Raw genomic sequence first — 71,442 nt, 5'->3', positions numbered from 1 at the left:
ACTGAGAGAATAGTTGTTCGATACAACATTATAAGATCTTCGGGATGGGCTCCCCACCAGGTGCCGGTAATTGTACGGAGAAAGTTTATTCTTTGTTGACATTTTTTACTCAGATACCTAATATGGGCCCCCAAGTACATTTGGAGTCGAACCAGACCCCAAGATACTTGAATGACATAGCATTAGTGATCGGTTTACCCAAAAGTTGAAGCTTTGGTTTTGCTGGTCTATGCTTCCTAGAAAAAACCACCATCTCTGTTTTCTCCGTGGAGAATTCGATCCCTAGCCCAATGGCCCAGGTTGAAAAATTGTTCAAAGTATCTTGTAAGGGTCCTTGCAGGTCGGATTCGTTTGATCCTACGACAGACACCACTCCGTCATCTGCAAGTTGTCTTAAGCTGCAATTTTGTGTAAGACAATTGTCGATGTCGCTTACATAGAAGTTGTACAAAAGGGGGCTTAAACATGAGCCCTGGGGGAGGCCCATGTAGGAGACCCGATTTACTGTCGAATCCCCGTGAGAAAAATTCAACTGTTTCTCACAAAGCAAGTTATATAACATATTATTCAATAGAGGCGGCAGACCCCGAGAGTGTAATTTGTCTGACAAAACCTCTATTGAAACAGAATCAAAGGCCCCCTTTATGTCCAAGAATACTGAAGCCATTTGTTTTTTTTCGGCGTAAGCCATTTGAATTTCTGAAGAAAGCAACGCAAGACAATCATTCGTCCCCTTGCCCCTGCGGAACCCATATTGTGTATCTGAGAGTAGGCCATTCGTTTCAACCCATCGATCAAGGCGAAACAAGATCATTTTCTCCAACAATTTCCGTATACAAGACAGCATTGCTATTGGGCGGTACGAATTGAAGTCGGACGCGGGTTTTCCGGGTTTTTGAATAGCTATAACTCGTGCTTGTCTCCAATCATCCGGAACAACATTATGCTCCAGAAACTTATTGAATAAATTCAACAAGCGATGTTTGGCCACATCGGGGAGGTTTTTCAACAAGTTGAACTTAATTCTATCCGATCCTGGAGCCGAATTGTTACTTGAAAGGAGAGCAAGAGAGAATTCTACCATCGAAAACTCGGAATCAAGATCGCACCTATCTTGTGGTATATCTCGAACAATTCTTTGCACGGGAGCGAAATCGGGACAAACCTTTCGCGCAAAATTAAAAATCCATCGATGTGAATGTTCATCGCTTTCATTCGATGAAGAGCGATTTCTCATGTTTCGAGCCACTTTCCATAATTTTTTCATTGACGTTTCTCGTGATAAACCTCCCACGAAATTTCGCCAATAAGCACGTTTTTTACCTTTGATCAAGTTTTTAAATTGATTTTCAAGGTCCAAATACGTTTGAAAATTCTCAATGGTTCCTCGTTTCCGAAAAGCTTTGAATGCATTCGATTTTTCTACATAAAGCTTTGAACATTGGCTATCCCACCATGGATTGGGAGGCCTTCGGTAAATGGTGGAACCTGGGATGGGTTTCGTTTGAGCGCGAACCGCGCTGTCATAGATCAAACGAGAAAGGAAGTTATACTCCTCCAATGGAGGTAAACCATCTCTGGAATTGATGGCTAGAGTAATCGCGTCCGCATATTTTTTCCAGTCAATGTGTCTTGTGAGGTCATATGCCATGTTTATAGATTCAGAAGAATTCGACCCAATGGTGATGGAAATTTTGATTGGCAAGTGATCACAACCGTTGGGGTCCTGGATTACATTCCACTTGCAATCTAACGATAGTGAATTCGAGCAAAGCGAGAGGTCAAGAGCACTTGGGTTAGCAGGAGGTTTAGGCACACGTGTTGTTTCCCCAGTGTTCAAAACGGTCATATTGAAGCTGTTACAAAGGTCATATATCAACAATGAACGATTGTCATCGTACGGTTCCCCCCAGGCAGTTCCATGAGAGTTGAAGTTTCCCAAGATCAATCGTGGCTCAGGAAGGAGTGAGCACATGTCAATAAGTTGCTTGCGGCTAACTGTAGCTCTCGGAGGCCAATACAAGCTGACAATACAGAGGTCTTTGCCTCTGATGTTTGCATGACAAGCAACAGCTTCGATCCCTCCAATAGGTGGAAGGTCAATTCTAAAAAATGAGTGGCACTTATTGATCCCCAATAGCACCCCTCCGTATCTATCATCACGGTCCAAGCGTATAATATTAAAATCGTGGAAAGAGATATCATCTCGCGAAGAAAGCCAAGTTTCGAACAGAGCAAAAACATCACAATTGAAGTTATGAATTAAAAATTTGAATGTATCCAATTTAGGGATAAGACTACGACAATTCCACTGTAAAACAGTGATATCTCCGACCTCTCTATTTGAATTAGACATCAAGAGAGATAATCATTGCAAGGAGGGGCCATGTTTGCATCAATTGTTGCAAAATTGTCTTTAATACTGGAAGCATTGAGATGACAATGGTTCTGATGGAATCGGAAACATTAAAACACTTGAAGATTTGATCCAAAAGGTCAGCCAGGAAGCCAGGAGGAACCTGATTTTGCTTGTCCGCTGCACTCGATATTTTAGGCAAACTAACATGGGGTACCACCGATGGGACTTGTCGTTGAACTTTGGGAGTGGACATATTTTTACGCCGGGAATTCCCTTTGAAAATAAACGGTGTGCCCTCGTTAGCTTCATCCGCTTCCAATTCGTCAACTGGCAGTGAAGCAAAGACATTGTTTGTTGGTAATGGTTGTTGTTGAGCCAGTGGGGGAGCGCCCTTTAAAATATCCGCGAAAGTGCGTTTCGAGCGTTCCTTCAAAGAGCGCTTTTGTTTATCCCAGCGACTCTTGTAAGCTTCACAAGCTGAGAGCACGTGTGGGGATCCCCCGCAATATGGACACTTATGCTCAGTCGCACTGCAGGATTAACCCTCATGTTGCTCTCCGCAAGTGGCACAGCGCTCCTTGTTGGCGCAATAAGCTGCTGTATGACCAACTGACTTGCATTTGTTGCAAGTCATGGGCTTTGGCACGAAGAGTCGCACCGGCAGCCTCAATTTGTCCACCATAACGTAGTCAGGGAGGGCGGCGCCAGCAAAAGTGACTCGAAACGAGTCGTACGGCGTAAATTTCTTTTCTACTCCTTCCTGGGTAACTTTTCCAAGTTGGCGACATTCCAAGATTTTGACTTCCATCGAAGGAACCCTCTTGAACCTGCCAACTCCCATACTTTCTATAGTTTTGCACGTCAGACCCGTTTCAGATATAACGCCCCCAATTTCTACGTTATGGGAGGGAATAAAAACTCGATATTCGAGGATGAAATGCTTATCAGCAACAATATCGTTCCCGTCCTTTCGGTTAGTCACGACAACTCGCAATTTGTTCGGTCTTACTTTGCAAATTTCGGAAACAGAGGTGTATCTTTTCAGATCTGTCATAATCTGTACGACCCTCAAGGCTTTACCATTAGGTTTGGGCCGGAAGAAAACAACCCAAGGACCAGCGCCAGGCGCATCGTCCGGATAAACCCTGACACGGGGAGCGGATACAATAGGAGAGGAATTCGAGGACAAGGTTTGAGTGGGGACAGTAACATCAGAGGGGGGAAGGGATGTCGATGATTGGGTGGAAGTATTGGAGGAATCAGGGGAAAGGTTTGCAATCTTTTTTTTTGGAGGGGCGCTTGGTAGTGTGAGTTGACTCGTCCCCAGAAGAAGAATCTTCGGGCATAGGAGTCCGTTTAAGGGACTTACTACACCCTGCTTGAGCAAGCGAGGGGAAGTCTGAAATGTCCATGTCTAGACCCCCACCCTCCTCCATTCATAGAACGAACGATTATTACAATTTTTTTATTTCACTTGTAAAAAAAAATAAAAAAAAAACTTAAATAAAATAAAAATAATCACATAAATTTGTTGTTCCGATATGCGCTCTGTTACCCTATTAAGGGAGACACAAAAGTCACGCGCTACGGAGACAACACAATAGCAGAAGTTATTGTTGTACTCAACTGAGCGTCAACCACGTGTTGACGATGCCGTTATGGTTATTGATCCACTACAGACGCCGATCCAGACCACTGCAGAGGCGCTGCTTCCTCGGTTCTGGCTGCTTTGGGCACTTTGGGCACTAATTCACCACAGAACACACGATAAAAAAACCAACTTGTTGGGGAGAAGAGAAAAAAAAACTTCGAGAACAAAGCTTGAAGAGTAATGAATAGCACATCCAGCTCCATCAAGTTGTTAGCGAGGAATGGAGGTGGGATATTGAAGTTGCCTTCTAAATGGCAACAAGTTTGCGAACAAAACGGCGCATATTTGACTTAAATTGGATAATTTTAAGTATGTTAAATAGAGCGTCAAATTTCGATCAGAAATACGACATTTCTTTTTCCCTAACCTATATACTGTTATGAAGATAGATAATTTATTCTTCTTCTACAAAAAGGGCTTTTTTTCTCGATTTTTGTATTCATTTTATACTTAAAGGTTTCTATAATATTGTCTTGTTATTGCTTAACTGGTTTGAAGGTAATTAATTACCAGGCTCCATAACCTGATGCCATAACCATATTGTATTTCGAATTTCAACCCGTTTGCTTGCTCCGGATTCAGTTCACTCTGCAGTTCGTGGTCACAGTTCAGAATCGCCCGAGTCTCATGCATAATTACTAGTCGGTGTACAAAATTTCGTACAGTTTTATTCATTCGAAAACGAGCCGACTTTTGTTAAGAAAGTTGGACCCGAATGCGTTTTTGAGTCAAAATTAACAAATGTGGCACTCGTCTTGTCGAGAGCTTCCTAACACCTGATTCATTAGTCAAAACATGAATCATATATTATTTTGCCAAACATATTTTTTCCTTAATCATACCATGTTCAGAAGAAACGCGTTATCAACCATGGACAAACTAAGCTTCAACCTCAAAAGGCAACAAAGGAATCTTTCTCGAAATTTATTCATGCCAGCATAAGGCACCCATTTTCGATGATGAGTTCTATGGTGACTACGAATGTGAATTTGAAGGATAACATTACTCGAATCATTGGCCAAATAATGAATTGAGACACTTTCAGTCCTATTCTGTATTCCGACGGATTTTCATTTCGTTCGAAACCGTTATTTCGTTCGAGCTATAATTTCTCATTCCCTATTTCGAACGTTTTGCCCATTTAATAATTAATTAAGAGAAACAGATCGAACGAAATGAAAACAACTCGAACGAAACACAAGATGTTGTTTCACTGAAGTTGAACGTACTGTTCACCAAATTGTTCTGACAGAGCAGGGTTTAATAAATTTGTAGATACTATACCGTGATAAATGTTCTCATGATACAATATTGAACAGATTAGCCACGTCATTGTGACCCACGCATCGGTGATCTGAACTGGAAAGGACCTATAAAAAACACACACTTCATTTTACTTTCCAGGAAACCCTTCGCGATTCCACCCGCCCAGAAGCACTACAAGATCGTATTCATCAAAGCTCCGTCGCCTCCGGCGCAAGCGCCACCCATCATCCCACCCCTGCCGCAGAACGAAGAAAAGACCCTGGTGTACGTGTTGGTGAAGAAACAAGACGAACCCGACGACATCATCATTCCAACGCCTGCTGCGACCCCACCGTCGAAACCGGAGGTCTATTTCATTCGCTACAAAACGCAGGTGGCATTGCATACCCTTCCCAATTGCACTGTTCTGAAGTGTTGTCTAATCGTTGTACCTATTGATCTTCATCAACAGAAGCAGGAAGGCAGTCCCGGTGGGCCTTATCCTGCCAGCGGTTCGCCCCCAGGTCCAGAGTATGGAGCCCCGCCGAGTAAACCACCCAGCAACAGCTACGGTGTACCACTATAGATCCATCCTGTCCGAGTACATCTTCCATAAGTTCTTGAAACTGTTCAGTGGTCTTCCACCAGTCTGAGATTGGCGTTTAGAGGCGTTTGAAAGGAACAACATCATTTTTTACATTGTAAAATCGCTTGTATATATTTAGCATTACGCATGACACTAAAAACTATAAACAACAATATGATTTTCTCTCATTAATCTAGCTTCCAAGTTCTGGAAATGTTCTAACCCAAGAGCACATCCATTTCACCTTCTGTCTTCAATCTCACTTTCTAGGATCAATAATTTAACAGCGAAAACATTGTCAGTTGTGGAGTCGCGGGGTTCATTAAATTGGTTCTAAATTAAACTAGTTTCACACACATGTTTTTATCGTAGCAGAAAAACGTGAGCACAGTTCGGCAGTTTGACACATCTCGAGAGCCATCTTTCTTCATTTGTCACCGTTAAAAAAAAAGATGGCCACCCGGCGCGAGCATTTTCAATTGTCACAGCGTTGGGTCCGGTTTCCTGAAGTGGGGGAAGGGTCACTTGCTTCTAGGAAAAACCCCCGCCACTGCACATATTTCATTTAGACTAGTTTTAAAGCATTTTTATGCGGGCGTTGCGTCGGTCGCGTCGGTATCTATCGACGCCCGAAGTGCTCGGAGGGGAATTTCCTTTCTGCTTGGGGGAGGCTGGTGGATGGGTTTATGGATAGCCCTGCTGCTGTTCACTTGGGAGACCATATTGGCCATTGGGACCGGCTGTTGGAGAAAAACATGGAAAAAAAACAAACAATGGCGGTTAGCGTGTCAGTTTTGCATGCAATGGTTACGAAAATAATGACACTTCCTCGTGGAGGAAGTGGGCTCGTGTTTAATTGTTCGCTCGTCCAATGGAAGAAAGCGAAGTCGTCTCAGCAAATATTTAGCTTGTGTTTAGATGGCATTCGCTCGTGGCGATATTAGTCTCGTGCGGTTTCTCAACCGTGAGCTGTGAAGGTGCCTGATTTGCATCGGTCTTCTGCGGTGAACATGTGTTTTGCTGTTCTCAGGCCCGAATGCGGATGTTAATCGCAATTTTATTGATATTTTTATTTTTTGTTCAGATCAAACTATCTGGACCAGATTTTTTCCGATCTCTGAAGATTATATCCTTGTCAAGCGTATATTGTTGAATGGCGGATGTAGATTTTATTCTAATCAGCACCATTCTCAATTTCAAGGTATTGTTGACATCATTCGTGAAAAATGACATTTAAAAATGATATCAAATTCCCACGCATCATTCATCTGTGAAATTTGATCCTCAAAAATTTTCGACTTTCTCCGCGCGAAGCACAGCAATCGATCGATCATCTGTCAAAGTTATTGTTTGCATATTTTGTTGTCACCTCTAGCCGCAGCCACAACAACAATATGTCACTTTCGCTTTCGTGCTGCTGCGATGCGATGAGCGCCGATCTTTATGCATACTCAGGTGACCCAGGCCGGCTCGGTTCGTAAACATAAGCGCACACGGAAAATGTCAAGGCTCCGAGGAGTGACAGACGCACTCCAGCACCCACAGTAGGCGTAATGTGTTCAAACAAAAATACGCACGGAGAAAGTTTCTAACCTCAAACAAAGCCGCATCCCAATTTATTGATGCCTGGCTGGCTGGGATTCGAACAAAAACTGGTTCGTTACGTTTGTCATTTGCGTATGTGTCATCATCGGCATCGGAATATTATGTGAACACGTTCGCATAATAGCATCCCTCTCGATTGTCATGCATATTCATGGGTGTTGTCGAAGTTTTTTTTTTTTTGGAGCTAAACCAGTCTTGTCGCTCCAGAAGGTTCCGAAATGTCACGCGGAAGCAGCGATCAGCGATCGGATGATTTATCGACGCGCCTGCGCGTGGTATACCTCTGGGAATGGAAAGTTGTCCTTCCCGAATTGCACCGGTCAAAAGGGGCTCGGTTTAACCATAAGCACACTCATTGTAGGCATATAAAAGGAGTATAATGAGTGCTCTGTGAAGGGCTCGATCATGTAAGGTTATGTAACAGCAACGAGGATCGTTAATTTGCGGTTTGGGTGCGTTGCAGTACACCCGAAGCGACCTAATTACGAGGGTCAGTTATATCTTACGACGTTGATTGATTTTAACGAAGCTTTAATAATCAAATTCCATCATAATTAGAATGTAAAGAATTAAACCAAAACTATTTCGATTTAAAACATTGTTTCAGAGATCGAAATAGTCGCCTACTTCAGAGGAAACACATCCGTTTTCACCCACAGAGAAAAATACTTGAGAATATGGAAGGTAAAGAGGAGTAATTTTCGCGCGAAACGCAATGCCGATTTTTATTTTTCGATGGATTATGATCAGCCGAAAAATGGTTTTGCTTTCAGAAGCTTTTTTCTTGCACGAAATGCCTTGACAGATTAGGCTAAACAGACCAACGTTGGTCAAGTTAGCTTTGATTTTTCGCTCTTTGTTTCATTTTCCATATTTTCAGCACTATATGAGAAACGAGAAAGCGTTTTCGTTAGACTTCAGAGATACAGAGAGAGATTTTGCCACTTTCCTCTCTCTCTCAAAAAGAATTTTCGGTGAAAAGAGAGGAGACGGAAATTTGAACATTGCACAGCTCATCGAGAACTAGATTGTTTATAAACATTTCAATGTTCTTGCTGAAATCGGCCAGACATCGGGTGAAGTGAAGAGGAAAATCGTAACGACATATTTCATTCAATCTTCAAAAATCAGCTTTCTTCCCGAAAATAAACCAGTTCTCTAGCCCGCTAATCGCCGGAAGGAATCCAGTTAGAACAGACACGCACACGCATTCGAAGTATGGCGAGACGAGCGACGGCACGCGTCTAACGGTACCGGGCGCGTTCTATTCTCCCTTTTTTGTTTGTCTTCTCACTGGTCCCGGAGGTCTCCGAGGTCTTAACATTCTTTTTTCCCATTCGCTTTCTTTCTTAAAAAGCGAAAACCGGTCTCTGACCGGTCGGGTGAAATAAAAAGTGATGCAAACGTCTGGACCACTTGTCGTAAACGAGTGGAATCGAAGAATGAAAACGGGACCGGGAGGCAAGTTCATTGACTTTCTTCCTTCCGCGATCGGTTTCTGCTTCTGCAGTGCAAGGTTACCTTTGGAAAATTAATTATACTCACTTCCACCGCTACTCGACGACGAAGATGATCCCCCGCCAATGGATAGTGTGAGGCCACCGCCAGAAGATGATCCCAGCGAGCTGCCGGACTCGTACCCGATGCTGGAACCCGACGAACTAGACGCTCCACCGAATGAAATTCCTCCGAGTGAAGCTCCTCCACCGAGCGAGCCACCTCCAATGGATCCTCCGCCAAGAGATCCACCACCCAGGGAACCACCTCCCAGTGTAGCACCGCTCAAGAATTGTCCAGAAAGATCGCCACCTCCAAGAGCACCACCGCCAAGAGAACCACCGCCGAGAGAACCTCCACCGAGGGCATCACCACCTCCGATCGAACCTCCGATGACACCACCGGCTCCAGCGCCTCCCGCACGGTTGGTCTTGTACTTGATGAAGTAAACCTCTGGTTTGCTTGGTGCCAGGGCAGGCAGCGACGGGATGTTGATATCACCCTGATCGTCAGGTTTCTTCACCAGGACGTACACGATGGTCTTCTCCTGTTGCTGTGCCTGCTGGACGGCGATTTGGGCGGCCGAAGGCTGCACGCTTGGTGCCTTGATGAAGATGATTTTGTAGTGCTTTCTTGGGGCTCCAGTTGCAAGGATCTGCTGGGCGTGAGCTTCCTCTGGCTCCTGTGGTGGGACGTGAACGTAGATGTGCTTCTGGATAACAGCTTGACCTGGTAAAAATTTGTAGTTGCGTGATTATAGCGTCATTCTTTTCGCACTTTGAAACACTTACCGGCTGCTGCATGACCTCCGGCACCTCCCAATCCTCCATGGCCTCCGGCACTTGCTAATCCACCACCAAGTCCACCTCCGAAACCACCGGCACCTCCTCCAAGTCCAACTCCTCCGAATCCGGCACCTCCCAACTCAGATCCACCTCCTAGTCCTACCACTCCCAATCCAGCTCCATCAAATCCTCCCGAAAAACCGCTGAATCCACCAAATCCTCCGAATCCAGAGCCACCGCCAAAGTTGGAGCTTCCACCAAAACCGGAGCTACCACCGAAGCCCGAGCTTCCACCGAATCCTCCGAATCCGGCGCTTCCTCCCGATGAATGGCCAGTGCTTACGAACTGCACAGCAGGGACGGCCTGCAGCACAGTAGCACCACCTCCGAAACCGGCACCAATTCCACTGGAGCCACCGGAGCTATAGGAAGCACCACCTCCGAAGCTACCTCCGCTAGAACCGGAGCTGTAGGAGGCAGCACCACCACCACCACCAATATGACCACCGAGACCTGAGTTACCTCCAGCAGAAATCGTAGCCAGCTGGATTGATGGGGTAATTTGAACGGATGATCCACCACCAGAATGTCCGCCGCCACCTCCCGAGCCTCCATTAACCACACGTGGCGAATAGTTGTATCCCTGAACCGGAGGTTCCGGACGACCCGATGCGACGGCTATGCAAGCCAAAACCTTGATAGAAGAATGACATTGCCTTGGTTTAATTTCACTTCACCATACTTCACAAAAACGTTCATTTTCATTCTCGAATAATCGGTCCTTTTCGCATCAGTCTCATGATCATTCATCGCACTTACCACGAAAATCTTCATTTTCAAACTCACAAATTGTCACACTTTCAGAACTGAAACACCAAAATCCAAATCCGAACAAAAATCAGGCCCCGATATTCACCGGAGGAAGCTAGATCTCGCACTGCATGCTGATAGCATTGTTTGTATCGATAAATATAGGCAGATCCCCACCACCATGTCGCAGCGCTGTGCCGCGCACTCACTCATCTCTGTCTCTGGCCGGGGTGGTAAGATACGACAAAACAGAGATGAGTCCCCCCAATTTCCGATGATGGACCGGGGCAGTACGGCCGAAAAACCAGTCCTCCCGGAGGAGGTGTACGAACGGGGCCTAAGACGAAAGAGGAAAAAACGCATGTTTTAGACCTATCTCAGTCAGAGCATCGAGAGCATCGCAACGGCTCACGCATCGCTGCTGGGATGACGGGGCGATCCTGGCGGCAAAACATAAACCGAAAACATACCCAATGACGTGAGCATAGTTCCAGTTTGTTTCGATATGCTTCATAAATGATGCTGTGCGAGAAGCGAGTAACAGATGATAGAACTCTTGATCAGACAAACTAATTCAATGCTTGAATGAAGAAGACCTTTAATTGTAATGATAGCATTTATTACAATCAATTGCAATAAATTAAATTGAGAATCCTAATGAACATCAGTAAGTGAGCAAATGTGAGAAATTAGCTAAAAACATAATTTCTGTTTCGTATACGTTTAGTTTTACAAATCACAACTGTCATAATTTAACAATTGAAGCAAAAACATAAATTGTGGATCCAATCATTCAAATGAACAACATATAATTTAGTGTAGTAACTCCATCTTTAAAATAACCATAATTATCTGGTAACAACTGTTGACATTTATTCTGCTTCAGAGCTAAGCCAACGAGCGCTTTACATGATCAATTAGATCATTGATCATGCGGAGCCCAATTTGCGGATAAATTATTAAATGAAGATCAAACTTAGTTTGTAAACTACTTTTACATGATCTAGCAATATTTTATTCAATTTGAAGATGAATTGACACCAATAACACATGCCAAAGTCATATAATAAGTCGCACTATAAATTAATCAAAAGTATAGTATAAACATTATATTAATATGGTTATAATTTTATCATTTTTCTACATATCCTATAGTTACACTTAGGTGCTTATACTGTCGAATACCTTTTAAAAATCCTATTCAATTTGAACGATGAAAATGTCACCCATATCTGGGTGACGGGGCGACGAAAGTGTTAATCCCTTGACAACCCATGTGCTGATGCTTGGATCAATCCTCGTGCGAATCTCAATTGATATCTTACCTTCTTACAATATGAAACGTATCTGTAAAGTATGTTTGGACTCTGCAGGCTTTCTTGGTGCGTCTTTCGTTCATAGTTACAGTTCATACTAAAGCAAAATGTGATTTCATCAAAACAAAACAATCGAATGGAACTGGTTACATATCAATGCTGTGTACCATACACATATCATGTACCATATTTATTCGGTTCAATACTACCACCTTCATCTCTAATAACATTGCGCAAACGTTTGATGAATCTGTCACTGCTGAAACGCGTCATAATCCTGAGAGATTTGCACCCAAATATTGTCCAAAAGCTCCTTGAATTAGTCACATGATGTCTTTTTGTACTTTTTATATACTGCAGCAAATTATTAGACCAGTATTTTTTTATTTTTTTGTTAGAGTGACCATTTCCATTTTAGGGTGGTCCGAAAAATAATTTTTTTCGCATTTTTACCCAAAAATGACTTTTTTCAAAAATTCATAACTTTTGGACCACTGGACCAATTCAGATGTTCGACATATTAAATAATTTTTTGGAATAATACTACAGTTGCAGAAAATTTGAATTATGTTTTCGTTATTATTGATTGTATTTCGTATTGTATTTCGGAAGCGTTTTATTCGTTTTTGAGCTATGATTTTTCAAAGTTAACCGATGGTCCAAAAAATCATTTTTCCCTATTTTCCCAAAAATGACTTTTTTCAAAACTTTATTACTTTTGAACTACTGGACCGATTCAGATGATCGACGTATCAAATTAAAGCTAGTAGGCTAGCTTTTTTTTAAATTTAGTTTTAATTGCTAATTAATTGGATTATAGTCACATACATCCAGTCTAGTCGCATAGAAATATTGAACGAAAACCGAAAACATGTTAACTTTGAAAAATCATAACATAAAAAGGAAAAACAACACCTCTCTGGTATTTGGATATATTATGTGAAAAAACGCAGCTTTCATGAAAAAATATAAAAAATATGGCGCCCGTGGTCCCGAAACGATGTAAGCTATAAAAACATATATAATCAATAATTACGAAAACAAAGACCTTTTTTATTCTGAATATAATATTTTTTGAAACAAGACTAGTTAATTGGCTTTAATTTGATATGTCGATCTTCTGAATCGGTCCAGTAGATCAAAAGTTATGATTTTTTGTAGTGGAAAAAATGGGGAAAAATGATTTTTCGGACCATCGGTTAACTTTGAAAAATCATAACTCAAAAACCAAAAAGAAACGCCTCTCTGTTTTTAACATATGTTACGTGAAAAATCCTTAGTTTTCCAGAAAGAAATTTTAAAAAATATAGCGCCTTTGGTCCCGAGACCATGAAAACAAAAAAAATAATACAATCAACAATAACGAGAGCAGAATTCAAATTTTCTGCGGTTATAGAATTTTTCCAAAAAAGACCAGGTGATTGGCTTTAATTTGATATGTCGATCATCTGAGTCGGTGTAGTAGTTCAAAAGTTATGAATTTTTGAAAAAAGTCATTTTTGGCAAAAATTAGGAAAAAGTTTATTTTTCGGACAACCTTAAAATGGAAATGGTCACCCTAATGAAAAAAATAAAAAAATACGGGTCTAATGTTTTGCGATAAGGAACAAAACTACCAATTTTCACGTAAAATCTGAGAACCACTATATCGGTTTAGCATGGAATGGCTGTATATGCATACAATCTGTGTGCATCTCTCCATAGAATGAACCAATAAGAAATCATAGTTTTTCAGTTTTACTATTTTTAAAAAAATAGGCTGCCATTTTGTAAAAAAAATTATTTGACTTGTCCGAGGTTCATGCGATAGCGGCATCTTCACTGATTCAGAATCTGTTCGATTTTTGTGTGTTTCAGATAACCAGATGGGAATCGTGTACTTCTTTAAAACCCCCCCCCCCCCCCCCCACTTCATCAGCTTGTAACTATTCTAATTTTATTTTTTTCCCTTTCATTTTTTGTTTTATCGTTGAAAGATAGATAATTAAATAATGATATAATGGATAGTAAAAAAAATTATTTGTTTAATTTTTCCGGATCTCGAAAAACGCGTTTGAAATTCGTGCCTCTTCACTAGAACATCCCCTTAAAAATCCCTCAATCTTCCCAATTCCACCCAATCGGAAAATATTGCCTTGGTTTTGAGAATCAGAAAACAGATCACGTTTTTATGAAATAACATTAACGAAATTTCCCCAAGATTTGTTTGATATTCCCTAATACGGATATGGTTTAAATTGACGAAAACAGGAAGCATTCCGATTTTTCCATACGTTTGTTCTGTCTATTTTTGTGTTTACCTACCCATGTCGGCAGTAACAAGAAGATAATGTAGAGATAATGAAAATAACGAAGGAACGTAATGAGAAGAGAATATTTTCGACTTACGCTCTACCCTTCCACAACTATTACGATGTAACATTTTTTTCGCCACAACAGTGTATGGCTGTGTGCGTGATATGAAACAATTTTGTAGTCCAACGTCAACAAAGCGGTCGTGTCCTAAGCACAACCTTCTATTGTTGCATTCAATCATGTTGATAGATGCCTAAGTTGATTATATGAAGTCTTTATCCAGTTTCTTCAGGTTAACCTGCTTATGAAACCGATTTTTGACGTAGGACTACGTCTAACCGGAAGATATAGGGGGTGAAATGAAAATCTAGGCACTGAACAAGTAGGAAAAAATGCAAGATTTGGAACGCTTATAACTCGAGCATTTCTCAATAGATCGCAAAGGTTTTTGCATCTATCATAACGAATAACATTTCATTTTTCTTGAGATAAATAATTGAATACTTGTGAACAATCAAGCATTGTCAAAATGCACTATGTTCCCATTTTTGATTGGTCCATTTTGTGCTCCTCAAATCGTACCGACCAAAACGGGCAACCAGAGCAGCAGCGAAATAGAATGAAGCACGATTGGAAAGGAAAAAGAAAAACATGAACGAAACATTGGTCGCAGTCTCACACATGCGTAATTCTCGAGCCAGCCAGTCAGCTTAAAAATCCCCGCTCCGCTGCCGTAACGATCATTCTCATTCAAACCGTACACCACATCGGTTCGCATCACAACACATCAACAAACCAACCCAAGCAGCCATGTCTGGACATGGTAAAGGAGGAAAAGTGAAGGGAAAGGCAAAATCCCGCTCGAACCGTGTTGATCTGGAGTTCCCTGCAAGGGTAGCTAGGCCGAGCGCGTTAGTACCAGTGCACCAGTCCACCTAGCCGGCGTTATATAGTTTCGGCCGCCGAAGTGATCGAGTTGGCTGGTAAAGCTGCTCGCGACGATAAGGAAAACCGCATTCAGAACAGAACACATCAAGACAACAACAGGCAGTTGCAGCGAGTGGCGAGTGGCAAACGCAATCGCAAAACGGAATCAGGTAGCAGAAGAAAAAAGTTTGTTCTTTATACAAACTGCTTTGGTGGCAAATCCAGAACAAGGCGGCATCGAGGGCGTTCGAAATGGTTTTTTTTAAAACCACGAGTACTAAGTTTTCTAAATTGGAACCATTCCATAAAACAAGGCGCTTTTCAGGGCCATTAAACCTCCCAAAAAGAGGTTTAGGAAATACAGTTCAATGCTTTCTAAAACAATATCCAAAATAATAATAAAACACAAATTGATTTTTTCATAATTTGTTTGCCAGGATATGATGAGTATGTGAATTTGTCAGTTGTTCTGAGCTTATTGATTTTCACCAATTCTTAAATTGCTTCTAGTGAAAGTACAGTAATTTACACTTATCTCGACATTTAGCTAATTGGACGGACCTGTAATGCGACATATTTAGTTGGACATTTTTGTAAACATAGAGTTCGGGGTCCAAATTATGACCCCACATTAAAAGTCGACACTGTACCACTATCATCGCAAATGTTCAATTACAGGTTAAAATTACCTCCAATCCGATACTGAGTGGTGGTAATGCGACGTGCCATTGAATGTAATTTACTGTAAAATATGTCACAAGCTGAATGGGAAGAAATTTTCCAACTGTGAAAGCTGTGGCGAGTGGCAAATGCAATCACTAAACAGAAAGGTTTAGCCGAACAAGATGGGGATATCGAGTGATAACAAAACAATAGACTCTTTAGATTGAAGATAATTTTGTGATCCTGAAAAGGACCCTTTTTAGCCTGCATGTGAATCCAATGAGCGAACAAATCGTAATGAATGTATTGTTTTGCCATCGCTCCCTTTTACACTCATTCGTTCGTCTCGTTGGACTCGCCCCTCTGGCTGAGTCTGCTGATTTGTCTCTATCCTGTGAGTGTGTACCGCTAGAGTATAAAACACGCGGACCCCAAAAAATATCTTATTTTCTTTCAAACCGTAAACCCGTGTGGTTGTACGGCATCGGCATCGTGGACGTAACAAAGGAGGACAAGTTAAGGGAAAGGCAAAGTCTCACTCGAACCGTGCAGGTCTCCAGTTCCCTGTTGGCCGCATTCACTGATTGCTCCGCAAGGGTAACTAGGCCGAACGGATTGGTGCCGGAGCACCAGTATACCTAACAGCGATTATAGAGTTTCGGCCGTCGGAGTGCTCGAGTTGGCTTGCAAAGCTGCTCACGACAATTAGAAAACCCGCATCAAGAACAGAGCAGCTTCGGTTCGGCGCTCATCAAGGCAACAATTAGTTTCAGTGAGTGGCAAAGTGTTTCTCTGGCACGTCGCATTAAATGTAATTTACGGATGGGAAGAAATTTTCCAACTGTGAAAGCTGTGGCGAGTGGCAAACGGTTTAACCGAACAAGATGGGAGTATCGAGTGATAACAAAATCACAACACCAAAGGTTCTTTTCAGAACCATCAACATATTCATAAAGAGTAAACAGTAAACTAATCCATTTTTCAGGTAGATAGGTAGGTATTCACGTAGGAGAAGAAAATAAAACAATATATTTAAAATATATATTTAACAAAAGCTGTCCCCTTTGTATAGTCCTACGTCACTCCGGTTATGTCTCCGACATTACCCACCCGTCTTTTTTTATGTAGGTTTACGTCTAAACAAAGAATTTTTTAGAAAATTTTCAAATTTTCGAAAATGTATTTGTTGAAATTATATTACTAATACCTCATACATTTGTGCAAACCGCTAACATGTGCTACAAAGCCGGGCACAGTGACGGAATCATTACTGATGATGATTATGAAGAAGAATGAATCGAAAGATTTAAAGTCTACGTTATCAAAAAAAAAAAAAAAAAAAAGGATAAGAACTCTTGATACATTCACACTGTCACTTGAAGCGGCCTTTCTTAAGGCTAGATGCAAATGAAATGGAAAAGCTTAAGGCGTCTTTAATTCAACACGTCATTCAGTCCAAAATCCGGATTTTCAGCGTTACGTGATTCATGCATCATGTCTGATGACCCGTCAAAAAATCTTGGGTTTTGAACCAAACTATCGAACTTGTTCGCGAGAATTGTGCTGCTCAGCTTTCATCGATGAAAACTAATGATAATTGGAAGGAGCGAAATCTTGTGAATAAGTCGTGAACGATATTTTATAGCTGTTACACAGATACGATCCGTTGCTGTTGAAATCCACGAGAAAGAGAGATCGAAAAAGGTGACACGCAGGGGAAATAAAAGTGACGTAGAAAAGACATACGTTTCTCAAGATGAATACAATATTCAGATAAACACTTGTCTATTGAATGAACATTATGCCGAGGGGTGTACAGATGTACGAGAATAGAGGTATATATTTGGACATACTATTGAAAATATCACTTAACAAGCCGCATGTTGTAGTTGATCCTCACTGAGCATCTTTACACCGGTTTTCAAGAGGCCATACCAAATTACACCTCGCTGATTCTAGAAAACTAGCAAAAACATAAAAGCAAAATTACTGTTTGAACCGCTTTTGGAACTGACGGCTAAACAACGATCCCGGAGGCTGTATACGGAGCTACTCACGAAGTTCGATTGTCTTTATAGACGACGGACTTCAACCAGCTTCCGGACAAATTTTTTTCATGATTAGAAACGAATGTGAATTGGCCGGGGATATGGAATCCGGGTTACTTCGAAGTTACCGCATACCGCACACCAATCTCCAGGAACACCACCTGCGATTAACGTCCGAGAAAGGACCTGAAACTGTTGGGAGCCAGAGCAGAGAGTCCAAAGTCCCTAAGGAGGATGGTTGTAATAGTTGTTATCCATGGCTATTGCGCAAAAAACAGCGCTAAACCCTTTAATTAAGGAGTGACACGACCTGTGCCAAGGGATGAATGTTTTAGACGAGTTCTCTCGATTACCTTCTCAGGTTTCCCACAGTTAATTTTCCGCCGTCATGATTGAATTTCGATAAAAATACGTGCGATAGATAACAGGATGTATTATATATCCAATCCAATTGATATTTTTGCGATATTTTTTTTATTGAAATTGTAAATCAGGGTTTTTGTTTTTCTACCCCATAGTCATACATGATGATCTTTATCCCTCAATTTCCGAATCAATTCATTCTAAATTAAACTTAAACTACAACGGCTAAATTTGAGTAGCTAGCAAACTGAGTTCGCGTTCAATAACATCTTTTGATGTTAGTGGAAAATAAAACTGGAGGTTGATCATAGACCACTAACTGACTTCAGCTTCTGTTCGAGATGTTTTGCGTTACAAAATTCGCGAACTGAAAAGTTTTACAGCTGAAAATTGTCCAAACCTGTTCACAGAGAAGATTGACTGAATATTTATCCCAGTGAGTAGATGCTCTCGGCATTAGGTAATACGACGTGAGCAGGTCATCATCTCTCGTAAGGGCTGGTCAGTTTCATTTGTCCAGATAGAGCAGCGACGTGGAAATGTTAATTAAGACTCATTTTCAGTGGCGCGTCGTCTAGATGAGATTATGGTAATAGGTGATAATAATTCAATAGCAGTGCAGTGTGCACAGGTCTAAAACCAATAAATCGCGGGTAAATTTCACACGACCACGAGTTGAAACCAAATCCCGATCGCCTCGACTCATCGACTGATCTGTTGCCCAAGCGCATTATGTAGCGGAGAGTGGATGAAGTGTGCTCCTGAGATGAAACCTTTCCTTCAGTATCCATTGAACTGCAAATTCTGATACACTAAATGTGTCATTTGAGGCACTACTGTCACAGGACTAGAGTCCGATGCTGGTTATTCAAGCAAATGTGAGCGCGTGATGGGAAGCTTTTCTCGCAAAGCCATCATCGATCGGGGACGCATCTACCCCAACCGAAAACAACATCGTTCACCGCCTGAAATTTGTCACTGTGTCATCGAGAGGTCAACCGGCTTAATTATGCGTGAAATAACCGATGATAATATGAATATTAATGCTAGCTTTCTACGCTCGTGTTTGATTGCTGACATCCAAGCCACGTTCTCGAAATGGTTCCTTATAAAAATAAAACTTTCCATGATGCTTTGAAAAATCTTCTGAGACGCTTATTTTATGGAACGAATTCAATTGAATATACCAAACTCAAATTTACGGCTACTATATGGTATCATGATCATCAAAAGAAGTTCGTTCCATCATCGTTTCGGTGAATAGAGAAAATATTTGTAAAACAAATCAGCTCGGCCCTTTCAAAAAATGAAGTTGCAACTGAGCCCGAACCATTCAAACTACTTGTAACCGGTCAGAACGGCATAATATTAATTAGTATGTATGCTGGTCTATCAGATTTCAATATTTTCCGTCTATTTCTGAAGCGCATAACCTTGATTTATTGTGGTGCTCGTGGTGGAGCAATTCGATAATCGAAACGAGAAGATATATTCGAGTGTGATTGGAGGATTGGAGGACATGCCCTCCTTTTTTCTTTCTTGCTTTTTTGATATCATCACCGAGTGACCCTACTCCGTGACATCGCATTAATTATCCGTTCCAAAATTCGGTAACCTACGGATGGCACCAGCATATCTTCTTCGCCGTCGCCACCACCCCCATCCATCGGTCTGTCCCCTGATACGATCAGGATTCACAAGAAGGAAAGAAGAAAGCCGAGGTGTGTGCATTATTATCTCATCGACGGCAACTGGACAAAGTAGCGGGAAGGCCGGGGTGGATTCGCGGTGAATTGCAAATTTCTCTGACCTCGATTTTTGGATGTGCCTAGGAGAAGCTCCGTGGACGAGGCTAGTCTCGGGGTGACATTTTGGGCTTTTGCAACAGGTTGCGAAAAAAAATTGGTGCTTAGTTTTTGGTACCCGATTGGGTCGTCTGCATACGCGGCACTGGCCAGATGATAAAACAATCTGTGAGGAAATTAATAAACATTTATTTATATCATTAGTAACGGTAGCGCCAAATGTAGCGCATAGTATCGTAGGTTGGGTATGCCCATAATGTTTGGAGGTATTTTTAGCGTCTGAAGGTTTATTTAAACATTTTGTTTGCATGAATATTTAAAATTATTGACAACCAAAAGACCGACAAATTTACGCTTGAGTGGATCAACATCATGAAATCGTAAGTCAATCTTCCGTTCCTCCAATCAGTGTTGAATAAAATTTTCTTCGGTACGTTCAAATTGTTAGATTTTTAGACTATGTCGCATTGAAAACCTATATATTCGAGACGACAATAAAGATGACAGATACAGATGGTAGGCAACCAATGAATATGAGTAGATGAACTTTAGGTTGGAAACACTTTTGAAGTTCATTTTTCCACCCTGCGTCATGTTCATTTCATGTTGGCGAAATGAATGTCAATCTATTTTTAATGTCTAGCAACAGTGTTGGCACATGTACATATTTATTTGGAAAGGTACAGATCTTTTTGATTGCTAAATTTATAACACGTGATTCTGGTCAAGCAGATTAGAGAGAGAGAGAGAGAGACAGAGATTCGGTTTCAATGATTCAACCCTCAGGCCTCAACCAACGTAATCGCACCCGACGTATCCTCTAGAGCTGGTCCCGTCAGATAATCACCGTTCTGCTGCATTGGGTGTGACACTTACTTGCAGGGCCGCAAGGATGTCGAAAAATTGGTCGACGAATGGTTTTCGTCGAAACATAAACAATTTAATTGAAAAGCAATCCATAATTTGCCTTAGAGATGGGTGAAATGTGTAGAAACACACAGGAATTACTTCAAATAAAAACATTTTGAGGTTCTCTTCGTCAAAAAAATTGACAATTTTAACTTTTACGCCTGCTACCCCTCTTACATCGTAAAACAATTGATTCAAAAAGTTCACATCAATTGGCAATGAAATTCGGTAAGCTTATTTATATTTCCACTTCTTAATTAATTGTGATTATAAATTGTGGTACTCTACCTAAGTAAACATAAGCATTGATAATACAGCTTGTAGCAATTCATCTAAATGTGTCAATAATAGTCCAGATAGCGAAGGCTCAACAGAAAAACACAGTTGTTGCAGAAGTACCCTAGATCGAGTCTCATAAAGTGAATTTCATATAACAATTATTTCCAATTCCAAACAATGTACCGTTATTTTAAATAATAAAAAAAACTGTTGAGGACTTATTAACATCCATAAAACGGTTGCAGAAACTGTCACGAAATGTATATTATTTTTGTGTTTTTTGTCGAGTGGCTTGTTCCTAAACAAAAAAAAAACAAGAAAAACAACTTATATGTATTTTTTTAGTGTTCTACTTATAGATACAGTGCTTTAAAACCATTTCTTAGTGTTTACTGTTTACCAGGGTAACTTTTTCAGGCTATCTCTAATAACGAAATAAAGCTCGAATCATTTGTTAGACCAGAAAGTATGAAATTTAAAATGGTCTTATGTCAACTAGACAGCAAAAATAAGTGTATTGAAACCTCAAACTATATGCCCATTTCGAAACGAATTGAAGTTTAATGAGGCTTGAACTTTTAGAATCCGGAATCACTGTTCATGTTTTAGCAGCGGTCGTAGTAGGCGTCTTCTGACAGTAAATTGTTTTGAAAACCTGTATCTTTCGACGGTAAAAAATTCTACGTTGATCTGTTTTGTTTTGAAAAAGTTGAAAAAATTATAAAAATGCATAAAAAAAATCGTGTTGCCAGGTACTAAAAACGCGAAATCGCTGAAACTGGCTAAATCGTAATTTTCGTGCCTGCAAGCAACCAAACAGGACGCTGGAGCAAAATCCTGTGGCTAAAAACGCACTCAAAAGTTGTACAACAAGGTTTTGACGAAGTACGAAGGAGGCCACTATAAGGCCACTGTCAGAGGAAATTTTACCAGCAAGTCAAGTTCGTTTTCACTGATAAATCTGTCAGGAAGTTTTTGATTTGACAAGGGATTTGCAGCTGTGGACAAAAAACCAAAGTTCTCGTCACACACAAGATAATGGACTGGATGGGCGTTGCTGATTAATGGTCAACAGCATCCCAATAGGAAGTATCCCGTGTCGGGCACACGTACAGAGCACTGAAGACTGCAACATCCCAATTATGAGAACACTTGTAATACTAACCTCGAGCCAACCGCGAGTAATCGGTTACATATTACTAACATAGATAATAAGAAAAATTGTCAAAGTATTGAACTCCCGGCCCCGTGAGGCTAACGCCATATGAGCCTTTATAAAAATATATATTTTGGAAAAAAAAGATAGTGACTCGAAAATGTATAGAAAAGAGAGCATGTAAAAAGGTCTCCTTCCGTTTATTACGACGCGCAAAAGTCCGGTGAAATTTTGGCCAGATTTGGCAAGCTGCTACTACACCCAAACTAGCATTGTCAGAAAGCATTTCATTTTCGACAGAAAACATGTCATTTCGTGCCTTGAAGCGTCAAATAGGCAAATAATGCCATCTGTCCCCCAACGCTTTAAAATGTTTGTATGTATGGAAGCAGACATCTCTTTCTTTTTTCTTGTTTCATCTTTTTCGGGATTGCACCCGACGCAAACGACGACAACGGGGATCGAACCAAGGCCGCCTAGGACGCAAGACTGTTTTACACGATCACACAATCCACATGGCTAATGATGATGTTCGGCAAATGCGTGATAATATTGCACCTGATTATGAAATGAAGTTGCAAAGTGTTTTCTAAGAGTAAAAAAGGAGCGCATGAAAGAGAGTAATATCTATCTTGGTCTGGGCCGTGCATGTGACAAAGTTTAATTTTTTAATAAACTCATTTATGGCTCTTAAACTAGAATATTTACAAAGTTCTGGTCAAAGAATGAAAAGTAGGAAATTGATGGACATTTTTACAAGGAAAAAAGTTTTCTAACAACAACTTTTTCATGTTTTCTTCGAATAAATTTTATCTAATCCTAATTTTTTTTAAAGTCAAGATAGCCGTATAGCGTATTCGACAAAGTTTTAGATCATATTACAATATTTTCTTTATATATGGCATTTTTGTATGGAGATTTCTGAAAGAATAATGTTTTATTCACAACATTCTGGCGTTTGATATGTTCTTGACATGTTTCTAAATAGGAAAAAAAAATCGGAACATGTAAATTGCGATAATTTATAAATATAAAAGTTACAAGGTAAACATTAATTCTAATTTTTCAAAGAAAACATGAAAAAGTGATGTTTATTTATGTTTTTTTTTAATTTAAAAATTTAAATTAAAAAAACAATTGATATTGTTAAATAAAAATCTAAATAATTCATTACATTTCATACTTTACCCAACATTTTGTAAGTCTTCTAGTTCTTGATATTCTAGTTTTTGAATTATAGACTTTTGTAAGTAAGGAGTGTATCGAAAAGTAGAAAACAACATCATGTTCGTCGAAAATACCTCAACCCACCTAACTGTCCTCAGCTGCGGCCAAGTTCAAGAAGGAAGGTACAGTTTCTAAAGATATGCTAGAGCTCAAGAAGAATTGGTCTGCAGCGTACAGAAAGTGCGCACTGTGCTGAATTTGATGAGTGGAGTTAAATCTAAGGTTCGATAATTTTTTAGAAATCAACAATAAGGGCTTGATTCTCGAATACACTTTACGGTGGAAACGAAATAATCGGCACGCCATTGAACTACGTTTTATGAGTTAGTGAAGTGTCGAAGATAATAATGAGTTTTCAGGCAGAATGAGCACTTTTCAAATAAAAAATTATTAATGAAAATTAACTTCTTCGTATCAAACTGGTATTCAATGTGAGTGGAAAACTTTGTTTTCTCCATGTGATATGATAATCTCATACAAAAATTTCATCTGAAGATAATTTGATATTATAATCATAAGTTTAGTGGGAAACTAATCTCGTATCCAGATGTCGACACCGTACCGTTGTCATCGCGAATACGTTTCATTCCGTTTCCACCGGGAAGTGTATTCTAGAATCAGGTCCTAAGCTTGATTTTTTCATTTCATTGCTATATAAACTCAATATTCTTTAATAAAATTCACTTTTGTAAATACTTTCTGAGCGTTTTCAGTTTTAATTTGATGTTTTAAAGCTCAAGACTACTTTTCGATACACTCCTTATTCTATTTTTTTTTTCGAAGATTTCGAGTGACTCGGGATGCTGCAGACATGAAGAGATTGTAGAATTTTTAGTTTACGATCTGTTCATGTTTGCAGCATGACAGCTGAGGTTAGCCAACAGAAAGTCCAAACTTTGATGGAGACTGTAATGGAATATTTACTTCAATTTTTTTTTTCTCAAATGAAAATTATAAATTATCTGCAACTGGTCTGCAACTGTTTAAGTCATTCGCTCGCAATCCTCGATGAAGGGTCTCGAACCTTACATCCAAGTCTAATTTTCACTGCGCTTCGATTTCGAGTTTTGATGTAAAACAATCGTTTTGGGAACTGATCCTTTCTTAGCGTAGTTTTCCTTGTGCGACGAAGGTTATCCGTTTCAACTGATTCTTCTGCTTTGGACGCTTCAATAAACAAGAAATTACCGACTTGTGTATGTCAAATGCTCCACAAAAGTTTTTTTTAGCGAACGTCCCTTCTCAATCGTTTCAATTATTTTCTGCTTCTAATCGTGCGTTATCCATCTGCTTTGGTGTTTGTTTATATAAAAAATACTAGAATCTGAGAAAGATTTATTAGTTTAATATGTTTTGAAATCAAATAATTATCATGCAGCAACTTTATCACACAGTTGTGTTGGTATTTATCCGACACTGTATAAGAAGCATCGAACAAATATCGCATCACTTTCGTCTCAACAAGCCTTTTTCAAGGCTAAATGAGAACGAACTGAAAGTTAAGAAAATCCAAAGTCAAATCAACGAATGTTTGAGAGAGAAACGGATCCGAGAAAACAAATGTTTATGTAATTATAGTACATCTTAATTCACTCTAAAGTTTGAAAGAATACGGAATTCAATTAATTTATGTTCCGAGTGAAAAATAATACTTTGATTACTTCCCATTATAATGGCGATTACAACTTGAATCGCTCATCAAGATTTCCACCCAAAAAGGCCGAACCATTGGAAAAACAACTCAGACGAGCGCTTGAGCTCCCCGCTCAAGAAGCCGAAAACTAATGGGCGCAATTAAAACCTGCTCTTTGGTGAAAACTTTTCCGACGCCCAAACGAGCGGGGAGGGTAGAATTGTCAATTTGGGCGGATTGCGTGCCACTGGCTCGTTTACCAGAGTTTCGTTTTTGTATTATTTTTTTTGTGGGGTGGGCACTCCAGTGGCTCATAAGCGTGGGAAAGTGGGGTGACAGCGCTTCTAGATTTCGGTGGCAATTTGCGAAAAATTCGATGACAGGCTCTGTCGGTTGGCGCGCTTCGGGATTCGATTGACGAAATGTCGTTCTCGGCTTTCGTCGTGGCAGAAGCTACGCGGGTGGGTGCTTGTGATTAATAGATGAGGCTATTTTATCGCTTCTTTTGGCAGAATGGTGATTCGCTCGCGTTCGACCACCATTGTTTGTGCCGAGCGGCAGTGGCTTCGCCCCAAATAAGTTTTTCCATAAATTAGATTTTCTAAGCTAGCGTTCGGTGGGTGGGTGCGAGCGTGGTGCCTTGAATTAGGATGTGAGATGTGAACCGAAATGCGGAACGAAATGGAATTTTGCATGTAATGTGTACGAAGTTTGTTCTTCTTTTACAGCGAGGTGTGGTGGGAATGAGACTTGATCCAAGTGTCCAAGTTTTGCTGCTTTTCACCGTTAGTGTGCAGACATTTTTGGGCACCACTGTAGCTAACTTGTAACTAAACAAAGTTTAAACGGTTTCCGAATTGAACGCCGGGAGGCATGAAATGGATGAAAATTTCTGGCTAGTAATGTGGATTTTTCGCTCATTTATTTTTCCGGTGTCGTTGCGGACGGAACTCTACTCCGGGTGTAAATAGCAAATCCCCGATCGACCATCAGCCGACTGGGAGCTGCTAAACGTTTCCGGAAAATATTTTGAGCGATTGCTAGGTCCAACCCTGCGGCTACAATGGCAACAAACGCGGGAAGCGATGAAACGGTTTCAGTTCTTTGACAACTGGACTGATCTGCAGGTGAGTGTTGATGTGGGTGCTGGAATTCAGGAAAATGGTCTGTAATTGATACCACTGTCATCAGTTCCAGGAAATGTGCATCCTAGCCAAGATAAAGAGCTACGAGCGCCAGCAGAATATCTACATGCCGAAAGCGTGCGCAGGCAACGATTACGCGTACTTCGTCCTCAGCGGTGAGTGCATGATTCTGCAGTGTCTGAAGGTGTTGAAGAAGAAGCGCGGGAAGCGAGTTTGCTACCGACTTCTACCAGCCGAGACAGTAAACTACGAAATCGGTTTTGCAAAACGATCTAAAGAGCGGGAAAAGCGAGAGGAGGAGGATAAGCTGAAGGAGCAAGAAGAACAAAAGAAGGAAGAGGGAAAAGACATACAAGACAAAAAGGAAGAGAAGCAGAAGAAGCAAAAACACCAGGAGAAACAAAAGAAGGCGGGAGAACAAGAAGAGCAAGAGGGGCAAAATGACCAAGAAGAATCAGAGGAGCAAAAGGAACAAAATGAGCAAGATGAGCAAGAGGGGCAAAACGAGCAGGAGAATCGGGGACAGGTCCAAGTTCTGCTAATTTACACTATAGAAAATTTGTTCTAATTCACTTTTGTGTCTAACACGTTCAGGATCCGTCGGCGGAATTGGAGCATCACTTTATCGATGTTGGAACCTACGGTTGTGGGTCAGTGTTCGGACTGGGTGAACGCCTAGACGATCGATCGGTGGTAGCTCGAGAGCGGGTCCACTGTATGCTGGTTCCTCGCTATTGGCTTTTCATGAGCGAGCAGAACGTGGGCAACGTCTGGGCACGGATTAAGATGTACCTGGACTCGACGATTCCCAGCCGGGAGCAGCTGTTCAAGCAGTTCCTGGGAGATCTGAATTGGGTGGTATACCGGAAGAAGGTGGTTGCGGATCTACTGCAGAGCCAGCGCCGACCGAATCATACCCATTTGCTCGATGTACCGCTCATATGCCGGGTGAAAGAGACCATGGACAAATGGAAGTGATGCGTCACAATCTTCTAGTCAAAATTTTCCATTCGTAGTTATTCCATAATACTAAATTTCATAACCACCGTTCGTTTCTGAAGCTGCACAGGAATATTAATGAGCGATTGCGTAAAGCTTCCTTAATCTTCTATTGTTGTGATAAATGACAAATTTCTTCGATTTTACACGAAAACTAATCAAGTGAATGAATGGAGCACCCGAACCTTTGATTGTTTGTTCGACATACGGAGTGCGGGTAAACAAACCACGCATTTGATTTTCCTCGCATACGCAGCAGCCAGCAGATCATCTCGCGGCGACTCGTCTTTTATGATCGCGTAATCGGGTGGAAGAAACGCATTTGCATTGATGTGCGGTTTCTCTACTAGCTCTACTAGCCCATATTCGAGCGTTTGGCGACGGAGGCAGCTATCAATTAATGGTAATAAAAAAGCATACACACTTCATTTGGAGTTGGTGTATAATAATTTGTTAACTTTCCGAGCACATTTTGATCGTTTTATGATGTAGTGTGTCCTGAAGTATTTTCAACATCAACGCGTAATAGCGCGTTCATCAATTAGCAATCAATCGTTAATAGAGTCAGTGTGGGCGGGTAACTCTCGAGTTGTGCTCTACCAAAGGATGACTATGTAAATTGGTGTTTTGTCTGAAAAATTATTAGTCTTTTTTTCAAACTGAATTTTCGCACGTCTATGAATGCTGAAACTGATTCATAGACTTGCGAAAACATTATATAATCTGCAAATTCAGACAGAGACGTCTGGTGTTTTTGACACTGCCAGTTTCTATTGGTCCGTAACACCGAAGCTATCACGATTATCGGAACATTACATCATTACATCAAAATATTTTTTGAGCAAATTTACTATCATTCCATATAACCAATACTACACTCTGATCAATTTCTATAAGACCAGTTAAATTTTGTCTGTTATCTGTCACGTAAAGCTTCTTCTTCTACTTCGTTTGAATTTAATAGGATGTAACCCTTTATAAGGCCGTGGATGCTAGGCAATCGACTCCAATTTCATGGAGCTTAATCCTCACATGAGGAATAACAAATATTTGCCATTGATAAAAAGTTAACTATTGAAACAGCTGAAAAAAATGGTGGCAATACAGTTGCCACTGCCCGCATGACTCTTAAATTAATATCGTCCATTTTCAGCAGGTTTTTGTTAAGTGAAATATTGGAATAATATTTGAAGTGCCGCGAAAACAATACTTTTCGTGGGTGGCAATATCGTTACCACGGCCTTATAAAGGGTTAATGAACTGGAAGGAAAATACTCCGCTATTGAGACAGAAAAATTGGCTATTTTGTTGGCTTTTATTCATTTCAAACCTCCGCAAAATTCACATATTATTAGATTTGGAAAAAAATTTATGGGTCTGAGCCTAGGGACACGGACGGGATCTTGACATAGGACTGTGATTGTGTGTAGTAACTGCATTTAAATTGAGTTTTTCATTGTTCAAAATCTGTATTTTTTTTCTCTTTTGATACATCAAATGGATGCCCTGGAAAAACCGCTTCCTGTATGTACTTGTATCTTTTAAACGGGTTAGATGACATAACGTGGTAAAATTCGGTACCGCATCCTGTTCAAAAATGTACACAAAAATACCATTAAAGCCATTACTACGTTTTTCTTCTGTTTATTCAATCATGCAGAAGAAGACAAAGAGTCATCGTGTATCATGTTTAAACACAAGTCTAAATAGTTAAGACCTACATATATATAAGCCTGAGTCAAATCAATCTATAACTACAAGAATATATTATAGATAAAAATAGCATTATCTCCTTCGTTACCACGTTGTCCGGAACATTGTTTGTAATCACTTTATAGCCCTGTAAGATCGCGACTACTCAAGCTATCATAATCTGATTTACGTGGGTATACCCTTTCGATCTTCTAAATCAGCAGCCATTTAAATTCATTTATTGCATTTTTAAATAACAAAATAAAATAAAATTAATGCCTATTATCGGTAAATGGGAAATAATTCATTTTATGCATCAACTCACATTATGAGCTAACGCCCGAATTTAGGCAAAAAGATTGCTCGTTGCGTCGGGGAGGAAGCGAGTGGATAGTGCAATCGAAAGAAAACATACCCAATTGAATCGTCAAATTGTTAACTTTTTTTACTACATTCTCTGTTCATGTTTCAAGCAAAAAAAAATTTCCTCTTTAATGATATATAACACAACATATGTCGCCATAATCATTTTGAGTAATATGCGTTTGAAAACTCTCAATAAATCGTTACATTTTTCGTAGAGTGACCCTCCCTCCTATATAGAAATCAAAGACATAGTCCTATGTCAACAGAATAGTGCTGGCAGATAACATCTCTCGAGTGCGTCAGGAAATAAATCCTAATGACCGTACTCCTCCTGGATCACCAATGAAGGCAAGGAATGTTAGTATTGGGTCGCAGAAGGGTCGTTTTCATAGTGTGATTCCCGTGTGATTATCATGGCAAGGGACAGTTGAGGAGGGATGAGAATCCGGAGCCCAGGGATGCCAAGTGTGAAGACATGTCTTCATTTTAAAGACATTTGACTTACTGTGAAGACATTTGATTTTGTGAAGACATATTGAAGACATTATGAAATATATGAAGACATTTCAGTATGATAGCTTACGTGGATTATAGAGATACTATTTCCATGAAATCCTGACCATTGGCCGAAAATATCGTCGAAAGAAGTAGAGTTCTTGTCTCAGCTTTTTCATCCGTGTCACTTGTATACTTTTGTTTTTAGTAATCAACGGAAACTTTCGCGTCGGGTCATTCACTCGCTTTATTCAAACTTTTCAAGCATAAAATCCACAAGCATATAGAATAAATTCAACAACAAAGCGAATTTGCTTCAGATTCTGGAGAACCTACTGCAGATGCCATTTTCACAAGGATGCCCACCGCATCCTTGTGAAAATGCTATTTTCAGGAAGCAATTTATCAATTAAAAACGTACATTTTTGTAGTGCTCCCGCTGAATATGAGGCTAATGTGATAGCGTGGAGTGAATATTTGTGAAATCACGTCGAAAAAGACGGATCAAAGTGATATTTCCATGTGCCATTTTCACTCCCCCACGATCATAGAAACGAACGAAGTTTCATTATCTTACCGTTATGAAGTTGATGTTTCGGCTCTCAGTGTCGGTGTGTATGTTGTGAGATAATAATCGCCAATTAATCAAAATTTCACCGAAAATGTTACTGCTCTTGAGAATTAAGCATATGACTGCTTTCTGGACCTTTTTACTACATGAATAATCGAAATAAGCCACGATATAATTGTCATCTGTTGAAAAACAACCAGTTGAATGATTTCATGAGAATTTTTGCTCAAATTATCATGCAACCGTGAGTACTTTCAACATTGTTTTGTTTCTTCCATATACATTCCATATTGAATGCAAATAATTACGACACGATATTTTGCTTGCCAATACAGATACACTTCGCCTACTGCTCCACCTCTATATGTACCTCATTGGGCCAATACTATACAATGGATTAGCATAGGTCTTTCTATACTATTTGTCCACATTAATTGAAACAAACTTAAAAACTCAAGGTATGTTTAATGTAATGCGCTATATAACAACACAAATTAGAATAAACATTGAATAAGCTATCAAACTTTGTTCTAAAGTTAGTTATGAATTTTAGTTTTCTCCGATATGATTGTGAAGACATTTGAAGACATTTTTTCGTACTATGTGAAGACATCACCTGGCATCCCTGCCGGAGCCACTGATCATTTTATAGCAGCGGTCCTAGTAGGCGTTTCTAAAAAAGTTTTCGATAGCAAATTGTTTGTAAAACCTGTATCTTTCAACGGTAAAAATTTCACGCTGATCTGTATTGTTCTGAAAAAGTTGTGCAGGATGGATGCGACACCCTCATGAAAAATCTGGCCTGGTCAGATACTAAAATCGCGAAAACGCTGCGTTTCGCTGTGCTGAAACGTTTCCGTGAACGTGAACTGTTGTTCGAACGGCCCAGAGGATGTGCCGTAGTGGATCTTACGATCGGAAGGTTGAAGTATTGTGCAATTAAAGCAAACGCAGGACTCTCGGACTACGACATTTCCAAAAAATCACAGCTCTTACCAAAGTACAATCCGGAGAATCCATAAGCAAGAAGCTGTTCGATTTTTTTATTTCGGATAACCAGAACGGCTGGAATCGTGTACGCCATGGCACAACATTTTTGAACCCCCTTACTTCATCAGCTTGTAACTATTCTGACTATGAATATTTTGTTCCTGTTCAATTTTTTTTATTGCCAAAAGATAGATAAACAAATAATGGTATGAAGGATACTAAAAATATTCTCCGTCTGATTTTGACGGAGCCCAAAAAACGTCCGGAATTCGTGTCTCTACACTAGAGTACCCCCTTAAGTCTCACAAAGTTCCGGTGAAGGTTTGGCTAGATTTGGCAAGCGACTACTGCAATCGAGAGGTGCTTCAATGCTACCGTGACAATTAGGTCGATTGCATTGAAAAAGACCTCAATCTTCCCAACTGCCCCCGAGTCCTCCATTTCAAAAATATTGAGCATTTGTCAAGCGAAAATTAAGAAGGTTGTGGAATAAAATGGACGCTAAGGTTTACCAACAGAGAGCCCAAACTTTGATGGATACATTGCAGGAAATAGCAGCTGCTGGCGGAAGAACTCACTATACAGCAAATATAATCATAAACAATTGGAAATACGAAGGAACGATGGAAAATCTCCCGAGTAGAAAACAAAAACACATCCTGTTTTCTGATGATGAACGAGTAATTATGCGAACATTTCGAAAGAACTCTAAAACAAACGCGTATTCCTAAATTGACTACCGAAGTATCCGGCATCATTGGAAGACCTGTCAGCACAGACACTGTCCGGAGAGCAGCATACAGGAACAATCTGAGATGTCTTGCTGGCCGTGAAAAGTCTTTCATCTCAAAGGCGAATATGAAGAAACGACTGCAGTTTGCTAAGGCATACGGATGAGATGAAAACCAATCTCTTTGAATCGGATGAAGGACAGATGGTGTGAAGGAAACCAGGATTGCTACTTCAGATTCAGCATTTGGTTCCCACAATAAAACACGGCGTTGGCAGTTAGATGGCTTCTGGAACTGGAACCATAGAGTTCATCGATTCGGCGATGGACAAGATGGCTTCATTGGACATCCTGAAACATAACCTTCAGTGTCCCGTGCAGAAATTGGCTCTTCCTCGTAATTACTACTTTCAACAGGATAATGACCCAAAGCAAACTGATCTCATCGTGCGGGAGTGCCTACTCTATAATGTCCCAATCAACTCAAAACACCTCCGCAATCACCGTATTTGAACACTGTTGAGCATCTATGGTTGGGAATCAAGAAATGTCTGAAGAATAGAAATCCAGGGAACGAAGCAGAACTCGAAACGACGATTAAGGAGATCTGGGAGAGCATTCCTTTTACAGTGACCAAAAATCTCGCCTCGGCGCTTGCGGACAGTGCTGAATGCCAAAGGGGGCCATACCAAATACTAGGAGATTGATTTTTGTTATCTGTTAACATTTCTGAACTGATTTCAATTTTCTTTTCAATAAAAAATTAAACTGTACACTCAATTTTGTAACGTCTGAATTGAAGATTTTTTGTTTGTTTTTTAAATATGAAGTAGAAATGTGATCATTTCATTTTTTTCTTCTTTTCACTACATGAGAGTGAAAAAGCTCAAATTTACGATTAATATGAGTCGCTTTTAATTATTTAACCCCGTAAAACTCTAAACATAATTTTGCGATTGACTGTACCTAATCACAATCGTCGCAAGATTTTCACTTCACGAAATTCCGCCGTAATATTCCACTTTTTCATCACATCATCGCCTGAAGTAACGGAATAACCGAAATAAATTCAAACACGGAGCGATTGGAAAAAGCTGCTGCACACGATGACTGCTCGCACGAAATTCCCCAAATCATTATATTTATATAGATATACAAAATTTGCTAAATTTCTCCATCTTTCTGAATGGTTTTTAATTTTTTTTGACATATAAACCTGCCACAGACTAAGACGAATCAAACCTGGTACTGATACGGTTCAAATCAAATCATTAAATTTACCAAAAAATGACTTTCCAGTTTTTCAACTTCCATACAAAATTTGTTAAAAAAATTATTTCAAATTTTTCAACTTTCTGAATGGTTTTCATAACTTTTTTGGCATACAAACCTGACGCAGACTAAGAAGCATCAATCCTGATACTGAATGTTAAATCCGTTAAAAATGAAGTGTTCGGAATTTGAGACAAAACGGTACATTCTCCGTTCTAATTCTGGCTTACATTTTCAAAGCATTTTTTCCCGGTCTAAATGACGTTGCCTACGTTAATCTTCGAGAGCGGGCAATCGAATTTTCACTTGTGCGGAGCTTTCAAGCTCTCCGTATGAAGCAAGTTTCCCGTGCACTCCGCTTGGGCGGCGCTACAGTCGCTGTAGAGCCAAATGGGAGAGAGCATACGCATTTCGAACTGTCACGTGCTAACAAAAGTTCGTTGCAGAAAGCCGGGTTTCAAAATATTATGTCCGTGTTCAACGAGAGTAAGGATTTGTACTCTGCCGTGCTGAACGACACCAATTTGGAAGCGCTGAAGAAAGAGCTGCTGGTGCGGGAGAAAGTTGTGATTTTTATCCAACAAACCGGTCTGTGGGATACCGTGCAACGGTTCTGTGTTGAGTTTCACCATCGATCCGTCGAGGCGGGCAATCCGGATCAGGATTTGCTGCTGGGTGCGTTAGTTGTACCGCTGGAGGTTCGCTACGGGTCGCTGGCGAGCTTTGGTGGGTTGTGCTCCAAATAATACGCAGTCGAGTTACCAATACCCTTTTCTCTCCAAAAGATATACAAACCTTAGAGAATCTGATCTGTGAACCAATTTACTACGAAAAATTGTTCCGTGAGGTTATTCTGAGCATTGCCAACTCTATTTTTGCGTGTCTTGAGACGCCATTCCGAATTCGATTGGAACAGATTTACTGTCGGCTTCGGTTGCGATTGCCTCTGCAGGACCAATACTTGTTTCGAACCCAGCCGCAAAACGTTCCCATCGGACTGACGGTGTTTCGTTGCGTAGTGCAAGGTTACAGTGAGACGCAGAAATACATGTAAGTACCATTCGATATAACCTTTGAAAATTCCCAAATGACGAATTTCGCGCCAACTCGTCTATGGGATTGGCATGACCCTCTCAGAACCTTATGAAACATTCTGGGCGTGAACACCTTACCTAATTAAGTAACTTGGCATACTTAGTTTTCCGAAAATTAATCTAGACTAACATATGGAAAGGGCCAAATATTTTTGACAATTTTTTTATAATTTTTTTTCACCCAAAAATTGTAAGTCCTACAAAAAAGTGATCTATGGAAAAGTTTTAGGAAAATAATTGAATTTTCAGAAAAAAAAATAAATTTTTTGAAATTCTGCACTGAAAAAAAACACGTTTTCAAAAACTAAAAGTCGATTTTCTCAAAATGGTCATCTCAGATTTTGATGAAATTGTAGATAAATGGTAAATAAATATGTGCCCTACAACTCTTCAATACATTGCAACTTGTACATATTTAAGACAAAAAAAGCTTTTGTAACAAAAACTTTTTAAATATTTTATTGAAATTAAGTTTATTTCTTTTTTCAGTGCAGAAAGCCAACCCAAAATAAAAAAATAATAATAATAATAATAAAAATGTTGAATGAGTGTTTTAGAGGTCTTTATTTCAAATCAAATGTAATAAAATCATCAGTCAAATCATGTCCGAAGAAATTCTTTAAATACGCAAAGTCTAAGCTCAAAAGCAATAACTTCCCATCGCAGATGCATCTCGCTGAAGATGTATGGAATTCTTCGAACGAAATTTGTAATCTCTTTGCAAATTTATTTCAGGAAGTATATACCATATTTTCCGAAAAAATCGAGGTATCGGGACTACTTTTCATTTTTACCGCAATAGCCAAATGGCATATCGATAAACTATCTTTCACAACAAGAAATATGCCATGCATTAAAGAAATTAGACGGAACGAAATGACCACGACCAGACGGAATAAAAACTGTATTTCTGAAGAACCTGGCTGAGGAACTCACCCTCCCCTTATATTGCATTTTCAATATGTCACTACAAACTGGAATACGCCCAGAAAATGGAAACAATCTTTTTTGGTACCTATCTTTAATTCAGGCGCTAAATCTGACGTACGTAATTATCGTGGAATTGCCCTTATCTCTTGCATTCCTAAACTATTCGAAGCAATAGTGTATGAAAAAGTCTTCTAACAGGTAAAGAATAGAATAACGTTTATACAACATGGCATCTTCAAAGGCCGCTCAACTGCAACTAATCTGCTGGCATTTGTGACTTTTATTTCGAATGCAATGGAAAATGGCAAACACGTAGAAGCTCTTTACACGGACTTCAGTAAAGCATTTGACCGCATCGACATTCCATTACTACTCTTCAAATTGCAGAAAATTGGAATGGAACAAGGACTGCCTCAATTCTTATCTTACAAATCGTGAAAAAATTGTTAATTTTCAAAATTCTCTCTCAAATCCAGTAAAAGTCACTCCGGGAGGCCCACAAGGCTCTCATCTTAGTTCTCTTCTTTTCATTCTGTACGTTAATGACATCTCCTTCGTTCTCAAGCGTATAAATGTACTTGTGTATGCAGACGACTTGAAGTTTTTCGCGGAAATTGGTAATGAAAATGTCATCGAAGCATACATATATTCCGTACTTGGTGTAATAAAAATCTACTAAAATTGAATGTAAAAAAATGCAACTCCGTTACATTTAGCAGAAAAAAATATGCAGCAAGTATTGTAATACGTTTTGGAAATCAAAATGTAGAAAAATGTGAAATAGTTAGAGATCTAGGTGTCTACCTGGGCTGTAAACTCACAATTCATAGAACACTACAACTCTGTAATCAATAAGGCAAAGGGCCTGATTCTCGAATACACTACGAATACACTTCACGGTGGAAACGGTATGAAACGCATTCGCGATGACAACGGTACGGTGTCGACATCTGGATGCGAGATTAGTTTCCCACTAAATTTATCATTATAATATCAAATTACTTCAGATTAATTTTTTGTATGAGATTATTATATCACATGAAGAAAACAAGGTTTTCCACTCACATTGAATACCAGTTTGATACGAAGAAGTTAATTTTCATTCATGATTTTTTATTTGAAAAGTGCTCATTCTGCCTGAAAACTCATCATTATCTTCGACACTTCACTAACTCGTAAAACGTAGTTCAATGGCGTGCCGTTTATTTCGTTTCCACCGTCAAGTGTATTCCAGAATCAGGCCCAAATAGTGTGTTAAGCTTTGTCAAACGCTTCTCCCATAGCTTCCAGGATCCATACACAATAAAGCTTTTGTATATCACATATTGGCGATCTAACGCAAAACGTAAACGATCGGTGAGACATCTGGATTCTGTTTTTGAACTAAGAAAATGATGATAAGGAAACCTAAAATTGAAAAACAAATCACGTATGTTTTACTTCGGGACTTTCCAAGGTAGTTCTCACATGCAAGAACCATGCATTTTTCTACTTGTTTTTGATGGTGCTCTCGAATTTCCGTCTTTGATTCAACCATTGTCAATGTTTATACAATTTTCACTACTGAAAGAGATAAGAAAATAACATGTTATATATAAAAATGCGCAGAATAAAATTTCTTAAAAACTCATCCCAATCAAATAATCTTTTATTATTATAACATTGTAATTTATGGAAAGAACTACAAACCTTCCATAAGCTCACGTGGCAAAATTTAAAACCAACATCACTTTCACCGCAGCGCCGCCTAGGTGTAGATTTGTACGTTAGATCGCCAATCAGCAATTCCAAATGAAATCGTCCCAAAAATGCAGATTTTAAAAACTTGTATTTCTGATTCCAATGAAAGTGTGTATTCCGTTTGGGTTGGAGGAAATATGAGTTTTTCACAGCAATTGGGAATTTTTTGACTCAAGCGTAACTTTTGAAAAGGGCGTATCGATTTTAGTAAGAGAAATCTTTGATAATTTATATCTCAAAAACTATGAGTCGTACCGAAATAGTGTCTTAGAAAGAGTTATAGAGTATTGATGGTTGAATATGAAAAAAATGTACACTGAGAAAAAAAACTAGTACTCTTTTTTTTATTTACAAAATAAAAATTCAGTTTGCAATATCTAAAATGCATATTTTTTAATTTTTGCATACAAAATAGAAGTCATGCGGAAAATTTATAAAATGAGCCCAAGATGGTAAAACTATTTTTGACGAACTTTGTGGAACATCGAATTTTTAGGAATTCCCGAAATTTCGAATTTTTGTATGTTAACAATCATTTTTAGCCACAAATTATGAATCCTGATGTGATTTAAAACAAAAAAGGTTATTATCAATCTCCTTCTAAATGTAGCCATTCTCGAAATATTTAAAAAATATTTCTAATTTATTGTCTTTTTTATAGTAAATAATCCTTTTTAATATGTTTGTCGTGTTATACCGTATTGCTCATGAAATTTTATGAATTTGCTTATAATTTCCAACAACTTTTCCAAATACATCATCATGGTTCATTTTTTGACTCAAGCGTAACTTTTGAAATGGGCGTATCGATTTGAGTAAGAGAAATCTTTGATAATTTATATCTCAAAAAAAATGAGTCGTACCAAAATAGTGTGTTCGAAAGAGTTATAGAGTATTGTTGACTCTATTTGAAAAAAATATACACTGTGAAGAGAAATTAGTACTCTTTTTTTATTTACAAAATAAAATTTTAATTTGCGATATCAAAAAATATGTATTTTTTGATATTTTTTAATTTTTTTCGTATAAAATAGAAGTCATGTAGAAAATTTAAAAAATGAGCCCAAGATGGTAAAGCTATTTTTGACGAACTTTGGGCACATCGAATTTTTAGGAATTTTCGAAACTTCGAGTTTTTGTATGTTAGCAGTTATTTTTAATCACAAATTATGAGTCCTGATGTTATTTAAAACAAAAAAGGTTATTATCAATCTCCTTCTAAATGTAGCCATTCTCGAGATATTTGAAAAAAGTATTTGTAATTTATTGTCTTTTTAATATGTTTGTCGTGTTATACCATCATGTTCATGAGATTCTATGAATTCGCTTATAATTTCCAACAACTTTTCCAAATACATCGTTGGTAGAGACATATGTTTAGGAGTTACGTTACGAAACATTCGAAGACATGTGGGTTAATACAAAACGCAGCGAAACTAAAAAATCTTTTTTATCTTAATACAAACTTCAATCAATCAAAAAAAATGTTGGAAATTATAAGAAAATTCAAAAAATTTCATGAACATGACGGTATAACACGACAAACATATTAGAAGAGATTATTTACTATAAAAAAGATAATAAATTAGAACTATTTTTTTAAATATTTCGAGAATGGTTGCATTTAGAAGGAGATTGATAGTAACCTTTTCTGTTTTAAATCACATCAGAATTCATAATTTGTGGCTAAGAATGATTGCTAACATACAAAAATTCGAAGTTTCGAAAATTCCTAAAAATTCGATGTTCCACAAATTTTGTCAAAAATAATTTTACCATCTTGGGCTCATTTTTTAAATTTTCTTCATGACTTATATTTTATATGCAAAAATTAAAAAAAAATATAAAAAATACATATTTTTTGATATCGCAAATTAAAATTTTATTTTATAAATAAAAAAAAGAGTACTAATTTTTTTTCTCAGTGTATATTTTTTTCAAATTAAGCCAATAATACTCTATAATTCTTTCTAACACACTATTTCGGTACGACTCATATTTTTTGAGATATAAATTATCAAACATTTCTCTTACTCGAAGTTTCGAAAATTCCTAAAAATTCGATGTTCCACAAAGTTCGTCAAAAATAGTTTTACCATCTTGGGCCCATTTTTTAAATTTTCCGCATGACTTCTATTTTGTATGAAAAAATTAAAAATTAAAAAACATGTATTTTGGATATTGCAAATTGAATTTTTTACTTTAAAGAGTACTTATTTTTTTTCTCAGTGTACATTTTTTTCATATTCCTTCATCAATACTCTATAACTCTTTCTAAGACACTATTTCGGTACGACTCATAGTTTTTGAGATATAAATTATCAAAGATTTCTCTTGCTCAAATCGATACGCCCTTTTCAAAAGTTACGCTTGGGTCAAAAAATTCCCAATTGCTGTGGAAAACTCATATTTCCTCTAACCCAAACGGAATACACACTTTCATTCGAATCAATAATACTCATGTTTTGTCATTTGTCGATTTCATTTGGAATTACTCATATGTAAGACCCATTTTGGAATACTGTAACATCGTTTGGAATCCGTTTATGGTCGTACATGAAGAACGCGTTGAGTCAGTCCAGAAACAGTTTCTCTTATTTGCCCTCCGTAAGTTGAACTGGACCTCATTTCCACTTCCTTCATATGAAGCACGCTGTATGCTCATAAACATCCAAGCGCTAAAATAACGCCTTACTTTTGTTAATGATCTAATTTCGCAACGAGTAAAATTACTAGAAACATGAAATTTATATGTACCTGGGCGTCAACTAAGAACACGCAATTTATTTCTAACCAAAACATCCAGAACAAATTATGCAAGCAACGCTCCTATCAATCGCATGATGCGTATAAACAATCAACACTGCGAATAAAATAACACAACAACGAATAAAAAACAGCTAAAAAGAAACCTGTACCGTAGGAATAATATTTGACTTAAGAAAACATTGTAACATTTATATATAAGTACGTAGTCTACATTTGTTTGACGAAAATGAATAAAAACAAAGTTAAAACTTATGACATTTTTTGACATTAATTCATTTTGAATTCATCTGATCTTATACCATGTACATGTTAATTTATATTCTAAGAGAAACAATCATCATATCTTTCCAGTCTTTTCTTTTTATCTAACATTCTGAAGATTTTGGGATCATCTACTAAATTTGAAAACCTTTTAGCTGCGATTTTATTTGCATCTTCAGGAATAAAGCAATGAAATTTTTGTGTTCCCGATATTGTTTTCACCTGATTGAATAGTTCCTCAAGTTTAATTGCCTTTTTTGTATGCGGTTGTTTGGATACGTAACAGAAATTCAACTTCGTCATACATTTGTCGTTTCGTTTAACTGCCGAATTATAAAGCTCTAGTTTCCATATCATCAATTCATCAATTTCGAAACCAAACGATTAATTTATGCCGTATTTTGTTGATGAAGTAGACAAACTCATAGAGCATGACTTTATTTACAAACAGCAGTCTGCTTTTTTTTCTGAAAATTCAATTATTTTCTTAAAACTCTTCCATAGACCACTTTTTTGTAGGACTTACCATTTTCGAGTAAAAAAAAATATGAAAAAAATGGTCAAAAATATTTGGATCTTTCCATATGTTAGTATAGATCAATTTACGGAAAACTGAGTATGCCAAGTTACTTAATTAGGTAAAGTCTTCATGCCCAGAAAGTTCTGAGAGGATCATGTCAGCATCTGGTCGAGTTGGCGTGAAATCCGTCCCTTAAAAACTCCCAAAATTTGAACAAAAATTATCGGAAAAAAGCCTTCAATCAGTCTGGGTTTGTTTGGTTGACCCGGCCCAAATCACCATCACGGGTGAAGTCAAGCGAGCCCCGCGGTGCGAAGAGTGTTCGGCGTCTATGCAAGAACACCAGCGGATCCGAGCCGTTTCCGATTTCTGCACAGTCCGAGTGTTTGCCGCCGAAAGTTTGAAAACTCCAGTCACGGTTGGACGCATCTGGCAGAGCGTTCTGGTGCGCTTGGCGGACGATCTTTGTCAGCAGCTCAAGGTGGGCTACGAATACGCCATCACTGGTGTTTTTAACCCACAGAATCAAATATACAACGCGTGGTCATTCGAAGAACTGTAGACCTATGGAGTCTACGCTGGGGCTAGTATCCGATCCGGATGAGCTGGAGCTGGCAAGTATGATTCCCATGGGAAACCTTGAAAGTCTCATCGAAACCGAAGTCGAACCGTTGGATATAAATTCGACAACAGAACCGATACAGCGTAACTATCCTAGCGATTTGGCAACACTTGACGATAGAACTGACAGAACTGTCATTACAACCCAAAATATATGCGTTTCACTTGATAAGTTGTCCGAAAAGGAAGAAGATACTCCACCACAATCACCGACTCTAGGCGCTTGTTGGGAGCCTTCTCCAATATTCACAAACCATGATAACTCCCCCGAAAGACCTGCCGATCCAACGATGGCATTTGACAGTGTGGAGCCCTCCCAAGAATGGGCATTCTCCCAAATACAACCATCACTCAAACAACGCTTGACTCAAGACTCCCCTCAGCTTACAACAACTCAAGGCCCCGGCTGTTCGATTGACGTTAAACCAGAAGACACGCAAACCACCACTCAACTGTACCAAGAACTTCCCCAAATACCCGCCTCGATTCGCAATCTCTACTCTAGCGTGCGGGAGCAATACAATGACTACTGCTTCACGTACATGCTGGCGGCTCACCTGTGTCAAAACATCGTTCCGATGAGTGCCTACAACGAGCTGAAGCTCAGTCTCCTGCTCAGTATCGCTTCGATCCAACGTTCCCCCGGTCGATTGCAACCATTCCACGTGATCTGCCTGGGAGCGGATACGGCGGTCGCCCACCTGCTAATGCGATCCGTCGGTCAGCTAGCGCGTCGTTTCGTCATCGGATCGTTCGAACTGCTGGCCGGGGGTCGTGTCCTCGCGGAGGACAACTTTGTCGAGTGCGGAGCGACTACGCTCGCCCGGACCGGTGTTTGCTACATCGGAGACTGGGCCATGCAGAAGCCCAGCAACGAGATTCGGATTCTGCGTGAAATCGAAACCGGTCAGGTCATCATCGAGAATCACCCGATCGCGTACCCGTTGGAGTGCGCCATCTGGACCCACTGGAGCTACAGTCGGCGAGCAAAGCAGGATTTGAATGCGCTCGTGGTGTTTCTGAAGTGAGTACCAAAGTTCCAGAAACTCGGGGAGGGACTCGACTAAAGATATTCTTCTCAGTGTCTTCGGTATACCGATTGTGCTACCCGAACAACCCCCGAATTCGGTGGTAGACTTCATTTTGGAACGATCACTCCTGGATACCGATCCGGCTGACCAAGAAACGGTGGTACCCGAAGAGGACTTCCGGCAGCTACTGGCGATGTTGTATTTTCAAGAAATCACAATTCCCGAGGAAGTCGACAAACTGCTGAGTGATTACTTTGTGGCAAGTCGACTCATTGTTCAAGGTAAGCAAACTCAACCGATAAACATGGCTTCAGATTTTTTTCCCAATTTTTTTCACAGAATCCCTCACTCAGTCATCATTTTCCACCCTCCGGAAACTAACGGAAGCACACGCGCGTCTCTGCTTCCGTACGGAAGCTTCTAACTTGGACGCCGTAGTCGCGATAATGATTTGCGAAAGTTTCATTCACACAGTTTTCACGGACTCAACCAACCGGCCTCCGTTGAGTGACAACTTCGAGTCCATTGAAGATCTGAATCGGCATTTTCAACGGTTCGCACAATGGTTAGCGGAATTTCTCAAGAGAACCATTCACATATAAATAACAATGTATTCTGGGAAAATATGACAGAATAAACATTCAACTGATTCACTTTCAGGACACATTTACTATGCTCTCAAACTCTATCACTATATTTCCCCATGTTTTAGGAACAAAGGCCTAAAAATTATAATGTAAGAAAAATCTGAAATGTTAACGGAGTCGTCTATATACTGTAATTATTCCGTTACATAAATAATATAATGAGGAATTTTCGTCCTTTTTTGCGGATACCCACCATCAATGTCTCTCTGTTGGTCGACCTTAGCGGCCAATTCCACGATCTCTTCATGTCTGCAGCATTCCGAGTCACTTTGGCACCCTTCTTCAATTGTCCAATATTTTCCGATTGGGCGGAATTGGGGGCAATTGAGAGGGTTGAGGTCTTTTCCAATGTAATCAATCCAATTGTGACGGTACCTCTGAAGCATCTCTCAACAGTAGTGGTAGCTTACCAAATCTGGCAAAAATTTCACCAGAACTTCGTGAGTCTCAATAAACGGGAGGCGTTTCTGCAGGCACTCTTCCCTATAGATCAGCAAGTCTAAATCCCTTGCCAAATCAAGAACATTCTGGGAAATTTATCAGCAAAAACGAACCTTAATTTGTTGGGGACATCTCTTCTGGCAGTGGTCTTATGGAATACCAGGCCTGGGAACTGTCCAAAATCCATCTTCACGTAGGCTTCGTCATCCATCAGCATGAATTCTTCGTACTTCGTCGAAACCTTGTTTTACCACTTTCGATCGCATCTTTTGGCCACCAGATTTTGCTTCAACGTTCTGTTTTGTTGCTTGTAGACAAAGAAATTACGATAGTTTTTCAAACAATTTGCTGTCAAAAGATTTCAAATACGCCTACTGCGACCGCTGCTTTAAAAAGAACAGTGATCCCCGATTCTAACTGAATCAAACCCTAATGTTCAAATATAGTTTTTTATTAATTTGCCGTCCATTATCAAACGTAATAGTTCTCCGATATCCAAGCTTGAAAAATGTTTATTTCAACCGTTCAGTTTTTAAGCTTGCTGTAATCTTCCTCAGTGTTTCGAATTCCTGGTGCAGACTAAAATAATCAATGACGTGTTATGTTATGATCACCAACAAATGTTATGATCACCAACAAATAATCTCCCGGTTGAAGCGGCCCGAGAAAGTCAATTGCCACATCACCCTATGGCTTGTCAGGCAAAGCAAATGGTCAACTTCAATCAATCTTCTCCTAATACTTCTAGGAATGACTAGCTTGCAACCTCTAACGACCATAAAGGGTGTGTCACATCAAATTGCATCACGGAAAAAACGCTGTAGAAATTTAATTTTTAGGAATTATATCTTCAGCTTTCGCTTATAATCAGATAAGAGTGTATAGATCACGTTGGCCATGCTTCACTGTCAATTTTTCGTAAATTTGGAAAAATGTCGTCGAACGAAAAAGAGCGTCGTGAATTAATCCTGCGCACTCATTTCGAGAATCCGGAGTTGTCACATCGGGACATCGGTAAGATGCTGGGAATCGTCCAATCCACGGTCAGCAGAGTACTAAATCGATACTTCGAGAACCTAACCATCGACCGGAAGGTGAAGAACGGCAAAAATGGATGCTCCATCAGTGAAAAAGATCACAAGCGCGTAGTTAAGCAGTTTAGACGTGATCCGAGAAGTTCGGTCCGGGATGTCGCCAATAAGCTGAATTTGTCAAGTTCATTCGTCCAGCGGACCAAGCAGCGGGAGGGCCTGCGTACATACAAGGTTCAGGAGGCTCCTAACCGCGACGAAAGGCAAAACATGGTGGGGAAGACGCGAGCCCGGAAGCTGTACACCGAAATGCTGACGAAGCCGCATTGCCTGGTAATGGACGACGAAACCTACGTCAAAGCGGACTTTCGTCAGCTGCCGGGCCTGTTGTTCTTCTCCGCAGAGGACAAATTCAGCGTTCCGGAGGAGATTCGCAAGCAGGAACTATCCAAGTTTGCCAAAAAGTACATGGTGTGGCAAGCGATCTGCTCTTGCGGAAAGCGGAGCGCCCCCTTCGTGATGACCGGCACGGTAAACGGGCAGGTTTACCTTAAGGAGTGCCTACAGAAGCGCTTACTACCACTATTGAAGCAGCACGAGGGCCCGACCATCTTCTGGCCGGATCTCGCTTCGTGCCACTATTCAAAGGACGTGTTGGAGTGGTACGAAGCCAACGGGGTCACCTTCGTGCCAAAGGAAATGAACCCGCCCAACGCTCCGGAGCTTCGCCCAATAGAGAAATATTGGGCGATTATGAAGCAGGCCCTCCGGATGAACCCAAAAGTTGTCAAATCGGAGGCGGACTTCAAGAGAAAATGGATTTCTGTTCAAAAAAAACTACAACCTGACGTTGTACAGAACCTTATGGACGGGGTAAAGAGGAAGGTGCGAGCATACGGGCTTGGGCTCGAAGTATGAATAAAAAGAAAATGCCAAAAGTTGTTTAATAGTTTTTATTTTACTGTCTAAAATTTTCAAAAGGATCGGTCTACTGGGCGAATTTCTACAGCGTTTTTTTCGTGATGCAATTTGATGTGACACACCCTTTATCTCCAACTGCCCCTGTTTCAGTCAATGCGTCAATGCTTGCATTTCTGGATCATTAGCCGAAGCTATCTCAACTTCCTCAATTTCAACAACTGTTTGTTTAGTAACATTCCGGATTAAAACATCGGAATATAGATCGAATTCTTCGTGAAAATCGCGACGATGAATCTGCGATATTTGACTTTCCTTTATCTATCTATCTATTTATATAAAAATGGATTTCTGTCTGTCTATCTGTCTGTCTGTCTGCCTGATTCTTATGGACTCGGAAACTACTGAACCGATCGACATGAAAATTGGTATGTAGAGGTTTTTGGGGACGGGGAAGGGTGAACTTGCGCTTAGTATAAAACGTGAATGTTTGAAGGTATTGATAACAAAAAACAAATTTTGGGCGGGACGAAGTTTGCCGGGTCAGCTAGTTGGATATAAATTGAATATAGATGTGCCCGTATGAAAATATTTGGACACAACCTTCTATAGTTTTTTTTTTCTACTGACTAGCTTTGCTGTCGAGAAATTGATTCCATTCCTTTGTCCATTTACCGTTTTTGTTTTCATGAATACTTACTGTTGTTAAATATTTAGTATATGAAGTTCCAGATTATTGCCAGAACACTGTCCTCGACACCAAAATCTGATAGTATGATCACGTCAGAATGAACATTCAACTGCTTCATTTTCAAAACACATTTATTATGCTCTCATCAAGACTTACTTGTTTTAAAGTATACATTCACTAAAACTAACGTTAAATATAGTCTACCATCCCTTTAATCAACTCAAGTGTGTCTCTCGCTGTCGCTTCAATCCCCGAGGGCGGCAGTAGAAACCCATGGGTTCCCGTATCGGGCAGCTCAACAGAGTAGCTGTACTTAATACCGGCCTCATATCGGGCAAACTGCGCCGAAGTCCCGGACACTTCGCTCTGTCTCTCAACACGGTAGGATGTGTGACTTCCGGAGCCACGCAAGGTTTCCACCGCAACCGTTGCCATCTCGTGAACCTCGCTGTGCCGTTCATCACTCTCCGAGTGCTTCTCATCTGGATAGCTGATAGTCTGGCCGTATGAGTGCAGCGAAACGAAGATCTGTATATTGCGTCGGTCGTTGAGCAGAAATCTACTCAGCGCTTTGGCTTCTGGCTCGGAGAATGCCTTGTTGCCGGAGTAGTACTCGCTGCAGGTCGATCTGGAAGCCCCCTCTGCATTCCACATATGATCCCAGTTCCGATCGAGATCCGTTCCGAAACAGACGCGATCCGAGTCTGCTGAGAGCGGACTCTGGGCATGAAACCAGTTTAGGCTGAAAGAAAGCAACATTTCTGAGCAAATTTGGTTCGCCCCCATTCGGCTACAAAACTTACGCTGACGCGAGCACTCCCGAGCTTTGGGTTTCCAAATGCTTCGAGCGAGTCTTCCTCCACATCCGATCGTACTCGTGGCTGTATTCATACCCATCCGGGTTCAAAACGGGTAAAATGTACCAATCCATAGACTTCATATTCTCCCATTCAGTGTCTGCAATTGAAATGCAGTTAGTTCTGTAAGGGAATTATTTCGTGTTAAAACCACAAACCATTGCTCGTGATTGCATTGGTCAAGGCATCGATCATCCACGTGGCAACGCTCGGTCCGATCCACTCGCGTCCATGAGCTCCGGCTTCAACGAAAACAGCACCCCGCTGCGTCCTCTTTTTCTTCGCCAACAATCGCTTCTTTCCCTTCACAAACTTCGAACGTTTGACCTGCGAACCTTTTCCCTCGAACCTCACGCTCACGACCGTAAGCGGACGTCCCTCGAAGCTCCTACCCACGTGTATCAATTCAACATTCTTCGGATACCTTCTCCCCAGATGGTTCATAAACTTCACGATATCTCCATACCGATGGTAGCGATACCAGGTCAGCGGATGACCGTGCAGAACCTCGTTCTCGATCTGCTCCCTCCGGGTCATCTTTGGGTTCTCGTATAGTATCGCTTGGCCTAGATTGCGGATGACAACGTCCTTCGCGAGTCCCTCGTCCTGGAGATACTCCCCGATCGCTTGAAGCATACCGGGAGGAACAAGTATATCGTTGGGGCCCCGCAGATTGGGTCCTTTCCACCACTGCAGTTTGAGTCCCTCCGGAGATAGCCTATAGTCCTCCAGGTAGTGTATGTCCGCGTCGGTTTTTGGATAGACACGCCACAGCTGGTGACCCCCGTAATTGATCTTATAACTCGCCGAGGGGTCCTGGGTGGTGCTCCTCGGGACCCTTGTGGTCGTGAACACATGCTGGGCGAGGGCGTTGATCCAGGTTTCTGGCTTTTGTAGAGGATCGGAGGCGGGCAAAAATGGAATGATTGGTTTAGGTGTGGCCGAATTCAGTGGCGGGGGTTCGTTGGTTCCGGAAGCACCGAAAATTTGTGGGAACCAACCAGAACCAGCTTCCGAGGTGGTTGTTGTGGTCATGACAGTTGTCACCTCAACGGGCGATTGGGTGGAAGAATCCTCCCAAGCTGGCCATGGATTGAAGAACTCCCAGGGCATCATGAACTGGAACCAATCGTCACTGAAGTTTTCTTCTGCAATCGGATTGGTTTCAATAGGGGGAATCGGGATTTCAGGCTCTTCATTGACTTCATTGAACAAATACGATGGATAAAGGTACCAGGGCTGCTGCTTTTCCGTTGATTCATGAACCCTTTCGATCTGAGATTGAGCCTCGTTATCAGCGCTCCTGGTGGGACGCTTCTTCAGCTCCAATATCCTCGGTGTGGTACTCCTACCTTCTTCAGAATCATCATATTCCTCCACGCGACGTGAACCGAACCCGAAAGATCTCACAAAGCGTCCGATGGACGCCATGATCCCCGAGAAGAAACCTCCGTTGTTTCCAGAGCTCTCGCCACTATCGTAGTCGTCCCCTTCCTCCTCACTATACTCTTCCAAACTCTCGGGAGGCTTCCGTTTCTTCACCTTGGTCGGCTTCCCGGACACATTGTCCCTATCCTCATCATCCTCTTCATAGTCATACTCTTTATCATTCGCCACATGATCAGCTTGATTGCCGGTCCCTTCCTCACTTTCACCGTACTCGTCACTCTCGTCCTCCTCCTCTTCCCCACTTTCCTCATCATCATCTTCATAGCTGGCATTCGCGAAACCCCCATAATAATCCCCTTCATCGTCCTCCTCGGACTCGCTCTCCTCACTGCTCTTATCCTTGTCTCCAAACCCGGGCACTTGGGGAAAAATCGGGACCGTAGCCGGCGTTGCTGGCGTGTACTCACTCGTCACCTGTATGTTCGTCGTCAGTTTATTCTTGTTATCCGAGACTCCCCCAACCAGCGGAAGCCTCGTGAAGGTGACCTGCTTCGATTCCGGCTGATAGAGCTGCGATGCCTGGGTCGTCACCGAGTCCCCTTCGTACGAATCAACCGAGTTACGTTTCATCTTTTTGCCCCTTTCAAATTGCGTGACAACCTTCTCGTTTGGAGCTTCTCTGAATTCTTCTTCGTCCTCCTCCTCCTCTACGGAGACGTACTCGGTACTCACCAAGCTGTCCTGCATGTAATTGTAGACACTCTCCAGGACGCTACCGATCTTCGCGATCACCGGGGGATCTACGTAATCCACTGGACGGCGGTGTTTCTTGGTTTTCCGAGGTTTGGTAGGCCTCTTCACCACCTTCAATGGGACCGCTGTGGACGCTGTGGTGGTTGGTTTGGATTTGGTTTTGGTTTTGGGTTTCCGTATGGTGACTTGCGGCAGAGCAGTCGTTGAAGCTTCCTGAATAGGGGTAAGGGTGCAGTTAATGGTGAAATACTTCCGAAGCAAGTCCAGCGTTTCCTTGGTGAGTTTGGTTTCATTTTTCATTGGTGGCGGTGGTGACGACGTAGTATGTGGTCTTGTTTTGGGCTTTTTGAGATGAATCGCCGGACGGGAGGTGGACGTCAGAGGGCGCTTCTCAACGTGGTAATCTCCCTTGTAGATTGGGGTCGTGTTGTTCAGGGTATTTTCCACCGACGATAGATCGTCGGCGTAGTTCACCGCTGCGGTCGTGGGGATGTCGGTGGTCGTGCTCTCCGGTAGATCAGTTGTAGTTGAGTAGATCTCTCTTTGAGTCAAATTGTCTCCCAATAAATACTGGTAATAATTGAGAGGATACGTAAAGTTCTCCTTGGTCAGGAGACTATCTTTAGTCACGTAAACGTTCGGTTCCGACGGATTCAGCAACTTTATCCGATCCAGCTCAAGCTTGTCAATTTTCTGATTGTTCACATAGATCGCATTTAGAGCTACATTTTTGTTCAGCACCACACAAAACACCACGATCAACAGGTACTGCTTCTCGACCATTTTCGCGGGGCACAAGAATAACCCAACCGATCCTCGCAACGCTCATACTCGAACTAACCTTGATCTTCCGAAACCGCGCTCGGAAATGCTACTCATCCAACCCCCAAAGGGGGACCAAACGCAATGAACCGTGTGCAGAGCGACGCATTTTCCGCGATTATCTCAAGCTTTTTTTTTGCTTCTCTGCGCGAAACGGTTGACAAATTTTCTGGATCTCCGCGGCGGCACTAAGCATTACCAAAGCACGACTTATCGTCGTCGTCGGATTGATATAGGCACACGTGAACTTGGATATGCTCCAGTTGGCGTTCCTGCGCCGAGTAGTTGCTGAGTTTATGATGCTTTTTAGCATCGCATTCGACTACAATAGCGCATATTATAAGTTTATCTCCCCGATATCCCCGCGTCAGCCATTAGTTCGACTAGGGTGAGAGTAACAGTTTGTTTTCAGAACACTACACACTCGTTGTAATCATGTTTGTTTTGGCTTGTTAGGCTTGTTTTCGAAGCGAAAGTGATCCGCTTTTCGAGCGACTGTTTGTCACTTGTTGTTGAATGATTTTCAGTAATGATAGAAAACTCGTGCCTCGAATCACGGGATAAAATGACAACACCTATCCGTTTTCTGAAAAATCCGTCAAAAAAATTCCATATGGCCCGGTTTGACTTAGCACTGACCTTATATTTCATCGCAATATTATACTGTATTCCTTAACTTTTCGAAATTATTATTAGCGAATAGCTGACCCGGCAAGCTTCGTCCCGCCCAAAATTTGTTTTTTGTTATCAATACCCTCAAACATTCACGTTTCCTTACTATGAGCAAGTTCATGGGTCCAATCGCAGAACTGTTCATTAATCAATCTTCTAATCGACCCCATGAATTTACCTTTTACTATAAAATTCCTAGTATTTCTAACAAAACTCATCATTATAATATCAGATTATTTTCAGGCACAATTCTCGTTCAAGATTTTTCAACCACTTGCAAATAACATGTTTCTCCGTTACATGGAATAAATGTTTTATACAGAAAATATGATAGAATTTATTTTCCAAATTCTCTCTTTTTCCTTCAGAGTTTTCCGAAAACTTTTAATTGTCATGTTTGGTTGGAATATTTTTGGTTCAAATATGTGTAATATTTTTATTTGCCCCCCTCTCCATTCCAGAGAAGGGAGAGGTGTCATACCATCATAGAAACATTACTCATACCCAAAAACCCTCTCATCCCAAATTGTGCTTGGTTAGTTCTCGAGTTATGCAGAAGTTTGTGTTTCGTTTGTATGGCAGCCCCCCCCTTAGAGAGAGGGGTGGAGTGTTTAACCACCATAGAAACATTTATTGTACCCTAAAACCTCCATATGCCTAATTTGGTTACATTTGCTTGATTTGTTCTCGAATTATTCAGAAATGTATGCTTCATTTGTATGGCAGTCCCCCCCCCCCCTCAGAGAGAGGGGAGGAGTGTTTAGTCACCATGGAAACGTTTCTTGTCCCCCAAAACCATTCGCATGACAAATTTGGTTCCATTTGCTTGATTAGTTTTCGAATTATGCAGAAATTTGTCTTTCATTTGTATGGCAGCTCCCCCTTAGAGAGAGGGTGGAGTGTCTAACCACCGTAAAAACATTTATTGCATCCTAAAACCTCCACATGCCAAATTTGGTTTCATTTGCTTGAATAATTCTCGAGTTATGGAGAAATTTGTGTTTCATTTTTATTGCAGCCCCACCTGAGAGAGGAGGGAAGAGTATCTAACCACTATAGAATCATTTATTGCACCCTAAAACCTCCACATGCAAAATTCGGTTCCAATTGCTTGATTAATTCTCGAGTAATGCAGAAATTTGAGTTTCATTTGTATGGCAGCCCCCCTTAGAGAGGGGGTGGAGAGTCTAACCACCATAGAAACATTTATTGCACCCTAAAACCTTTACATGTCAAATTTGTTTTGTAGCATATTCTTAAGCGGTAATAACGTTACGTAGAACTACGCAATTATATTATGCAATCCACTTGTTTACCACTGCGAATATTATTTTGGAATGCATCGAAATTTTTGTAATAGATTATGTTCTTTGTTACAAGTGAATTTGATGAACGTTCTCTTACGTTTGATATGATGCCTAGAACTACCAAAATATGTGAACGGAAGAATTGTCAAAGGATCATTGTATTTTACATTTCCCTCTGAATGTTTACGTACTTCTCGAACCGCGAAAGTTCATTCTCCTCTAGTATCTGAAATGACCATTTTCCCAGGCTTCTCAGTTTAAAAGTACGTTCTAAGGAAGCATATTCTGGTCTGCACAACGACAAGCCAGTACAAAAGTACTCAACACCAAAAAATACCCCCGACTTGCATGTATTGGCAAAGCGGATTCCCCCAGTTATAAATTTTGAAGTCCGTGTTAGGGAAACACAGCTCGGTGTGAACAAAAACGTCCCCGACTTGCATGTATATTTGCAAAGCGGATTACCATAGGTACATCGATTTTGAAGTCTGTGTTGGGGTAAATTGGGCCAATCAAAACTTGGCAGTTAGGGTGTTTCAATAACGCTTGACATTTTACAGTTATTCAATTGTTCATCTCATAAAAAATAACATTCGATTAATTGTGATAGGCACATAGAAATATTTCCTATCAATTTGATGTAAACATCTTTCCGATCTATTAAGAAATGTTCGAGTTATAAGCATTTGAAATACGGGTAGGGTTAGCACACAAATCGGCAGAACAAATATATGGGAACAGGAAATTCTTCCAATTTTCATGACTTTAAACCGTTTAGAGATTAGCGAATTATAATGTATAGCATAGCAAACAAATCTTAGAGAATTTCCGATTCGATTGGTATGCATATCATGAGAATTCGTTCACAGTGAAAATAATTATTTACGTTAACTATGTTCATAAAAACGTGACCTGTTTTCTGATTTAGCACCCTTCCTGAAAGACGTAGTTCTACGTCAAAAAATCATGCAAAAATCCTCTATAATTCATCACATCCTCATCATCATCATCATGAATCAAAAATATGAATGATTTTGAATAAAGATGACATTTAAGCGGCATCGCTAGGAGACATACCCGTCTTTTTGAATAATTACGATTTCCGAGAATGCTTCGAAGATTGGAAGAGGTGCTGGCAGATCTGTATTATTTATGAGAGAGTAAAAAATATTTTCGACGAATAAAAAAATTCTCCTAATAATTTAAGCCAATAGTATTCTGCTAAGGTTGAATTGGAAAGCAATAAACCACGAGAATTTGTTTTTCTTTAGATTATATTATTGATATTCCACTACTTCCAGAGGATTGAAATCAGAAAGACAAAGAGGCAATTATTCTTAAGCAAAACTTGCGCAACGAAAATCCCCGCACCGGCTTTGCGTGTTTTTGCAATGGTAAAGTAGATTTTATCCTACTGGAATGTATAACACGACTCGACTCCGGGACAAAAATTACAGCTTGTTGAGGACACTCTTTATAAACAAAATACAATGAATGTAGATCTCCGTAAAGGTAAATAGCTCTTGTAAAATGATCGAATTTTAAGAAATAATCACAAAATTGAATATCGAACCTACCCTCTGGGCACTATATTCAACGCAAAAGTTGTACAACGAACTATTGACTACTCCGAATGCAAACCGGGCGAGATACAAACCTAGTGCTACCGAGATGAAATTATAATTAAAAAATTAAAACACAATTTAATATCAACCGTCTTCCTTCCTTTTTTCCCAACTGCAAAGTAAGTCGTAGTTAAGTGCCAGACAGTAGCTTTCGATAACTACAAGTGATTATACTATATAACACAATCAAACTTGGCAGTGGACCATTCTATGCAGACTTCGTGGTACTTCACAGACAACCAGATTCAACTGTGATAGCTTCGATAACATCAACTACTTGCATAGAACTTAGGATAGGGAAAGCCAAGTCTGTCAATCAGTGCCAAACACTTGCCTTCCACTTCGCTTGCTCACCGACAACGCAAACGAATCGGAACACTGGCTCTTGTCGGATCTGCATAATCTCGTAATTATAATTCATCAACTAGTCAAATCGTCGCGCATCTTCCGCTGGGACAGCATCCGACCGCTCCTGTCCGAACTATTTTCTTGTTTACACTCTAGCATCCTAGCATACGTGTATGCATCAAAACCACCTCCGTGGGGTGGAAGTGACATGCGCACGTTACTGCCTCCGAAAGGTCGTGGATATGGCGACCGAACACGGAGCATTTAGCTTGATGAACGAACAACTTGTGAATGAATCCACTATCGTGCAATGAGCTTGAGGTGGTCTTGTGGAACGAACCTAGCTGCCAGTAGGAAGCAGCGCGGCCGCGAGTTAACAGTGGAAAGTCTAGTGCCCACCACCAGCTCAGCAGAACTACGGCGGCAGAGAACAGCTGGCGAGTGCCCGGATCGCGCGGGTGTTTGTCTACGGTGCATTCACGTAGTAAACAACGTATAGGCTGGAGATTTCAACTGCAAATACCGTAAACTGTAACATTGTAAAGCTAGGGAACCTTCCCGCTGGAGATAAGCCGAACAATTAGCGTGAGACAGGTAGGAAAACATCATTCATCATTGGCGAACCAATCGTACAGGTAAGCGTTTGTGAGTATTGCGGTTCATTATTATCTCACGTTTGTGTGTTCAATCTGCGAGGAACAGAGCGAAAGAAAACCGAAACACACGTGTATGTCACCATGCTAAAAACCCGAGTTCGAAAAACCGGTTCTCCAAAGTGGCGAAAAAGCGGAATGTGTTCGAATCCGAGGTGCGCAGCACTGCGCTCAAACGCTCTCAGGCGCTGATTTATCGCGTTTTTTGTTTTGTCCGGACAGTTCGCGCGTCCTATCCGGCAGCGTCTCGCGGTGTTTATAAATACTTCCGAACCCCACTCGGAGACGGTTTGCCGGGAATGTGCCGCCCGCATGTGCAAGCAGGAGGATGTGCCAAGATTAGGATTTGCGCTATAAATACCGACCAAGTGAAGTGTGTTTCGGATGCAGTTATTGACGAAATTGGGTGGTTAAAATTGGTGAACTTGAAACATTCATGAGACCGCAGGACGTCACAATCGATCCCGATCTGGTTCGGTGCCAAAAGCATGTTAATATTTGGCTAAAAATTTCCAAACGTCGTTAGACGTATCTCAAGATACGATTTGTACGTTCCCTGTTTGTTAACTGAACAACAAAAACTGCCTACCTTGAAACATCAGCAGGAAGCTAAAGATAACTCCTATCAATAATGTCTTTTGAATTATTGAATTAGTCAAGTTCGATTCCCCTTATCAACTTCCATTGCGGTTGACGGGAGCATCCATTCATCTTATGCAAACCGTGAAAAGCTCGGAATTTAATCAAGAAATGAGACAGGCACTGGAGTTCATCACATTCCACGGGAACTATGTACTTTATTTATTAGTGACAAATAGTTTCGAAGGATATAGTAAACAATAACGTGTTGGCTGCTTCACGATGTCTAAGCTGCTGCTGTCATGGAAATGAATCTCTGATGAGGACACTGTGTATCCAGATGGAGTTTAAGGAATACAAACTAAGAATTCGTCTTTGAACGATGTATCAAAGACGAATTCTTAGTTTGTATTGCCATTTCATCATGGAAAGACTTACACCCGAGCAACGTTCGCAAATCATTAAATTTTACTAACAAAATTTGAGACTCTATGCAAAATGTGAATCGCAAACTTAGATGATTACAATGTGTTCAACGTCGAAGCTATTTTTTTCAATTGAAGAAAATGTCAACAAAAAAAGCACTGCCTTTTGCGATTTGTGAGCCGTTTGAATCATTGGTCTGGAAATGGCCGCTTCGTGCTCGGTAAAAAAAAAAGATTTCTTTCAAAGAGGTCCAGTGAGAAAAACTACTCAACATAGAAACATCTGATTTCTATCATTCTGAAGCATTACTTATTATCTACACCCAAATTAAATATTTTTTTTTTTATTAATACGTTTATTTTTACAGGCTCAGTTACTTAAGTTTAAAGGAGCCGAATTCTTAAATATAATTTTAAAACTATATATATAAACAATTTTCTTAGATCTATGGTTAGTAAGGTGGAAACCCGATTACTCGCGGTGTACTCGAGTTTAGGAGGGTGACATATTTTTAGGAGAAGGATGGGATATAAGGAAATTGTAACAATGTTGATGAACACTCATTTCTTAAATCTATTCGTATATCTATAGTGTATTTACATTTCAACTTATTCTACTGGCAACAAGATACACCTCACACGACCAAACAACGTGTTCGATGTCGTGGTAACCTCGGCCACAAATGCAGAGATTGCTACCGGCCAGATTGAAACGAAAGAGTAACGCGTCTAACGAACAGTGATTGGACATGAGTCGGGAGAAGGTGCGAATAAAGTCCCGACTCAAGTCCAGACTTTTGAACCATGGTTTGAGGCTAACCTTAGGGATAATCGAGTGAAACCACCGGCCCAATTCATCTTCGTTCCATTTACGTTGCCAGTTTGCGATGGTATTTTTACGGACTAAAGAATAAAATTCATTGAAGGCGATTTGACGCTGATAAATGTCGCCTTCAATTGCACCAACCTTTGCTAATGAGTCAGCCCTCTCGTTACCCGGAATTGAGCAATGTGAAGGGACCCAGACAAAGGTAATGACATAACAGCGTCTGGTTAAAGCACTCAAAATTTCTCGTATTCTCTCAAGAAAGTACGGCGAGTGCTTTTCCGGCCTCACTGAACGGATAGCTTCGACAGAGCTAAGGCTATCCGTTACAATGTAATAGTGTTCAACAAGTCGTGAGGCGACGCTGTCCAGCGCCCAATGAATTGCTGCCAATTCAGCAATATACACTGAGCAAGGATTCTGAAGACTGTGTGAGGTGCTAAAAAATTCGTTGAACACTCCAAATCCTGTGGACTCGTTTATAGTGGACCCATCAGTAAAGTACATATTATCACAATTGATACCCCCATACTTTTCATCGAAGATCGTTGGAGCGATCCTCGATCGTTGGTAATCTGAATATCCATGGATATCTTGCTTCATGGACAGATCAAAATGCACAGAGGAATTGATGTAGTCAAGGAAACAAACACGGTTGGGAATATACGAAGAAGGATCAACCTGCATGGAGATGAATTCATGATATGAACTCATGAATCCGGAGTGAAAATTTAGCTCGATAAGCTGCTCAAAATTTCCGATCACCAATGGGTTCATAACCTTACACCGGATGAAGAACCGAAGAGATAATAAATTGAAGCGATCTTTTAGTGGGAGTAGGCCTGCCAAAACCTCGAGACTCATGGTATGCGTTGAGGGCATACATCCCAACGCAATACGGAGACAAAGATACTGAATTCGCTCGAGTTTAATGAGGTGTGTTTTGGCAGCTGATTGAAAACAGAAACTGCCATACTCCATCACTGAGAGAATAGTTGTTCGATACAACATTATAAGATCTTCTGGGTGGGCTCCCCACCAGGTGCCGGTAATTGTACGGAATTAAATATTTAACACACATCATAGAGACTCTTTGCGAATAAGCAAAAAAAAAAAAATTCACACCCCCTTTTACTCTCACCAAAAAAAAAAGCTCTCTTATTAGATGATGATGATGTTGGATTAAAGAGGCTTTAAACTTTTCAGTTCATTCGCCTCTATCTTATTAGACCCAAACACCAGCGCTTATATGGATGGCGTGGTTGTGTAGTGATCAGTGCTTGGAAATATCTGTATCACATCAATCTTTTCAGCTGAATTTCCGGCCACATTCGATCATTATACCATTGCATTCGGGATACCGAAAATGAACCAACGCCAAACCTCACAATCACAGCAAGCCACTCACAGTTGATTCATCCAGTTTTTTTTTCATTCTGTTTTTCGTTCTGTTCTGCGTTCACGGAATGTGAGCAAAACAAAATATCCCTAGTTTTGTCATTCATTGACATTAACATACCAGTTCATTCACTATCAGCATCGTTCTCGGATACTGACGAAACCGAGAAATTCGTTGAGGAATATAAGAAAGTACAGAATGCTCATAATAGTGACAATAAATTAAATTGTTCAAGCATGCAAGGTTTCCGTCTCAGTTAAATTGCTTTCATTTTACATAGTGAATATGCAGTTCCAAATCCACTTGTCAGAAATGCTTCAAAAGAAGAATTCCGATGTAAAAAATACCGTCTTGACTCAAATTTCAAACATTTAATTCTTTTTAAATTCTGAACACACGAACATAAAATGGTGGTGTCCAAGACACGACCGCAATGGGAATATTTCGAGCTTCCTTTTAAAACGGATCAAACTATGCTATAGGATTAGCGGATGAAATTGCCAACATCCATCTTTGGCTGACACAGTTTGCATTCGCTGCTTGGATCGATTCTGCAGAATGCCCCCTCGCCGTCCAAGCCTAAGCAATCCTTAGTTGTGAGTGTGCATGCAGATCTTGCTCTTTTTTTCGGAGTAACTTCAAAAACAACTGAATAAGCAAGGCACTGACTCAATGAGAAAATCACACACATATCGGGATACTGAAAATGAACAGTCACAACATTCCTGACAATTCAATGGCAATGAATAAATGTGAATGAATTCTCATGACTCGAGCTTTGAGGAAAGCTCAGAGAGCACAGAATGAATATGAATGAACACAGTTGTAAATTTGTTTGCCGTCGAATGAATGACAGTAGAATCGACAAGCAAAATAAACGCGTTACACTGATAAAAATATATTTTCAATGTTGCTTAACAAGCTCAATATTTCCAAGCTCTGGTAGTGATACAACCCAGCCGGCCTCGGTTTGATCCCTGCTAGGCATCTCTGGTTTTTTGGGTACAGTTCCAAATTGACATTCAGTCTGAGAGAATGAGACGTCTGCTCCTTGCATGCAAACATTTTAACTCTCTAAAAAAGGTGCTTTCGTTTGTACATTTCACACTTTACCGCAAGAAACAGCGTATTTTCTGTCAACTCAAGTTTGAGTGTAGCTTTCAAAAGTACATTGTCATCCTTCCTGACAGCTTTATGTCAGTAAACCGGCAGTTTAACAATGGCAGTTGTTAAATAAGATTTGTCAGCTCCTTCTTCACTTTTTTTGTATCAATTTTGACGTGACATTTGCAACAAAGTTGTTGAAACAGATCCCTTTTTTAATATTGGCCTACAATTTGGCCCATTTGATTCAGTTGATTTTTCACTGTTCTGTCAGCTGTTCCTTGACTATTCTTTGCCAAGGAGACATAGGATTTAACTTTTCCTGTAGCTCTTCGTCTCAGTTTTAGCATACTTTCACGTCCTTCAGCACGATGAGGCGACCGGAACCAGCCGACCTTTGAATCGATTTACCACGCTCCAGCAACTTATAAATGTTTGACCAGCTGTACCCCATCGGAATTAAGTTTCCCACTACAACCCGTTTCTTCACTCGGAGAAAAGTGGAGAACATTTTTAGCCATTACTTCTCAATAAAAAGTAGTAGTACACTCAAATTCGGAATGTAAATACTACAAAAGTGACAGATTGAGATGACATTTGAACGCTAGTTGACATCGAATATAGTATAGACGTCAAAAGAAAAAAGTATCTTTTCTATCGAGCAAGAGATGCTCTGTGAAAAATGTGTTTCGTGAACTTAGTCCGCTTTATCGTATTCAGCGACGAAGCGCTTTTCTGGTTGAATGGATACGTCAACAAACTTTCGTTGCATTGACGTGGGTACCAAATTAGAAAACAGGTCACGTATTCATGAAATCAAGTGAACGTTAAAACTATTTTTGCATCGAATGGATTTTGATTATTTGCATAGCAATCGAATTGGAAATCCCCTGAGATTTGTTGAATATACTACAGTGAAACCCCGATTATACGCGAGCGGATAATCCGCGGTGTGGATTATTCGCGATAGCGAGTTCCATAGTAAATCTATAGGCCTTCCCGGAATTTGTCAGTAAGTGATAGACTCATTACTTTTGTTTTGGTCATGGCTTTCATATTTTTTTATTATTTAATAATTTATGTATTAATAAAACATAGTTTTCATGCTCAAATATCTTTATTTCGTGTTTGGAAATCATTTTTGGTCTTTTATTGCGTTATCCACGATTTTAGTTATTCACGTTGTGCTAGCCAAACTATTCCGCGGATAATCGGGGTTCTACTGTATACGATTGCCTAATCCGTAATGCTGTCAATAAGGTTTTACTTATGCATCTGTGCGTTAAAATATGCGAATCAAATTCGTTCATTCGTTCGTTCGTTCTATGGACACAGCGGAGAGAGGAAATATAACAGGTTAAGCTCCTCTCGTTGATAACTTATTTGGTATAATACGAACTATTCGCGTTTTCTAGCATATAGTTTTGTTCCAGCCACCGCTCTGCCAATGGCTTTTATCTACTCACTGCCAGAATCCTCCATTGACAATGACTTGAGCTAAATAGTTTTTTACATGGATAAGAGAGTAACAAAAAAAATTGAGAGAGAGAGAGTGGACACAAGCGAATAGGCGGCTCTCTATCTCTTCGAACTGATGTCACAACAAAGCATCCATCATTATAATTTTCTACTTCTGTTCATCTTTTTAATTTACAGCTTACGTCGAACAGATTTTGAATATTCGCATACCAATTACCGAATAGTTCAAACTAATACAACAGCCAAGCACAATCGAAATATACCACTGTGAATCAAGCGCATCTTAATCGCTCGGTAGAAATCCAAATACAATTCTAATTCTACGGACACAGTGGAGAAAGGAAATATCGCAATTTAAACTCCACCAGATGGCAACTTGCTCATACGGTTTGAGCGTGCAACCAGAATTTTCAATTATTTATTATCCAGTCTTGCTTCTGCCAACGAGCGATCAACATCTCTTTGGAGACTCGATAGTGTGTCATTTTGCGAATAAAACCATCACATATTTGAATAATATAATTTCATAGTCCTACGTCGGAAATGCGGTCGTGGCCCAAACACTACTCGAAGAAAAAGATGGCGATCATGTACAGTCAATGTCAAACCCACTCTCTGATATCTGTTATTATGAGTTATTTTTACAAACTCGAGCATTGGATCTCTCCGATATGTTCGTTCCAAAAAAGGCGCTATAGTAACACATCCCCGAAGCAATCAATTACCCTCTACAGTCTAACCGTCTTTAGACGGGCTTCACGGATTTTTTTAAATTATTCAGACATTATTATCAATGTTCACCCACACAAGCATGTCTTCAAAGTACTTTAATCTATCATACAAATACATTGGTTTTATGTTAGCTGGGTTCTGCTAGGAGTATTTTATGTCGAAAGTCGAAAAATCGAGATAAAAGAGGAAAAAAATATAATTCGATTTCGGTCGCGTACTTCAAACGAAAAACAAACACTCTTTTTGAACACTTCATTGATGGAAAAATTGATCGGTAAGTTTATTTTCATTAGTATTTCACGTTCGACATCAAGTTTTGTTATTATGGTAACAAACAATTACAGTTTTTCGGTAAAAGCCATAACCCGCTGTTGCCGTGACTCCTGGAATCACTGGTCACCCTGTTCACTGCAAGAACGTCGTTAACAGACCCTGCCAAAAAGTGGGTCATGTAGGTGACAGGAAAAATTACGGTTGAAGATAAGAAAATGAAGATGAAAAAGAAGTAACATAAATAAATAAGAACAAACTTCACGAGGTGGTGCAAAACAATCCCGCAATAGTTACGAGTTAAATTGAATTGGTTTATTAACAAGTAGTGAATTATCGCTAGTTTTAAAATATTTACAGTTGTCGCATATTTGTATATTTGCATATCAGGAAGCGTAAGATAACAACTAAAATATATCGTTGCCCGTAATTAATTCAGAAATTGAATCTAGGTTAGGACTTCAACCCGCGCAGTTTACAAGTTGGTGGATTCCGCAATATATAATCATTTTATTAATTGTAAGTTGAACTTAAAAACAACGATATGATAAACGACATGGGAATAATGAGATCTCACGCTTGTAGTCCATAGAACGAAAGTTGAGCTAGTCTACCGTGCACACAAGAAGTACTGAAGCAACACTGAATTTTGTAAGATTCATTTTCTTTATTGTGTAAACATAAAATTCATCTGAAATAAATAAAGGGTGTGTCACATCAAATTGCATCACGGAAAAAACGCTGTAGAAATTTAATTTTAAGGAATTATATCTTCAGCTTTCGATTATAATCAGATAAGAGTGTATAGATCACGTTGGCCATGCTTCACTGTAAATTTTTCGTAAATTTGGAAAAATGTCGTCGAACGAAAAAGAGCGTCGTGAATTAATCCTGTGCACTCATTTCGAGAATCCGGAGTTGTCACATCGGGACATCGGTAAGATGCTGGTAATCGTTCAATCCACGGCCAGCAGAGTACTAAAACGATACATCGAGAACCTAACCATTGACCGGAAGGTGAAGAACGGCAAAAATGGATGCTCCGTCAGTGAAAAAGATCACAAGCGCGTAGTTAAGCAGTTTAGACGTGATCCGAGAAGTTCGGTCCGAGATGTCGCCAATAAGCTCAATTTGTCAAGTTCATTGCCTGGTAATGGACGACGAAACCTACGTCAAAGCGGACTTTCGTCAGCTGCCGGGCCTGTTGTTCTTCTCCGCAGAGGACAAATTCAGCGTTCCGGAGGAGATTCGTAAGCAGAAACTATCCAAGTTTGCCAAAAAGTACATGGTGTGGCAAGCGATTTGCTCTTGCGGAAAGCGGAGCGCCCCCTTCGTGATGACCGGCACGGTAAACGGGCAGGTTTACCTTAAGGAGTGCCTACAGAAGCGCTTACTACCACTATTGGAGCAGCACGAGGGCCCGACCATCTTCTGGCCGGATCTCGCTTCGTGCCACTATTCAAAGGACGTGTTGGAGTGGTACGAAGCCAACGGGGTCACCTTCGTGCCAAAGGAAATGAACCCGCCCAACGCGCCGGAGCTTCGTCCAATAGAGAAATATTGGGCGATTATGAAGCAGGCCCTCCGGAAGAACCCAAAAGTTGTCAAATCGGAGGCGGACTTCAAGAGAAAATGGATTTCTGTTCAAAAAAAATTACAACCTGGCGTTGTACAGAACCTTATGGACAGGGTAAAGAGGAAGGTGCGAGCATACGGGCTTGGGCTCGAAGTATGAATAAAAAGAAAATGCCAAAAGTTGTTTAATAGTTTTTATTTTACTGTCTAAAATTTTCGAAAGGATCGGTCTACTGGGCGAATTTCTACAGCGTTTTTTTCCGTGATGCAATTTGATGTGACACACCCTTTATTTCAGTTTAAGCGATTGCTTAAGGAAAGTGTTTTTTCTTGTTCACAAAAACAAACGGCAACACCCGCCTTGAGGCTGTGTTGGGCAGTTGAGCGAAAAAAGTTAGACTCCTGCTGAAGTGTACTCTACTGAAAATTAACATCGGATACATTTGGTTTGCAGAAATTGAGTCTATTTTTGGTTTGATTTCCAGCACGGTAGAAGCAGGGCGAAGTAGATCCTGAAGACGGCTTCGGGAGCGATGGTGAATACTAAAATGACCAGGAAATTGAAGAACAAAAAGAAAACGATAGATAAAAAACAGTCAAATGTGTCAAGCCTACTTGGAGGACCCGGAAAGTTCACTGGATCCGCAAACAAAACTGAGCCGAAGTCTACTGAATTTAAAAATATAAAAAAAAATCAGACTTTTTCGGAATCCTCATTTGAACATTCATTTACCAAGCTTGCGGACTGAGGTTACGAAATTCTATCAAGCCCAGATGTTTTGCAAAACTCCCGGTCGCCCACGTATGATCACCACAAAGAAACCATCCACTTCGAAGCGAGCGTATGTTCCACCCTCTGATGTCAGGCATGACAGAGTGGATCATTTTCCAGATACTCTGAAATTCCAGTAACCAGCTGAAATGCTCCAAAAAGTGGTACAAAATTTAACCTTTTGTATGAACCACCTCAAATGTAGTCGCGACCAGCTTTGCATGAAACTATCTTCAGAAACTCACCATTTTATGCATTTTCTGTGTTTTATTCGGAAATGAAAAACGAACCTCTTAATGATTCCTTTTTTTTTTTGCTTTTCTGAGTATATTCCATAAAAATTAGTACTTTTTGCTTTTTTGCTTTTTGCTTTTTTTTTGCAATTATTCTCAGATTTTGACTAAAAAGTGGATCGCAAATTTGGACACCTGATATATGGATAAATCTATAATTACGATATATTTTTCGTCTGGCTGCCAAACAATATTTCCCCTCAACTAATATGTGACACATTGTTGTAGAAATAACTAACTATTCAGAAGAACAGCGTAGACTTTGCTATTGACGCAGAAACGTTTTTTTGCTTTTCTGAGTATATTCCATAAAAATTAGTACTTTTTGCTTTTTTCCTTTTTGCTTTTTTTTTTTTGCAATTATTCTCAGATTTTGACTAAAAAGTGGATCGCAAATTTGGACACCTGATATATGGATAAATCTATAATTACGATATATTTTTCGTCTGGCTGCCAAACAATAATTCCCCTCAACTAATATGTGACACATTGTTGTAGAAATAACTAACTATTCAGAAGAACAGCGTAGACTTTGCTATTGACGCAGAAACGTTTTGGCTCAATGGTCACCGAGGAAAAAAACCGCTATGACAACGTCTTTTTCCGTTTTTTGACAACCAGATGTACGTGTTTGCCTCCATTTGCGCATCGCATTTTTGTGTATTTATCGAGAACGAATACTGCCAATTTTTCGGGCCCCAACCAAGACGCCACAGCGGGCTCTAAAATACAGATCCGACACTAGCTATATATATTACTAGTATCATGCATAGAATCCCATTCGATTACTCAATTGATGATTGCTCATTACCCTCCAGCCGGCATATAAATAATTTATCCGCAATGCTATATTTGCCACAGTAAGATGACAAACCCGATTGAGCCGCAGCAGACCGCCATCGGATTGGACGTTATTCAGCGGAACGGCGCCAACGGTGGAGGTGAAATAAATCGAGCGTTCGAATTAAGTGATCCCGAAGGCGCCAAAGTGCCACGAAAGGGAAGACATGACGCGTCCGGCGTAAACGGTCAAAGTGGTGGTGCAGGTGGAGCAGGAGTAGGTGGAGGTGGTCATGGAATAGAATCAGATCATCCAACCTCCTATCTTGAAACAATCATGCACATTTTCAAAGGGAACGTCGGGCCGGGTCTGTACGCCATGGGACAAGCTTTCATGAATGGCGGCATTGTTGTGGCGCCAATTTTGACTGTCCTGCTGGGGATAACCTGTGTCCACAGTCAACACTTGCTGGTAGGTAAACATCAACAGAAAATAATTCATCTGGCCGTTGACACTTGCTATGAATAGACACGACGCTCTACCATCTCACTCTCTCCTCCCGATGCATTGCAGCTGAAGTGCGCAGCCAAGATGAAATCCAAACAGTCTAACGCCAACCAATTGCCAGACTTTGCCGAGACGGTTGAGCTTTGCTTCGAGCATGGGCCGGTGCGGATGCGAGGGTGGTCCCGGGTGATGCGCTTGGCAGTGAATGTGTTCATCTGTGTTACCCAACTCGGCTTCTGCACGGTGTATTTTGGCTTCATCAGTAACAACCTGAAACACGTGAGTTGCGTTGAATAGTTCGAACGTGTGTGAAGATATTTCCCCCTCAATTCGCAGATTTATGACTACTACGGGATACATCTGGACGTGCGATTACACATGCTCATTATTCTGGTACCAATCCTGCTGCCTTCACTTATCCGCAACCTCAAATACCTTGCGTGGTGTATGACCCTAGCGAACGCCTGCATGATCCTCGGAATCTGCATAACCGCGTACTACGCGGTTCAGGAGCTTCCACCGATCGGGGAACGCCCGTATTTCTCCAGTCTCCATCAGCTCCCACTGTACTTCGGTACCGCCATTTTCGCCTTCGAAGGAATCGCTCTGGTGCTACCACTGCAGAACGCTATGAAAACTCCGACCGACTTCGGGCGACCGCTGGGTGTGTTGAACGTTGGAATGGCCATCGTTACCTTCATCTTCGCTTCGCTCGGTTTCCTTGGATATCTCAAATGGGGTGACGATGTACAGAGCAGTCTGACGCTGAATCTTCCAAAGGGGGAGATTCTGGCGCAAAGTGTGAAAGTGATGGTTTCGCTGGGAATACTGCTAGGTTACGCGTTGCAGTTCTTCGTGGCAATTCAGATCATGCTGCCGTGGGTTCTCGCCAGGATAAGCTACAGTGCGAAGCATCCGATTCGAGTAGAACTGCTGTTTCGGACTCTGATAGTACTGATTACATGTAAGCCGGTGTTGAGACTAATACTTTGGAACTGAAACCAAAACTATTGATGTAAACACTCTATTCTTCCAGTTGCCGTTGCAGAGAGCATCCTAAACGTTGGCGCACTGATTTCGCTCATCGGGGCACTCTGCTCCACCGCACTTGCGCTCGTGTTCCCACCGGTGCTAGAACTGATTCTGGGACTGGCTGAGAGCGAGTGTGAATTTCCGCAGCAGCCCACCGACGGGAGCGCGGTCGGCGGGAGTAAAATTGGATTCGTTATTTGGGTCAAAAATCTACTCATCTTGGTGCTAGCTTTGTTCATTTTCCTCACCGGAACAGTGGAGAGTTTGAACGAGATTCGACATATAGCTTGATAAAAACATATAAAATAACAAGATATGGAAATAGATTGGTGTTTCTTTTGGGTCTTTGGGGGGTAGATAATAGAAAGAAAGTTTTCATAGAAGATCTTTTTGTAATGTCACTGTCATCGAAGCTGCGAATATTTCAGCCACGATATCGAAAAACATCGCATCACGAATATTACAGCTACGACAAACTATTCATCTGCGTGATCTCCGTGACATAGATGTCGAAGTCCTGCAAAAGAAAGTTGGAATCAAGCAGATTCAGGTACATAAAATGAAGCGATACGACACATCCCGAGCGTTTCGAAATCAACTGTACATGGTCTTTCTAGAAAAGCATTCAACATCGATGAAGGACCTATAGACCATTCTGGTGCTCACGCTCATCGTGGTCTAGTGGGACCGCTACTAGTCGATGCCCAGTACGTGAAATACAAGTTCATGAACGAAATGAGCAAAGAACTGCCTAATGACCGAGCACTGTATCATGTGTGGCAAAACCCACGACACAAATGCATGTGATCTGATCAAAATTGCCAACCATAACTGCGCAAAATTGTGAAACTACACATAAGACCACCAGTTGGTATTCCATTTCCCCTCCACTCCTGTAGTAGCCATTGGTTCCAAACCTGACTCTTCTCCCACTAAACTACCAAGCCCATTGCAATAGGGGCTGCATCATTGGTAACCAATCGAAACTGATACCAGCTGCAACAGTCCTCCCATCACCCAGGCTTCTAGGAAACCATCATGGTCTCGTCTCGACTTCGCCTACTACTCCACCTCTATATGTATCTCATTGATGTGTTCCTATAAAAAAATATGTTTCTGTTTACTCAAAAATTGGCACGAACTTCCCCGACAACCCAATATGAGCTATCCCGATTTATCCTGACTTTTATTTAATTCTTCCTGATTTTTGAAAATAGTTGGCATCCTTGCAGCCAGCTCATTCAAGCGCAACAAGGTAGTTGCGTAGCGATTGCCATTAGGTGAGGTCTGGATTTTGGGTCAGACTTCCGTTTAACACACATGGAAGTCTTCGGCTTGGAAAAAATCGCCCAATGGTCCTGTGGTATCTGAGTACGACCCTGAGAGGAGAAATATACAAACCTGAGTACAGCCCTAACAGAAGATAGGTTTGACAATTTAGATTGGAAGCGAGGAGAATAAACGTGCTTTATAAGCGTGCAATAAATAAGTTATTATTTCTCGGCAATACCTGAGTATTTTTTATTAGACGATCATAGATATGCTTGAGCAGCTAAGGAGTGAATCGAAAAATAGTCTTAAACTTTCAAACATCAAAATAAAACTGAAAACGTTCATAAAGTGTTTACAAAAGTGAATTTTATGAAAGAATATTAAGTTTACATAGCAATGAAATGAAAAAATTAAACCTATTGTTCCGACGAACATGATGTTGTTTTCCGAAAACCATTGTAGAGTGGATTTGGCATAATGTACCGATGCCAAATCCGACCAGAATAGAGGAGGAACCTCGTACTTTCTATAAAGTGGAAGCAATCTCTTATTCAAACATTCATATTCATATACATAAATTTGAGCATTTATCGTCCCTTTTGTGAAAAAATTTCACGAACTCCTGGAATCTTCTTTGACGTATGTTTCGTCATCCATGAGAATGCACTGGTTGGGATTGTTCAAATACGCTCATATAGCTTTCGAGCTAGTGTTATAGCGCGATCTTGCAGCTTCGCTGTTTTTTCGACCACTTTTTGCTCTTTATAGGTCCTTAGACCATGTTTAACCCGCTGAATCATCCCAACACTGGTTTTGAACTTCTTGGCCAAATCACGTATAGATGCAGACCTGTTCTTCTGAATATAATTTAATAATAACTTTTCAGTCCAATTCGGAATTACTTGGTCCGGGTTTTCGTCCACTTCTGCTGAAATCCTTGAAAGAACACTCATTATCGAACTTTGTGACGATTAGTTCAGCACTTTCTGGACAAACTCTGATTTTTTTTACTATTTTGTGATATTTAACAACATCTACGGTGCACCAATTGTGCAGAATTTTCTTTTTAGTTTCCAAACCAATCCGCGACATTTCGGAAACAACTTAATGACTTGCGTTTCGATTTTTGACATGTAAAACAAAGCGTGCTCTGATTACACGACAAAAAAAAAGTTCACCCGTTTGTGTGTAATAAAGTGTTAAATGTTTAAGTAGTCTTAATCACTGCTTAGCTTTGATTCTGGGACCGATTAAGGTGTATTTCCTGAGCCAAGATGATAAAGCAGTGTTTCATGGATTTAACAGCAGCCAGTAAGCAAGCACCGATCAATGCATCTCTAACAGGGTTACCATATCCACATAATAATATGTATTTCTACAGATATTTTAGACTTTTTAAACCAAGAATCTGTAGATGAAGATTACAATTTTGTTGTGTTTCATACAGAATTTTAAGATTTTTTAGAAGACGTTATAATAATGAGAGAGATTCTACTACGACCGAAATCATAATTTACTGTTTTTTTAACTACGTTCTGCTATTGATTGATGAATTGAACAAAACAAACTGAAACGCCTGAATTCACTCAGATTAGTTCAGACACCACAACACTTTATTTTACTTTCTTGAGTAATATATGCCAAAAATAATATATCAAATCTGACGTTCCAGGACCAGACTTTGGAGATTTAGAAAGGCATCTGAAAATATCTGTTTAGGTGTTGAAGATTTAGAAACAAAAGCTACTGAACTGGGCGAAAATAAAACAATAGCTTTTAGGACCATCTGCTATACTATCAAATGATTAGACGACTAAAATTTGAATAAAAATTAGAAATTTAAATAAAAACATACCCGATTAATTTGTTTAGAATGGAAAATTGCTATCCTGTCCATATCCTAGGCATTAGCTATATAGTAACTTTATGTGCCCTTCTCAAGCGTTGACAGTTCTCCAGTTCAGCCTTATTATGCTACCTTTTAATTCATTACTACCTTTACATTTTTGTATGTACCTGAAATCTCTATATATATAAAAATGTTGTGTTCGTTTGTGTACGCGTCAAAAACTCGAAAAATACGAAACCGATTGAGCTCAAATTTGAACACATGAATGTTGTTACGGCATAAAAAATAGAAAAAAATGGAGAAAAATGATCTTCTATATGGCCATAGTACGTTTCTGAAATAAAGCTTCTTATGAAAATCGACCATTTCGTATTAAATATGAATTCTATGTGATGGAAACATCTTTTTCCAAGTATTTGACAGAATCGTGAACTGAAATTGTGTTTCTGAATGATTTAAAATTTATCGATTTCCCTCATCTATCTCTATATATACAAAAAATTTCTGTTCGTTTGTGTACGCGTCAAAAACTCGAAAAATAGTAAAAAAATGAAAATTCAACTCAACCATGCAACCACAATGAGCCACAGCAAAGCGTGGCAGGGTACAGCTAGTATAAAGGGTGTGTCACATCAAATTGCATCACGGAAAAAACGCCGTAGAAATTTAATTTTTAGGAATTATATCTTCAGCTTTCGCTTATAATCAGATAAGAGTGTATAGATCACGTTCGCCATGCTTCACTGTCAATTTTTCGTAAATTTGGAAAAATGTCGTCAAACGAAAAAAAGCGTCGTGAATTAATCCTGTGCACTCATTTCGAGAATCCGGAGTTGTCACATCGGGACATCGGTAAGATGCTGGAATCGTCCAATCCACGGTCAGCAGAGTACTAAAACGATACTTCGAGAACCTAACCATCGACCGGAAGGTGAAGAACGGCAAAAATGGATGCTCCGTCAGTGAAAAAGATCACAAGCGCGTAGTTAAGCAGTTTAGACGTGATCCGAGAAGTTCGGTCCGGGATGTCGCCAATAAGCTGAATTTGTCAAGTTCATTCGTCCAGCGGACCAAGCAGCGGGAGGGCCTGCATACATACAAGGTTCAGAAGGCTCCTAACCGCGACGAAAGGCAAAACATGGTGGGGAAGACGCTAGCCCGGAAGCTGCACACCGAAATGCTGACGAAGCGGCATTGCCTGGTAATGGACGACGAAACCTACGTCAAAGCGGACTTTCGTCAGCTGCCGGGCCTGTTGTTCTTCTCCGCAGAGGACAAATTCATCGTTCCGGAGGATTTGGACTTATAAACCTAACACAGATCTCAATACAAATTCTTTGAGAAAAAGCTGAGATAAAAACATTTTTTCAGACCATCAGACCAACACAGATCTTGATTTTGGTCATACTGAAGCAGTTTAATACAGTGATCTAATGTACACCCAAGCTACCGTTGGCAGAAATGATGCCATTTCGTGTGTTTCAGGGTCAAATGCGCTAATAATGAGCTGTTTTAAAAGCTTAAAATGGTTCGACTTTAAAAGGGTGAGTGAGCTGCCTGAATTCGAGATTATTCAGCTTTGAGGAATAATCAAGTCAGTAATCATAAATAATGTGGGTGGAGGACCAGACGAGAACCCGTTGTAATAAGGTCATAGATACTTTCGATTTATCATTTTAATCAATCAAATCTTGATCCAATACACGTCACTACAAATGCTCCAAGACGCAGAGCTTTCAATCGTTGAACGTCGGATGGCTCCTCTTCCCTGGGAGTTAGTAGGTTCAATACTTCCTCATGATCATGAGGGATCTCAACTGGGAACGAAACATTTTAAGTATGCAGGGGAGTCGTTAGCTGATGTGTGGAATATTCTAGCAATCGACGGATATTCCCTCAAAGCGGAATATATTGAGTTCGCAAACTCCAAAATCGATGAAGCATAATTAATTCGATATTAAGTCGAGTGGTTTGCTCGTCACGTAAGGACATCACAGAGTCTTTTGCA

At 40.3% G+C, this 71,442-nt stretch overlaps 6 protein-coding genes across 9 annotated transcripts in view; 4 read left to right on the top strand and 2 right to left on the bottom strand.

The window, feature by feature from the left end:
- LOC129763013 (uncharacterized) overlaps window positions 1-6,004 on the top strand; it is a 24,899-nt gene extending 18,895 nt beyond the window's left edge. Inside the window, exons 3-4 of the mRNA XM_055761714.1 lie at window positions 5,415-5,649; window positions 5,728-6,004. Of these exons, the coding sequence (XP_055617689.1) occupies window positions 5,415-5,649; window positions 5,728-5,841 (349 nt within the window). The 3' untranslated portion in view covers window positions 5,842-6,004. The remainder of the gene's footprint in view (window positions 1-5,414; window positions 5,650-5,727) is intronic.
- Window positions 5,958-10,955, bottom strand: LOC129763012 (uncharacterized). The gene is made up of 4 exons (XM_055761713.1): window positions 10,548-10,955; window positions 9,735-10,422; window positions 8,992-9,672; window positions 5,958-6,581 (listed from the first exon to the last, which is right to left on the bottom strand). The coding sequence occupies exons 1-4, from the start codon at window positions 10,560-10,562 to the stop codon at window positions 6,526-6,528; spliced, it is 1,440 nt and encodes a 479-aa protein (XP_055617688.1). The 5' UTR covers window positions 10,563-10,955; the 3' UTR covers window positions 5,958-6,525.
- Window positions 10,956-17,888: 6,933 nt separating this feature from the next.
- Window positions 17,889-27,282, top strand: LOC129761631 (rho GTPase-activating protein gacV-like). The gene is made up of 4 exons (XM_055759367.1): window positions 17,889-18,027; window positions 26,153-26,292; window positions 26,357-26,836; window positions 26,899-27,282. Exons 1-4 carry the CDS (start codon window positions 17,889-17,891, stop codon window positions 27,280-27,282), a joined length of 1,143 nt encoding a protein of 380 aa, XP_055615342.1.
- Window positions 27,283-41,299: 14,017 nt separating this feature from the next.
- On the top strand, window positions 41,300-42,987 carry LOC129761630 (minichromosome maintenance domain-containing protein 2). The gene is made up of 3 exons (XM_055759366.1): window positions 41,300-42,378; window positions 42,437-42,666; window positions 42,725-42,987. The coding sequence occupies exons 1-3, from the start codon at window positions 41,300-41,302 to the stop codon at window positions 42,985-42,987; spliced, it is 1,572 nt and encodes a 523-aa protein (XP_055615341.1).
- A 3,271-nt stretch (window positions 42,988-46,258) lies between these two features.
- Window positions 46,259-50,284, bottom strand: LOC129776894 (uncharacterized). Its single transcript, XM_055782830.1, has 3 exons — window positions 47,129-50,284; window positions 46,917-47,070; window positions 46,259-46,855 (listed from the first exon to the last, which is right to left on the bottom strand). The coding sequence occupies exons 1-3, from the start codon at window positions 49,893-49,895 to the stop codon at window positions 46,303-46,305; spliced, it is 3,474 nt and encodes a 1,157-aa protein (XP_055638805.1). The 5' UTR covers window positions 49,896-50,284; the 3' UTR covers window positions 46,259-46,302.
- A 3,694-nt stretch (window positions 50,285-53,978) lies between these two features.
- Window positions 53,979-66,639, top strand: LOC129762480 (proton-coupled amino acid transporter-like protein CG1139). 4 transcript variants are annotated; one of them, XM_055760769.1, is made up of 6 exons: window positions 61,323-61,748; window positions 61,806-61,872; window positions 64,855-65,245; window positions 65,348-65,560; window positions 65,618-66,245; window positions 66,318-66,639. In XM_055760769.1, the coding sequence occupies exons 3-6, from the start codon at window positions 64,859-64,861 to the stop codon at window positions 66,602-66,604; spliced, it is 1,515 nt and encodes a 504-aa protein (XP_055616744.1). In that variant the 5' UTR covers window positions 61,323-61,748; window positions 61,806-61,872; window positions 64,855-64,858; the 3' UTR covers window positions 66,605-66,639. The 4 variants fall into 4 exon arrangements, with proteins under 4 accessions (XP_055616742.1, XP_055616743.1, XP_055616741.1 ...); XM_055760767.1 differs by lacking the exons at window positions 61,323-61,748; window positions 61,806-61,872 and adding an exon at window positions 53,979-54,521; XM_055760768.1 differs by lacking the exons at window positions 61,323-61,748; window positions 61,806-61,872 and adding an exon at window positions 53,980-54,480.
- Window positions 66,640-71,442: the final 4,803 nt, after the last annotated feature.

The sequence above is a fragment of the Toxorhynchites rutilus genome, chromosome 1 (assembly GCF_029784135.1).
Source record: "Toxorhynchites rutilus septentrionalis strain SRP chromosome 1, ASM2978413v1, whole genome shotgun sequence".
In the NCBI taxonomy this organism is placed as follows: Eukaryota; Metazoa; Arthropoda; class Insecta; order Diptera; family Culicidae; genus Toxorhynchites; species Toxorhynchites rutilus.
This window is presented reverse-complemented; position numbering and strand designations above follow the sequence as displayed.

Coding starts and splice junctions, on each gene's coding strand:
- LOC129761631 (XM_055759367.1), top strand. CDS start 17,889: ATGGAATCCGGGTTACTTCGAAGTTACCGCATACCGCACACCAATCTC. Junction 18,028..26,152: donor AGTCCCTAAGGAGGATGGTT/GTAATAGTTGTT, acceptor ATCGACCATCAG/CCGACTGGGAGCTGCTAAAC. Junction 26,293..26,356: donor GGACTGATCTGCAGGTGAGT/GTTGATGTGGGT, acceptor CATCAGTTCCAG/GAAATGTGCATCCTAGCCAA.
- LOC129776894 (XM_055782830.1), bottom strand. CDS start 49,895: ATGGTCGAGAAGCAGTACCTGTTGATCGTGGTGTTTTGTGTGGTGCTG. Junction 47,071..47,128: donor CAATGCAATCACGAGCAATG/GTTTGTGGTTTT, acceptor TTTCAATTGCAG/ACACTGAATGGGAGAATATG. Junction 46,856..46,916: donor TCGGGAGTGCTCGCGTCAGC/GTAAGTTTTGTA, acceptor GCTTTCTTTCAG/CCTAAACTGGTTTCATGCCC.
- LOC129761630 (XM_055759366.1), top strand. CDS start 41,300: ATGGAGTCTACGCTGGGGCTAGTATCCGATCCGGATGAGCTGGAGCTG. Junction 42,379..42,436: donor GCGCTCGTGGTGTTTCTGAA/GTGAGTACCAAA, acceptor TATTCTTCTCAG/TGTCTTCGGTATACCGATTG. Junction 42,667..42,724: donor AAGTCGACTCATTGTTCAAG/GTAAGCAAACTC, acceptor TTTTTTTCACAG/AATCCCTCACTCAGTCATCA.
- LOC129763012 (XM_055761713.1), bottom strand. Junction 9,673..9,734: donor CGGAGGTCATGCAGCAGCCG/GTAAGTGTTTCA, acceptor AATTTTTACCAG/GTCAAGCTGTTATCCAGAAG. Junction 6,582..8,991: donor GTCGTCGAGTAGCGGTGGAA/GTGAGTATAATT, acceptor TTTCTCCAACAG/CCGGTCCCAATGGCCAATAT.
- LOC129762480 (XM_055760766.1), top strand. CDS start 54,839: ATGTGCCGCCCGCATGTGCAAGCAGGAGGATGTGCCAAGATTAGGATT. Junction 65,246..65,347: donor TCCACAGTCAACACTTGCTG/GTAGGTAAACAT, acceptor GATGCATTGCAG/CTGAAGTGCGCAGCCAAGAT. Junction 65,561..65,617: donor TCAGTAACAACCTGAAACAC/GTGAGTTGCGTT, acceptor CTCAATTCGCAG/ATTTATGACTACTACGGGAT.